The 58,209-nt window shown below is 34.6% G+C and overlaps 4 protein-coding genes across 4 annotated transcripts; all 4 read right to left on the bottom strand.

The window, feature by feature from the left end:
• Window positions 1-17,521: 17,521 nt before the first annotated feature.
• Window positions 17,522-23,537, bottom strand: LOC126698709 (two-component response regulator 24-like). The gene is made up of 6 exons (XM_050396102.1): window positions 23,470-23,537; window positions 23,256-23,383; window positions 22,941-23,006; window positions 21,142-21,290; window positions 18,368-18,681; window positions 17,522-18,044 (listed from the first exon to the last, which is right to left on the bottom strand). The coding sequence occupies exons 5-6, from the start codon at window positions 18,653-18,655 to the stop codon at window positions 17,874-17,876; spliced, it is 459 nt and encodes a 152-aa protein (XP_050252059.1). The 5' UTR covers window positions 18,656-18,681; window positions 21,142-21,290; window positions 22,941-23,006; window positions 23,256-23,383; window positions 23,470-23,537; the 3' UTR covers window positions 17,522-17,873.
• Window positions 23,538-34,259: 10,722 nt separating this feature from the next.
• On the bottom strand, window positions 34,260-35,006 carry LOC126701106 (two-component response regulator 24-like). Its single transcript, XM_050399242.1, has 2 exons — window positions 34,719-35,006; window positions 34,260-34,430 (listed from the first exon to the last, which is right to left on the bottom strand). Exons 1-2 carry the CDS (start codon window positions 35,004-35,006, stop codon window positions 34,260-34,262), a joined length of 459 nt encoding a protein of 152 aa, XP_050255199.1.
• A 7,026-nt stretch (window positions 35,007-42,032) lies between these two features.
• Window positions 42,033-42,995, bottom strand: LOC126700289 (two-component response regulator 24-like). Its single transcript, XM_050398370.1, has 2 exons — window positions 42,687-42,995; window positions 42,033-42,378 (listed from the first exon to the last, which is right to left on the bottom strand). Exons 1-2 carry the CDS (start codon window positions 42,972-42,974, stop codon window positions 42,208-42,210), a joined length of 459 nt encoding a protein of 152 aa, XP_050254327.1. The 5' UTR covers window positions 42,975-42,995; the 3' UTR covers window positions 42,033-42,207.
• A 12,525-nt stretch (window positions 42,996-55,520) lies between these two features.
• On the bottom strand, window positions 55,521-56,334 carry LOC126701105 (two-component response regulator 24-like). The gene is made up of 3 exons (XM_050399241.1): window positions 56,258-56,334; window positions 56,000-56,207; window positions 55,521-55,691 (listed from the first exon to the last, which is right to left on the bottom strand). Exons 1-3 carry the CDS (start codon window positions 56,332-56,334, stop codon window positions 55,521-55,523), a joined length of 456 nt encoding a protein of 151 aa, XP_050255198.1.
• Between the last annotated feature and the right edge of the window lie 1,875 nt (window positions 56,335-58,209).

Raw genomic sequence — 58,209 nt, 5'->3', positions numbered from 1 at the left:
AATTGTTTCAGGTTACAGGTATAAACTGCAAGTGCTTCACAGTTTCTAGATTAGGTGTGAGTGAGTTTTGCTATTGTTCCCAAACTCACGTTTAAGTCTAGAGTCTGTTGTTAGGAGTTTTGTCACGGAATAGCCAAAGGGGGAGATTGTAAAGTTGTGATTTACAAATTTGTATTGTGTTGGCTTTTATTCCGTGCCAAATCTGATTGTAATTTTGTTCAATCTTTTGTACCCTGTATTTGTTGTGGGAATTTATTGTAAGGGTTGTGTAATAGTAAGAGAGAGTGTGAAGACTCAAGCTATTGAAGAATGAAGTGTTTTCGCGGGTAGCTCGCGACTTAGCATCCCGCGAAGTAACTCATGTGCCCTGCACATGCTGGAATGCGAAAAGTCAAGCCAGATGGAGACAGTTGTGTCTCGCGAGTATCTCACGGGTAAGGGCTTCCCGTGAGACACCCACAAGACATTCTATTCTGCCAGCCTGTCCAGTCTGATACACATTTTCTGTGCCTACACTATTTATACCCACATTACCCACAAATGTAATGGAGAGCTTCAGAGAGAAAACCCTTGCTAAAACACTTGAGAGTTAGAAATTGTTCATCCAACAATTCTCTACACATTTTGTTTGTGGATTTTCCTCATCTCCTACCTCTCCATTTTCATACCATTGAGAGGTCAATAGCCCAAACACTTACCACACCTTTTGAGAGTGTCCACTGAGGTTTTGGTGCTGCTGGGAAACATTGGAAGAAGCCAAGGATGGCAAATGCAACATGGAGCTTGTTGCGGGATCCGAAGAGCTAGACAAGACACGGTTCCAAGAAGCCTTGTTGGAGGGCTTAGGTTCAGAGGGTAGATTAGGCTTGGAGGGTCTCTTGCTTACCCATGTATCCCAACTGATTGTCTAGTGGATCGATTACCGCTTGGAGAGCGGCGGAGAGGTTTTTCGCCAAGTTCTTCGGTTTCTTCTTGGATAACACATCTCGGTGTTATCTGTGTTTGCATCTCTCTTCCCTACTCTTGTTCATTTCATTTTACTGCTGTGTTGCTTTAAATATGGATTAGAGTAGCTTTCTTGCTTGTTTGCTTGCGTTTACACTATTCTGCACTTAGTATTAAGTTAGTGTAAAATCAATCAAGCCGTAATTTGAATTGGGAGTCTAAACAAGCTCTTGTGTTTTCACACATTTCGAGCTTTCAAATGTATTCTACACTTATATGATTTTGGAGATCATTCACCTAACAATATTCACCCAAGCATCCTCCTTCTAGAGTCCCATCTCTTTTCTCTAAACCTACATATGAAAAATTTTAAGTGAAATAGTTTCAGCCAATGATTTCGAGTAAATAAAGTCACTTTTGCCCAAATCTGATGCCCTTTTTTTCTCCTTTTGGAGTGTGGGTGGGTTTTGCCTTTTTCTAATTGCATGCTCTTACTATGCAAAACCAAAAACAAAAGATCCTAGAGTTTCTTATTTTTCAACATCTTATAGCCTTACACATCATCAAACACCATCAGCATGTGATGTTAATTTTGTGAAGCAATGTGAAAGAGAGTTGAAAGAAATTATCTGGCAAACTGACTGAAGCCATCCTATTCATATATTCATTGCATGCATGTGTGCAAAATAAAAAATAAGTTTTGTTTTCTTTGCTCACCATGACCAATATATATCAATCCTAATTGAGCACATATGAGTTCAAAATAAAGATAGCAATATCAATTTTTGTCTGCAGTGATTTTTCACTTTCATCAACCAAGACCATTTGTTATAATGAAGAGCTACATCATTGTAGAGTTTATATATGGAGAATACGAGTAATGGCAATTGACAACACAGCCACATGCATCTTATTTCATTCATATATACTTTAGTTCATCTTATTCGTTCAAGTCAAAATTTACTTCTCAAAGCAATGAAAGGGACACCACAATGATGCAATCATTTACAGTAAACTTAATCCAAAAGTTCAAACTCTGAATCTGAGTATCATGAATAACCTACACTTGAAACAATAGAATTTCCATGAAAACCAAACAAATTATAGATAGAATTTGAAGCATTCAAAAGCATCAATCATTGCTTGTTATAATAGATATATAGAATCAAAATGGGTAAAATACTATTTTGGTTCCTAAACTATATCAAAAGTTTGTTTTTCATCCCTAAAGTTTAAGGAGTTCATTTTTTTCCCTAGACTATTGAAAAGTTCGTTTTTCATCCCTAAACTATTGAAAATGTTTTATTTATGTCCTTAAACTTTACTTTTCATCCCTAAATTATTGAAATCAGTTCCTTTTACATCCCTATTTTTGTCTCTAAACCATTAAAAAAAACTATTTACAAAGTTTAGGGATGAAAAAAGAACTTTTTAACGTTTAGGGACAAAAAGCAAATTTTTGTCAAAGTTTAGGGACTAAAATAGTATTTTACCCAATCAAAATTCATGGCTATGTATAGTAGATTGCTTTATAATTCCTATGCTACAATAAATTCCATGATAATTGTTATGCCAATTCTTTGAAGATAAAAAATCTCACCAAAGTGTACTTACAGGAACTTGTTTGGACTCGTCAAACTTCATAAGGTCGGAGATGTGAAACACAATTTATACATTATAAATAAATTGAAACTAAATAAAACTCACCAACATTCTACCTTTTCATACTGGAAAACCTATCAACATCAGCCACTGCAGTTGGCTTTGATGCTCCAACAACCATTATATAGTCCTAGGACATCATTCCAAATTTAGAGGCTAGAGCAAATGGCTAATAATTTACAAAGGGGCACAACAATCTCAAAAAATCATAACAGTACATTTAAAAATATAAATAAAAAAATAAAAAGCCTACCTATAATGACCCACTGCCTTAATTCTCCCTTTCTCTTTTTTTTTTTTTTTTTTTTTTTTTTTTTTTTCTTTATTTTGTTGGTAATACTGCTCTTTGATGAAATCAACAATAAGCAAAATTAGTCAAAGCAAGCAAAGAAAAAAAAATTTAAACCATTCGTAGGAAGTGCAAATTAATCAGCAAGAAAGAAAATTAAACCTATAAACAATATGCACAAAATTTGTTGTATATCATAGTAAATGACATATTAGTCAATTCATGGAGTCATAAAAGTAGTTAAGTTGTCTACAATCAAATTAATTTTTTATTTAAATAAATATATTTGGGAAATTTATATTATAATCAAATTAATCATTTGCATAGAAAAATTAATTTTTTACAACCACAGTATAGCTACTTAGATTTATCACAACATGAGGATGGGAAAAAACTTTGAATGGAAAGATTTCACATCAAATTTAAAAGAGCTTTCATCGAGCATATGTTATGCAACACCAAAAGAACACCTATAGAATAGATTAATTCAAAGCAACCCAAAAAGGCGATTCAAGAGAAAACACTTACCATTTCATCTCATCAAGCAATTAAGTTCCCAACAGATAGGCCCATAAGTATAGGATATTGGCCAACAGCTTTGATGACCTTGAAATAAACTAAATTTCTGCATTTTGATTAAATAATGAGAAAAACAGTATAAGACCCAAGATAAATAAATAAATAAATAAAATACAAATTTCATCGAATAGTAGAGAGAGAAACCACCCCTTTAGAACCAAACATAATCCTAAACATCTACTAGATTAATGAATGACTTTAATTACCAACCTTAAAACTATTAAAGGTAGCTTTTGCTTGCTTGCCAATTCAAGATCTGTCAACCAAACCAAAACTCACAATTGGAGAATGTATATGTTTTCTAAGAGAATAGAATCAAAAGAAACCTAAAATCAAGTTCAAAGAATAGATGTCATCCTTAGAAGCCAATAATTCATTTTAAGTTGGAGAAACATAATCCAAATAAAATAAAAAATTTGTTGGCAACTTTTGTTATATTGTATGAAAAATGCCATTTTAAAAAAAGGCCAATGAAACATCACTTAAGAATTTTATCAAACTATTTGTGCACATGTAACACTATGAAATTTATCCAAGTTTAAAGTAGGGGTTTAAATAGTAGCACAAAAATTATGAATTGATGCATAATTCAAATGTAATAACAAAACTCTAAATAATCACTATCTAACACGGCCAATTTGCTTCAAAATAAAGGATACCATTTAACCACATATTAAAACAGCTTTAAATATAACAACTTGCTAAGCATGGCCTCCAAATTATTTGCAAATTAAAGATTTATCAACCAACTAATTATTGTCATAGTCTCCATATATATTCACACATCCATTTCTTGATCCCAAAAAAAACTACTTTCTATTCTTCCCATATGTTTCGATTTACATTTCCATGAATTGGGCTTTATGTAATACTACAAAATAAGTAAAAATTCTTCAAATCCCACGTTCAGAAATAAAACATTTCATTCATATAGTAAATTTCAACGAAACCCACCAAACAAAAAAGGAAAAAAAAAGTTTTGATCTTTGGAGAATTAAACCTGTTGGGAAACCTTTAAATCATTATGCAGGACAACTCATCTTCTGGGTTGGAGAAATGAACAGCCTAGGAGGCGATCATCAAGGCCACTCTAACCTTCAACAACAACGATGTCAATAGCTCCAATTTAAATAGTTCGGATTCAACCATCATGCTTCTTCATCGTTGTTAGATTCAAAGAAAGGCGAGAGGTAAGAAGAAGGATGGGTTGTAGAATGAGAGAATGTGCTTTGGCGTTTTAGATAGAGGGACAGAGAGAAGAACGTAGAGAGAGATAAAGAAAGAAGTTGAGGGAGAAGGAATATGAAAGGTACAAATTTGTAACTTCTTAAAGCCGGAACGTTGTGTTTGTTGGTTTTTTAGGGAAAATGTTAGTGAGAATTAGATTAAGAGTTTGAAACTGTAGGTCTTGGCAAAGATGAAGAGAGAAACTGATATAGATAAAGATATAGATATATAGATATAGTGGTGGGAATTATGGTGGAGATAGTGGTGGGAATTAATAAATGGGCTTTATGGTGGAGATTGTGGTGGGAATTAAATTAATAAGAAGTAGGCTTTATGGTGGAGATAGAGGTGAGGTTTGTAACTTCCTAAAGCTGGAACGTTGTGTTTGTTGGTTTTTAAGGGAAAATGCTTGTGAGAATTAGATTAAGAGTTTGAAACTGTAGGTTTTGGCAAAGATGAAGAGAGAAACTGATATAGATATAGATATATAGATATAGTGATGTGAATTATGGTGGAGATAGTGGTGGAAATTAATAAATGGGCTTTATGATGGAGATAGTGGTGGGAATTAATTTAATAAGAAGTGGCCTTTATGGTGAAGATAGAGGTGAGATTTATTCTTGTAAGGTTGAATTTAATCAACCATCTTATTGGCTTTATTCCGTGCCAAATTTGCTTGTATTTCAGCATTTAGTAACCCCGTATTTAGGTGGTTTTGTTGTAAGGGTAGTGGATGAAATAAAGTGTTGAATGCTCAAGAGTGTGCAAGAAAACAGAGACTAGCGGCTGGATCTCGCGGGTGACTTGCGACTGCAAGCCGCCAGATGCAGCACACGTGCCAAGCATGCCAGAAGGTGAACAGTCATGCTAGCTGGAGCACTACAGGACAAAACAGGACAACAGGCCATACGGTTATCTCGCGACTGGATCTCATGACTCAGTCAAGTCACGAGGCCAAGCCGCGAGCCAGCCCTGTTTTGAAAAACCTGACATTTCACATTCCTCTCTCACCCTAGTATATATACTCCTTATACCCACAAAAGAAAGAGAGCTTCCGGAGAGAATTTTGAGAGAGAAACCCTAGAGTAAAACAAGATTAATTCACCTACAATCTATACATTAGAGTCTCTTCAAATTCCTCAACTCTCTTCCTCTCCATTGTCAAACCCTTGAGAGGCATTTTACCAAAACCTTGTTCTCACCATATTCATTATTGTGAGAGGGCTGTTTGGTGTTCTGGGAAGTAGTTAGGAAGGAACCAATCTACATTGGTTGATACTATGGTCTAGTAGCAGAATCCGGGAAGCTAGAAAAGAAAAAGGTTCGGCGCAATCTCGTTGGAGCAAGAAGCTTGGAGGGCTTAGGTGCACTGGGTAGATTAGGCTTGGAGGGTCTATTGCTGTCCATGTATCCCAACTACATTTTCTAGTGGATTGTTTACCGCTTGGAGGGCGGCGGAGAGGTTTTACGCCGAGAGTTTCGGTTTCCTCTTCGATAACACATCGCGTGTTGTCTTTGTGTTTGCATCTTCCTTCCCTTTTTATCTTTGCCTTTTATTATCTGCTGTGGGTTGTGATTTTAATTTGGCTTAGATTGTTTTTCCAATTCTATATTATAGCTTTTGTTCATTTTCCGCACACTAGTTGTTTAACATAAAGTTTGAATTGGTTAATTTGTAAATTGGGGGTCTAAACGTTCAAAGGTGTTTTTACACTATTTGAACTTTCAATTAGTATCAAAGCGGGTACACTTCTAGTGGTTTCATTACCACTGTGTGATCTTTGACTCCCTATTGAGATGGATCGGTCTCAATCTCTAAATGCACATCCATATTTTGATGGTAGTAATTATGCTTTTTGGAAGGTTCACATGAGAGCTTTTCTGTGTTTCATTGATGAATCTGTTTGGGATGCTGTTGAGATAGGTTGGACCAAGCCTGAGGAAGCCAAATCCTCATGGGATAAGGCAGCACTCGCTGCATCTAATGCTAACAGTAAAGCACTCAATGCGATTTTCTGTGGTGTGCTGTTAAGATAGGTTGGACCAGGCCTGAGAAAGCCAAATCCTCATGGGATAAGGCAGCACTCGCTGCATCTAATGCTAACAGTAAAGCACTCAATGCGATTTTCTGTGGTGTGTCTCCAGATGAATTTCACAGGATCTCTCACATTATCGTTGCTAAAGAAACATAGGAGATATTGGAGACCACTTACGAAGGAACGAAGAAAGTAAAAGACACCAAGTTGCAGATGCTAACCACTCGGTTTGAGGAGTTAAAAATGAGTGAGGATGAGTCCTTTGACCCTTTCTATAGCAAGCTGAATGAGGTGATTGTAAGCAAGTTCAATTTGGGAGAGAAAACGGAGGATTCTAAAATTGTAAGGAAGATCCTTCAATCATTGCCGGAATGTTTTCGTGCTAAAGTGACAGCGATTGAAGAGAGCAAGGACCTTGATGACATCAAAGTCCAGGAGCTGGTTGGTTCTCTTCAGACTTATGAGATGTCGTTGCCCAATCAACGGAAGAGTAAATCTCTTGCTCTTAAGACAATTAATGAGAAGGTGGAAGACCATGACTCATCGGGAGAAGATGTGGTTGACAAAGATGTTACATACCTTGTAAAAAATTTCCGAAAATTCTTGAAATTCAAAAATAATTGCAAATTTGGTGATAAAGGAAAATTCCAAAGTTCAGGAAGGGAGAAAAGGGAATTCAAAAAGAAAGATGGAAAAGAATCTCAATTTACACAAAGTGTCACTTGTTTCGAATGTAACGGGCATGGACACTTTAAGAAAGAATGTCCGAATTATTTGAAATCGAAAGGCAAAGTGTATGCCACGACGTTGAGTGACTCGGATTCATCCGACTTAGATTCTGAAGAAAGCTGTGATGGAGAGGGGAACTATTCAGCTTTTATGACTATTACCCATGTTGAGTCTTCAGACGAGTTGAATCTGCTTGTACGAGACCTTGGAGAACATAGTGATGAAGAATCACTGGGAATTGTTGAAGAATCAGATGCTGAAGAAGATGAAAGCACAGCCAATCTTCAAGAGAATTATAACTCACTCCTGGAGAAGTTGGGTGAGTACACAAGGGTGGCCAAGGCAGCTGTGAGAAAAATGAAGAAGGCAGAGGAGGACTATAAAAGTCTCCTAATTCGATATAGGGAGGCCAAATGTGAGATAGAAACAATGAATGGTGAGCTGTCAGAAGCTTACACAAAAGTGAGATTTCTTGAGCAAGAGGTTGTGCAAGCGAATGCTAAAATAGAGAGGGTCACCACCAAGAAGCTAGATGATGTTATTTCATCTCAAAAGAGCTTTTCAGACAAATCCGGATTGGGATATACTAGAGGAAATAACTCATCTGGAAATGTCACTAAAGAAGTGAAGTTTATAAAGGCCAAATAATCAGCTGATGTTGGTCCTACTGCTGAGAAGCCCAAGATAGAGGAGAAGAGAAATGTGGGGAACGAACGATTGTTGAATTCACGTAATCAATCTGTGAGCAGGTCTGAATCTCGAGCCAAGTCTCATCCACAACCACAAAGAGAAGCTAGATGATGTTATTTCATCTCAAAAGAGCTTTTCAGACAAATCCGGATTGGGATATACTAGAGGAAATAACTCATCTGGAAATGTCACTAAAGAAGTGAAGTTTATAAAGGCCAAATAATTAGCTGATGTTGGTCCTACTGCTGAAAAGCCCAAGATAGAGGAGAAGAGAAATGTGGGGAACGAACGATTGTTGAATTCACGTAATCAATCTGTGGGCAGGTCTGAATCTCGAGCCAAGTCTCATCCACAACCACAAAGAGGTCCTAGATCAAATTATGTGTGTCATCATTGCGGACTTCAAGGGCATACTCGACCAAATTGTCTAAAGCTGAGAGCAATGAATAGTGCAACTCCTCAAAGGTCACGAGGACCTAGAAATGATAGAAGAAATTGGGCTGGTGAACCATCAAGAGATCAAAACGGTGATCCCGAAATGATGAACGTGATGAAGATGATTGGTGCATTCACCAATTGCTTGGAAAGTTTCACACGAAGGTTTGAAAGCCCTAACTCCCGTACCCAATCCTATAAGGAAATCACCCCAAATGCAAGTGATGTGTGGGTGAAAAAGGGTACTCATGCATAAGCATTACAACATGTCCATGCATTAATACTTCCTATGCTTTGTGACAGTGTTTGATTGTTTGCTTGGTGTTTATGTTGAAGGTTGTTTGTTTGTCTTTTTGTGCATAATTTTGGTTCTCTTTTTGTTCTTTGATCAATCTTTTTATTCTTGTGTCAAAAATCTAAAAATCACATAAAAATTAGAAAATCAAAAAGTTTGATTGACATAGTTGAGTTTTGTCTCTAAACTTGTTTTGCCTTGTACCTTTGTGCTAATGGCTTTGTGCATTTTCGAGTATAGCTTGTTTCTTTACACTCTTATCACTGTGGAAAAAATCTTGAAATCTATGTGATTGTTGTAAATAGATCTTCAAACTTGTCATGAATGATTAGTGAATGGTTTTGTTGATCTTGAGACATGCATAGACTTGTGTCTATATATCTTCCCACTCTTTATTTTTGTCTTTGCTAAAAAGAGCTCACCAAATGTAAATCTCCAAATGTAAAGAGATATTGAGCTGCAAAAGTCTGTCGCACATACTAGTATTCGACTAAGAAAAAGGGAAAGCGACCAAAAATTAAAGTGAAAGTTTATTCAAAAAGCCAAAGGCTATCTCATTAAGGTGTAATATCAAATATCACTCTCACAATGAGAGGGGATTGTCTCGAAAGGATTTAAAAAGATCAAATGCTATGATTGAAAGTGGAGTCAAATGTAAAGCTCCAAGATATGTTATCAAGTTTTGTGGGAGGTCATATATGCATATTTCTATAATTGAGATGGGTCACATGATCTAGTGCTAATTGTGTATGTCTTGGTTGAATTGATCATTGAAGTTTCACATTAGACTAAGGACTATCTCATTGTTGATATCCACACACAACACACAAATTTATGTTCAATAAATGCCATATTCATTTGTGTGATTGTACTTGATGAAATATGTTTTCACATGCTCAATCTTTGTTGATTCAAACATAAAAAGATTTTTTATTGTTTTAGGTGTTTTTGGAAAGTATTTTGTTCTTAAAATCTGAAATTTTCAAAAATCATTTTTGCCCTGTTTTGGCGACTCATTTGCGGGTAAGTCAAGTCGCAGGCCTCAGTCGCGAGTTCGCGAGTCAATTTTGGCGACTTGTTCGCGAGTGGAAGGTCCAGTCGCAAGGGTTACTCAGAGATTTCCACGGCTCAGCTCGCGACTCCCTCGCGGGTAGAACTTCCAGTCGCGAAAAATACTTAGAAAATTTTTCAAAATTTTGCCTTTGAGTGTTTTGGCGGCTTGACCTGGCGACTTGTTGGTGACTCACTTCAGTCGTGAAAAACGCGTGTTTGGCAAAAATAGGGGCAGTTTTTAAATCTTTTTCAGTTTTCCCTCGACCTTTTGTGACTATTCATCTTACTCTCTCAACTGTTCTTACCCAAACACTCCATGTCTCCATTCACAAACTCCATTGTTGTTCACCTTCAAATCTTCGAAAAACAAGATGGCTCCCTCAACTCTGAAGAAGAAAACTCCTGCAAAGAAGGCTGACAAACGATTGAAAATGGATAATAATCTGTTTAGGTCTGTTCAACACTTTGAGAGATACAAAGATTCTTTCATGAAGGAAACCATAATTCAAGAGAGATTTGTGGATCTAGTGGACTTAAAGGACACATTTATTCCCACCTGTTTTGAGGGCAGAGGTTGGGAAAAGTTGTTAAGTGGATTACCAGGTGTCTGTGAGCCTCTGATAAGGGAATTCTACTCTAATGTGAAGATTAGGGAAGATGAGTTAGATTGTTGGGTAAGAGGGCATGAATTCACTCTAGATGCCCATGCTATTGATGAGGTCCTTGGTCTTGAGGGTTTAGAGGAGCATGAGTTTACCAACTACAAAGACAGGATGTTGTCTTTAGAAATTGTCCAAAACCGCATTGGTGGTCAAAGAGAAGGGAAATGTCTCAATACTATAGCATTTCCAGTTGACATGAGGTGCCTCACCATCATCATGATGAACAACTTGTATCCTGTGAAGAAGCTCACTTCTATCAACAATGCTAGAGCCATTTTTCTTATGGAACTCAAGGAAAAAACATTCATTGATATCAGTTCCCATATATTTGATATAATAATGGATGAGACCAGAACAACTTCCCGAGCTAAGCTGATTTTTCCTAGCCTTCTCATGCGGATTTTCAGAGCAAAAGGTGTCCTGATACCTCAAGACCTCAGCCTAATGCCAACACCCTCAGCAATCAACAAGCAAACCATCATAAGAATACAAGTACGGCTTCCGGGTGATGTAGAAGAAGAAGGGGCTGAACAAGAAGAAGGTGATCCAATGGATACTGAAGCAGAGGCTGCAGGACAGCTATCCACACCCAGAAGCAGAGCAAAGAGGAACAGGGCCTCTACCTCAACAACTGCTCCTCAAGATGCATTTCAGGTCATCCTAGCAAGGCTTGATGGACTCAGAGATGTCCAGATAGTACAGTCTGAGAGGATGGCAGCCATGCAGGATCAGCTTGATATTCTCTCCGCAAAACTTGACAGCTTCACCACACATCATGGGCAGTGACCCTTTGGCCATTCCGGTCAAAAAGGGGGAGAAATTTTGAGAAATAGACCTTGAGAGGGAGCACTATGTTGAGGGGGAGCAGTCATAAAGCACTTGAAACTCGGTTTATGTTATGTTTTGATAATTTGTTGATATGGGTTTAATACATTGTGGTTTTGGTGTATTTTTGTTTCTAACTCATAACTTATAAACTTGGTTTACTCTTTTTATATATATTGTTGATGTTTTTCAGTATATATTGTGTTTTGTACCCATGTTGCTTAGCTTTTAGGGTTATGTTTTTATGCATTTTTGTAGGCTTTATGGTTTGTACCATGCTTTTTGCAGCCTTTTATACTTTGTTTAAATCAGTACTTATATCTAAATGTCTTGCATTTTCTTTTAAGTACTGTCACTCTTGTGCCTTTGTAGAATTGTTCCTAGATGCATATACTTAGTGTATTATGCATTGGTTGAGTGTTAGGCATACAAGTAACTTGTTTTGTTCTTGTTAACTTGTATGTTCAAGTGTTCATTCCAAGTGTGAATGAGCACTGTGATCACTACCTTGTGGTGATTACTTGGTTGATCAAGCCATAATTTGATACTTCACTTCATCTTTGCTTGATCACCTTAAGCCTGTTTCATATGCATTTCATACTTTTCTGCATACAATGATCATGGTGTATTGTTGTGTTTCAGGAGTTTCATGTTCTTATGATTCAAGTGCTTCACAGCTTCTAAAGTTAGATCTGAGTGAGTTTTGCTCAACTGTTCCCAACTCACATGTTAAGTCTAGAGTCTGTATTAGGGTTTTGTCACAGAATAGCCAAAGGGAGAGATTGTAAGGTTGAATTTAATCAACCATCTTATTGGCTTTATTCCATGCCAAATTTGCTTGTATTTCAGCATTTAGTAACCCTGTATTTAGGTGGGTTTTGTTGTAAGGGTAGTGGATGAGATAGAGTGTCGAATGCTCAAGAGTGTGTAAGAAAACAGAGACTCGCGGCCGGATCTCGTGGGTGACTCACGGCTGCAAGCTGCCAGATGCAGCACACGTGCCAAGCATGCCAGAAGGTGAACAGTCATGCTAGCTGGAGCACTACAGGACAAAACATGACAACTAGCCATACAGTTATCCCGCGACTGGATCTCGCAACTCAGTCAAGTAGCGAGGCCAAGCCGCGAGCCAGCCCTGTTTTGAAAAACCTGACGTTTCACATTCCTCTCTCATCCTAGTATATATACCCCTTATACCCACAAAAGAAAGAGAGCTTCCGGAGAGAATTTTAAGAGATAAACCCTAGAGTAAAACAAGATTGATTCACCTACAATCTATACATTAGAGTCTCTTCAAATTCCTCAATTCTCTTCCTCTCCATTGTCAAACCCTTGAGAGGCATTTTACCAAAACCTTGTTCTCACCATATTCATTACTGTGAGAAGGCTGTTTGGTGTTCTGGGAAGAAATTAGGAAGGAACCAATCTACATTGGTTGATGCTACGGTCTAGTAGCGGAATCCGAGAAGCTAGAAAAGAAAAAGGTTCAGCGCAACCTCGTTGGAGCAAGAAGATTGGAGGACTTAGGTGCACTGGGTAGATTAGGCTTGGAGGGTCTATTGCTGTCCATGTATCCCAACTACATTTTCTAGTGGATTGTTTACCGCTTGGAGGGCGGCGAAGAGGTTTTATGCCGAGAGCTTCGGTTTCCTCTTCGATAACACATCGCATGTTGTCTTTGTGTTTGCATCTTCCTTCCCTTTTTATCTTTGCCTTTTATTATCTGCTGTGGGTTGTGATTTTAATTTGGCTTAGATTGTTTTTCCAATTCTATATTATAGCTTTTGTTCATTTTCTACACACTAGTTGTTTGACATAAAGTTTGAATTGGTTAATTTGTAAATTGGGGGTCTAAACGTTCAAGGGTGTTTTTACACTATTTGAACTTTCAATTCTATTATTTTTAAATTGATAAAATCTATTTTTAAATTGTTGGGAAAATACAAAAAAATATTATGGAAATAACATGATTGCTGGCGTGACTCAACATGAGCGTAGCAACATTAAATGCTACGCTTCAGCTTTTAGTAATATATAGATAAGATCAAACTTATAATATTTAGTATTTTATGAACCTCCGTCCTTACCTCTATTTGAGGTTAGTTGCTTTAGCAAGGTCTTCCATGCTTTTTTTTTTTTTTTTCGAATACTAAGTATTTTTAACACACACACACACTGGGAGAGGGGAGAATGTCTTAAAGGAACTGACAGTGGTATATATGCAAAAATGCCTCAAATGTAAAAACTTTATAGTTGTATAGCCCTCGTTGTGTGCCTAGTTCATTTGTTGGGTTGGGAGTGTGATAGCTTGGTTTTGTATTTTCTCAAAAAAATTTCTTCTTTTATTGCCATACACATCAATTTATCATTTCTTTTTGGTTCTCAAAGCTCTTAAAAGAAATAAAAATAAAAATAAAAATAAAAACCAACAACAACAACAATTAAGTTGAATTACATCATGATAAATAATTAAGTTAACACTAATAAACATTAAGAAACTCCTATTGAATCTTTTATTTTATTTATATTTTGATAACACTAAATAATTACTAGTTTTATTTTTCATATACATAGAGAGAGAGAGAGAGAGAGAGAGAGAGAGAGAGAGAGAGATGGGTTCAAGTTACACCTTAGAGTTATACATTTTCTAAACTATTGGATTTAAGTAGATCTAACGGTCAAAAAAATACGCTTATTAATGCTGATATTCTGATAAAGATCATTTTTTTTATCCTTATTTATAACATTCCATACATATCTCTAATCTCAAAAATAGATATATCTTTCTCTCTGCTCTCTCTTTCTCATCCACTACACATTTCTCTCTCCTCCATTGCTCTTCCACCTCCATTTTTAAAAGGTTCCACCTCCACAGCCACACAGAATCTGATACAAAAAATCTATGTATCACTAAATAGATAAATTTCTTAATTAATCTCACCATTTCCACCTTTTCAAGAAACTCTGTCTCATCATCATCCAAAGCTTTGGGTGGTCCTGTTAAAAAAAAAAAAAAATTTGGTTAGTCTCATTATTTAAAGTGCTCATTGGGAGATAGCAAAAAATGCATAGATCATTTTTACCCTGATGTGATGTGGCCCCCTAGAGTTGCAGAAAAAGGAAAACAAACGCTTGGCTCTACAATTAGACCTGATCACTCACTGTGCTTGAAACGTTCATTAAACTCAGCACCTTTCTTGTCTTTGTTCTCCTTTAGAATCTACATTCAGAAAACATAGATTTCAAAATGCTTGAATAGCTGAAAGCTTATATGAATATAAACATATGGGGTACATATAAGTTACAACCAAAGGATTTATAACAGCCAGAAAATCCTGTTTCAATTTACTTACACACTAGACAAGGATCGAAAGGACAAAGGACCCATTTTTTTAGCAAATGGACCCCTATCAAAAACCCTAGGTAGTAACAAGAATTCCCAGTATCTAAAATGGGTTTTCAATAAACAGTTAGAGACGTGGGAAGCTATCACACTTTGCTTGTTATGGAGTATTTAGAGCGAGCATAACGCCGGGACATTTGAGTGAACTGAATCTACAACTGTTCAGCTGAAAAGTTTATTCCTAAGATCTTTTTGGAGTTGGCTAGAACTTTGGAATATTCAATTCTTCATCCTTTTTTTTTTCCGATTTTTTGAATCTAAGTAACTTTACATCTTATTTTCAGTTTTCAAGCACTTCTCTTGTATACTTCGCATGTGCTTGGCTTCACCCTTTGTTAATAAAATTCTTTGTTATTCATGGAAAAGTAAAAACCCGAATAGCCCATTTACTCAATTTTTGTGCCATCTCTTTTGACTTAGTTTTCCTTCTAATTAATAGTATGTATCACATATGATTAGAAATATATATATATATATATATATATGATTCACCAAAAGCTTTGTTAAGTACCAAAAGTTTAGTCTTTCATTTATAAAATAAATAAATAAATAAATAAAAATAAAATAAAATAAATAAAATAAAATAAAAATTAGATTCTATGTGACTGTGGAGGTGGAACCATATGAAAATGGTGGTGGAAGAGCAATGGAGGAGAGAGAAACATGTAGTGGATGAGAAAGAGAGAGCAAAGAGAAAAATATACCTATATTTGGGATTAGAGATAGGTATGGAATGTTATAAATAAGGATAATAAATAAAATCCTTATCAGAATATCAATATTAATGAGTGCATTTTTTTAACTGTTAGATCTACTTAAATCCAATGGTTTAGAAAATGTATAACTCTTTAGAGCTACACCAGGTGTAACTTGAACCCATCTCATATATATATATATATATATAATATAAATTTCCCAGTCTTAAGTGGTGAAACTTCACCCTCAAAAAAAAAAAAAAAGTGGTGAAACTTTTATGTTCATACTTTGGTCTCCTAACCATGGTTTTGAAATCCGGACCGGACCATATGGTCCGACCCAGTTAACCGTGAACCGTTCTCTAAAGCGATTCTTTTACCTCCCAAAATAGGCATAAGTAAATAAGTCAACCAACCTTGTGAACCGCGGTTGAACCGTTCAATTTTAAAAACCATAGACGATTCTCACAGTTCAGATTAGAGCTTAAAAAAGCAACAAAAAAAAAAAAAAAATTACAACACCTTCCCATTGTTAAGAAAATCCGAGAAGGCAAAAGAAGAATCAATTGATACACAGAACCAAAAAGAAATAGCCGTATAAGAATTATGTAATCTTCAATGAATCAATAATCTTTCTTAAAAAATAAAAAAAAATAAAAAAAATTCTCAGTGTCCACACTATAATAACTCAAATGTTTGCCTCCACAAGTCGTCCGAAGCCAGTCACAGCTTCAATCCTTGTCTTCTGCAGCCTCCAGTCGACGACCAGTGAGCAATGTCTCTCACCGTTCTTGTTTCTTTGCTGAGAACTCTCATCTCATTCTGTCATTTGCTTGTTGAAGACTTGAAGTCTATCTATCTATTTGGTAAAAGTAGTTTCCACTTTCTAGCTTAGGAAATGAGGCCTGCCACTTTGGGTCCGTTTGGATACAACTTATTTTACTGAAAACTAAAAACACTGTAGCAAAATAATTTTTAAATGTGTGAATAATGCCGTGGGACCCATGAACAGTGCTTGAACAGTGCACTTTGTCTACTACACAGTGAATCCATGTGATGTTACTGTTCATACGTGCTAGAAAAAAAAATAGAAAACGCAAACATGAACCCAAAAGATCCAAACAGATACTTTGTGTACCACACTCTATCAAGACCACATAAATTCAAATTTTCACCGATATTTGTTATATTTAATTATTAGTTTTGTTGATATTTGTGTACCACGACAGCTTTTGACTTCATCAACTCACTTTTTTAATATTTTAGTAATATTTTATGTTAGATTTAAATTTGATACTAGTGGTTTATTATTTGTCTAGTTTTGATAAATCAACCAAGTTTCTTTTGATACATAATTATTGGTTGATATTGTAATTAATTGATTGCACATTTATATAAAGTGTACAATATTGAATATATTTACATAAAAAAATATAATATTATACACATTTATTTAGTTTATAATGTAAATGTTATATAAATATTACAATTTAAATTAATAATTTTCTTTTTGATAATTAGTAGATCAACTATGATATTGTTATATGTTTTTTTTATTATATTTGCTTCGGATTTCTTATTTTTTATTTATCTTATGAAAGTTATGATATAAAAAAATACATTTGAAAGATAGAACTCTATATTTACTTGGACAATTTTAGTCTTTTTCTTTTTCCATTTTTTACTAATTTAATATATTTATTTATATTTTAAATAATTATAAAATTAATTATAACGTCATCACGGTTCAACCTCGGTCCGACCTTAAAAACCTTAAACCTCTCTATTTTACGGTTCATTGAACGGTCTGGGTTTCAAAACCATGCTCCTAATGATGAAATCATGGTTTCATCTCTCAAATGATCAATTAATAGTGATTGCATATAGGCAATCTAAAGTCCAATGCAATAGAGAATTGGCATTTTTGTATGTAGTAACAAAAAGTGTGGCGTTTGTTTTACATAGTGTGTTCACTGTGTTTTTATAACTTGAAAATGTGACTTTAAATCAAGCTTTACACAGTATAAAACAAGTTTTTTCCTTCCAATAATAATGAGCAGGAAAAGAGCATAAAACAAAAGAGAATCAAATGATACAAGAATTTGCAAGAAGCTTAGAGGACACGGTTTTATTTAAATTTTAAAGGACAAGGATACGGACATATGTCTCCAATTGCCACAAATACTAAAGATGTACTTCAAGTACCTATGACAAATGACTATATCAGTCCACACAAAAGAACATAGAAAAAGATAACGGTACGATATGATATGATATGATATGATATGATATGATAGGGATTAGCATTGAAATAAGTCCTCTAGCTATTTTGATGTGCGCTTTCACATCTAGTTGTCGAGCTCCCTTATGATTGGGATCACAATTTCTGGTGACAATGGCTTTTCAATGAAATCGTCTGCACCAGCAGCAAGAAATTCTTGTTGGTCCCTTTCATCAAAAAATGCAGTGATCCCCAAAATCTTGCTTTCGGCACCCATGGCACGAATCTGCTTAGCAGTCTAACATAAAAGATGGAACAGGATATTATTATCTTTTGGCTAAAGTACAATAAATCGAAAGTTAAATTGTACATGAAGACTGAAGTAGCATAAGTGTGTGAGTATGTGTGTGTATATATATATATTGTTTTTTAGAATAACATGGGATGGAGCATTTGAACTTGGACTCCGCAATTGGAAATACCAGAGGTACTAATTGAGTTAAAAAAACTTTTGACGTATCAGATGATATTTATTATAACAAGTTGGTAATGAATAACAAGATAATTAACTGAGCTTGGTCCTTTAGCTAATAAGATGAAATAGAAGGATGTAATATATACCTCAGGGCCATTCATGAAAGGCAGAAGCATCTCAATGATAATGAGATTGAAAGTTGCTCCAGAGGCAATGAGCTCCACTGCAGCCTCCCCAGTCTCTACAGCTTCTGTGTCCACACCATAGGAACGTAGGAGCGCAGTCTGTATGGCACGGCATACTCCTCCATTATCCGCCACAAGCGCTGTCAGCTTGCTTTTGCAGGAAAAGCGCTGCCCTTCGCTCTTGTCATTCCCTTCAGCTGAGCCTCCACTCATGCCCATGGGGGTAACATGATCAACTGCTGCTCCCATTCCTTCTTAAATCCAAGTAGTAACTTCTGCACAATAAGATGGGAATGAAAATGAACTAATTTAGACACAATTACATCAAGCAATAGCTCATATAATTAAGTGAAATTAAACTGATATTATCCAAAAACAAAATAAAACATACATCTCTGTTCCTACACATTTGTTTCTTCTGCAACAAACTCAAGCTTCATTTTTTTTTTTATAGGAACTCTAGTTTCATTTTATAGATAAATACTTTCAAAGGCTTCATAGGTAAACACAATTATAATTCATAGCTATAAAACTAATAAGAATTCAATTGTAGCTACTCCATTTAGTAACGTAGGGCCAAAGCGCTTTTTGGCCCAACTGCAAACAGCAATATCTTCTGTCTAGAAATACAAGAACTTCAAGAAATTAAGGAACTCAGGAACAACTATGTAACTGCACTAATATTGTGAGGATACAATGATAAGAATTCAAATTAGAAAGGGGAAAATTATATTTTTAAAAAGAATCCAACTGCACTATTTTAGGACAACTCTAGGTAATATTGTGACTTACCACTAGACTCTTCAAAGCTCAATGCTGATGATAATGCAAGTACCTCTAAATCAGCTTATATAGATGAAGCAGCTAACATTTTTCTGTGTACTACCATATCCAGTGGGCATAAATGTGCAGAAGGTGACAAAAAGAGAGTGCAAAAACCCGAGATTCGCGGTAACGTAGCTGTTGTAAAAGATGCTTTGCAATCTGATTGCCAGATTTTTTCTTTATGATGTTGATATCCAAGATTTTAATACATCTGGGCATTTTTATGACACAAGAACAAAATACTAATGATCGACACGTGCCAAACATGCTAAATTTTTTTTTTTTTCTATTTTTATAAATGTACATACATAAATTAAAAACTTCACCCCATTCAAAATTTCACATTTTTCAAAATTAACAATGAAATTTCTCATTTTCTAGGAACTCATTTTACATGTTTTTAAGGACCAACCGAAAGTTAAGTTTTCCTGTAGATAATAGCCAATTTATTTATACAATGGCATCCATATAAATCAATTTCTATGGAAAATGAACTTAAACATTTCGCAAACTACCTTACATTTAATGGTGATATAAAGCATGAGCTTTTTGCTTGAGGTCAAAATAAATTTCAGAAAAAGATTTCTTCTCACTAACTTAGCTTTGAACTATCATTATGTTGAGTAACATAAATTTAACCACTTTTAGTTCATTTTCAGAAACAAATTTAATAACTTCACACGGGAACATAACTTTGATAATTGACTACAAGGGTTCAGACTGCTTTCATATATAGTAAAGCTTAATATTTCATTTGCAGAAACTAATGTGAAAAATTAGATAATTGCACACTTTTTTTGACAACTTTAATTTTTCGAACTAATTTATTATAGCATCAAAATAACATTTCTAATTAGAATGTTTCTAAATGAGTTTATATCTATCATTAATAGTAATAAGAGTGTCTTCTCCAGCTTGAACTAAATACACAGACAATACTCAGCAAAAATGGAATACGCATACATTAATTTTTTATTTTACTCTTCTATTAATATATTAAAGGATTATGTTCATATCCCAAAGTGATAAAAATATTATCAAAGTGAAAAACTTGTTACACACTCGTGTGGATGCACATAAGTGTGTGATAGACACTACCCATTATCAAAAGAGAGAAAATTCTTCTACACGCTATAAATTTCTGGTGATATAAAAGCCCATCAGGCCATCACCATACATATTTCATACAGGAATATTTTTAAAAGTGAGGCAGTGAAAATGTGAGTAATAGGTGTCATGGAAAAGTCGTATCTCACCAAATCACAAAGAAAAGAACAAATAAATGAGTATCTTTTATATAATTTTATGATAGAAGGAAGAGCACAGAAGCAATGAAGGCTGTTGTGCAAGTAGTGGAAAGGGTATTCTAAAACTTAAAACTTGTTTTCCCTCATCTTTAAGAATGTGATTAAAGGGCTTCTTCCTGTAAGATTGCTTTCATAATGAGCTTACCACACTAAAAAGTTCAGTGAAATAACAGAGAAGGTCTAGCGACTCAAAGTTTGCCAAAACTTTACTAAGAATAATGAGTGGTAAAAAAAAAAGTGACAGGTCCATGTAAAAATGATTGTATACTACTCATAAGCAACCACATCAGAGTTGTTACACAAAAGTGTGGTCCTAGAAGAATTGGAAATAATCATATCGTCACTGATTGAAATGAAGCTTCTGTTATCCTTCAGAAAAAGCAAAAAATCAAATAAAGAACAGATAAGACTAAGGCCAGTGAAGTGTTCTAAAGAAGTATAAAACTCTTTGCTTACAACTTTCCCCTTAAAGAAATCAACGTGGTAAAGGGTTGGAAATATCTGTTCAAGATAGATTATGCAACTCTCTCATGTGATTTAATAATTAGCATGCATATAACAGCTAACAGAAGAAAAATACGACCTACATCACAGTACATATACCTTGGTCCATTCCAACAGACTGAAGTATACTTGTTAAACAATAGGGATAGAAGTTCATAAATCAATGACAAAGCTTTCTTTGCATCCATTCAATCCAATGACAGTCCTTGCAGGTTACACCAATAGCTGCTGCATCTTCAGTCCTCCCTCTTAGAAAAACAGCAAAAAGAAATAGCAGAAGTTTGTAGACAAGAGTGGGTCTAAAAATGGACTTACATCTAATTACCAACATCATTTTTAGATTGATTTAAACTCAAATGCATATTGACTAAGCCAGAACCACTACTTCTTGTTAAAGAAAATGAGATATATATATATATATATATAAAATCAAACAATGCAAGCAAGGTCTAAGATGCAAGAATTGTCCTGGTGAACTAAGAAACTGTCCTTTTCTGGGAGGCTGCAATTGCTATCCTTAGTGCTTTATAGCCTATAGTTATACTATTCTAACATCTTCATACCACCTAAGATAGCCATTAAGTTGATTGATCAGAAATTTAGCAGATTCCTACAGCAGTGGAAGTGATTACTCATGTACTAAGTAGCTTTCAATTCAATGTGTGACATAGAGTGGGGAGGTTTGGGGCTAAAGAGAGTAGAGGATTTGAAAAGGAAACAATCCTTCTCATATACAGAAACGTTTTGCACAAGTTGGTTAGATTTGAGTGTGTCATCTCAAAGTGAACCATTTTGATGAAAATCATCTTAAAGTAAACTAATCGAGAGCAGATCATCTCAAAGTAAACTAAATCCAGAGCAGATCATCTCAAAGTAAGGTAAATTGCGGCAATTGTAACATATTCAAGCCTAAGTCATTATTCTAACATCAAATTAATTCTAAACAAACAAGAAATCAGATTAAACATAGATCAACAATTAAATATTGCATCAAACTTCGCTAATACTTGAATGAATAAGATCACAAATACAAAGGAAGCAAATTACAAGCATAAAGCCTTCTATAATGCCTAAAAGTACCTTTATCTTGCCTAAGAACTACTAGATCTCCTAAGAAACTAAATACATATGATCTCAATATTGCTCTGGTATGTTCTCAGTTATGTGTGGCATCCCCTTCTTGTAGAATGAGCCTCTATTTATACTTGAGGCCTTGACGGTTATGCCCAATTAAACTTTTCATCTGTTTCTTCCTAATGATTTTCCAATGCCAACTGTCTCGATGTTAAGATAAGAGGGTTGCCCACTATCTTATAGAATTGCTTTGTAAAAAAAAAAAAAAAAAGGATAAGAGGGTTTGGTAACCTCTCATAACCACTTCATTCATGTTAGTCTTCTATAAGACTATAACTGCACGAGGTAACTGCCCATAACTTTCTCGAGGTAATTGCCCACTATCTTATAGAATTGCTTTGTAATCCGATCTAACACCACTTGTCATTCTCCCAGGCCTTAATCTTTATCTAAATTAAATCATACATGGGCATCCACATAATCTTCACTTTTTACATGGCTTCTCCCTATTTTGCCATGTAAGCCATTAATAAAATAATTATTTGGCCCAACAAGGCTTGTGCTTCCGTGACCGAGCACATTAATTCAATGCATTCTTTTTCTTTCATTCTGTCTCCTTTATTTTCTTCTTCTTCTAATATTTTATATACTTGAGCTAGCTTGAGCATTGTATTAAAATTATATCTCACATTTTTAAACATAATAAATCTATGTCTTGAATTTAAAAGCATAATATCTTCATATGAATGCTAGGTATCGTATTGATGAGCTCTGATTTTTTTTTTTTTTGGGGTGATTGTGGACTTATTTTAAGATAATAGTACCTGAACAGCATTCTCCTGACGTGCTCTGATTAAACAAATTTCAAGATACTTCACTCTGTCATTGCTCTACAAACCAAGGAGGAAAACAATATATGAATAAAGGGATAAATCAACAAGAAATCAAATATGATTTGCTATTTTTTCAAATTAAAAGTTGAGATTGTGTTATTAGTGTACCAAGATATACCCTTTTAAGCCCTGTAACTATGTGAAAACTTAGCTGGTATTGCTCCCAAATGTCCTATACATCATAGTACAACTAGATTTTTTCCGACATGCGACAAAATATAGATTTCGATAAAAACACATGCTTACTTCAATGTTTGGTAGTAGAGCCAAAAGTATCTGATCCACTCCAAGCAAATCCAGCAGTTGAACATTCGTAGTCGACGTCGTTACGATGATTTTATTTCCGAATAGAGCATACAATTGGTCCAAATCATCTACATCGTAGAGAACAATTAAAACCCGTTTAAAGTAAAGTTTAACAGAATATCAGAAAGAAGCTTTGGTTGTAGGTAGACTAGACCATTGGGCTGCGTTGAAATTTGTGTAACATTTGTGAGGAAGCTGCTACCTTCGAAAGTTTTTTTTTTTTTTTTTTTTTAATTGGTTATAGATGGCTTTTGTAAATTTGTAATTGCTGTCTTTCCCATTTTGCTTGGCCCAACTTATGCCTAGAATGACGACATCTTTTGACCCAACTTTCAAGAAGAGATTTATGTACTCATGGGCCTTTCTGAACCAACGTAGTGTGTAAAGTTTCTGCGGTTGTCAAATCCTCTGAAACTGATAAACACCTCGTGTTTCATTCTAGGCATCGTAGTAGAAGAAGAATTTTACACATGGTAGAAAAGGGAATTCAGAGATTTAGGACAAGGAATTTGCAGCGGTAACTTTAAATCCGTTCAAATAGAGCTGTAAACTAGCCGGGCCTTAAAATGATGAAACCTATGGTCTCAATCAATGTATGCCAATTCCCACTTGCACCCTAGTGACTTCAACTTTTCAAATCCCCTTCCGCACATGTTTATGAGCACATTGCTCCCTCAAGAACTTAGGTCATGTTTGGTTTGGAGGATACTCAATTTTCATATCTCAACACTCAAAGTCATTACCCAATTCTCATATTTCTAACTCAAAATTTTCCTATAACTCTACTTGCAGTGTGTGTTTGAATGGAAATTCTCAATAGATATTTCAATTCAAAAACTCAACTTTAAGCAAAGTTGTGAGACCCATGAAAATTATTACTCTGCAAAATGCACAGGACAGCTACATTGAGTACCTACATAGACCCTCTCTCTCCACTTCAAACCCTATTCACACATCTTCATCTGTTTAAACAAAACCTAATAAAATTTCTCATTCTCCACCTCTCTTTCTCTGCACCTCTTTCTCCGCCCCTCTTTCTTCGCCCCTCTCTCTCTCTCACTGTAGATCTATCCCCCTCTCTCTGTTTTCTTAAATCTGTTGTCTAGCTAATAAGGACCCATGGCTTCATAACAGAAACAGAAATCCAAGAGCAAAGACCAAAGAAAATAAGTTGCAAGACTAAGATTTGTAAAAGAAGAAGAAGGAGATCTTCTTCACTACTCCGGATGCAAGATTTTTCAGAGAACTTTAACTCACTTTTCGGAGACACAATAAAATGGAAACCAAAAGAAATGTTAAGGGATAGTGGAAGTTCAGGAAAAGTAAGGGAAAAAACAAAAGGTTGGCTCTTGCATAGTGAAAGAGTCGTTTGTGTGCATTAGTGTTTTGCAATTGATAGTGACAATACATATGGGTGGGACCCATTTAGTTTAGCAAAATTACAAGATTACCATAGTAAATCTGTTTTCAAAATCTGAAAAAAAAAAAAAAAAATTCATTTTCCGTCACTCTAAGGCTGCATTTGGTTCTATGTAAATCGAATTCCGAGTGTAAAATGAATGCAGGGAAAACTGAATTCCCACAAGGAAAATGAAATCCGGGTGTTTGGTTCTGCAATGGAAAATAGTCCGAAAAACAATTTCCAGTGTTTGGTAACATTCTGAAAATGCTATTTTCCTACAAATTTTTCACATTCTTTTAGCCATTTTCTCAGCTTCCAAACACATTTTATAACAGAAAAATCTCCTAATATACACTTAACACAACCAAAAATCAAAATAAAAACATTTATTCATAACATATACATGATATACTCGGTGAGAGGAGGAAGAAAGAGTGAGAGATTGAGCGAAAGAGAGAGATCGGGGTGGATGGAGGACAGCGGCGGCCAGATCGGGTGGGTTTAGGGGTGGAGTGGAGATCAGAACAAAAAAAAATTGGCCCCCTTCCTTAGACAAAACACCAATTGTGAGAGAGGTGGAGAGAGATGGCTTGAGAGAAAGAGATGGGTAACGGCGGTTCAAGCTTGGGGCTTTGGGTGACGAGATTGGTGGTTTGATCTAAAGGCAGTAACGACAACGGGGGTGGGTGGTGGGTTGTAGATCGGTGACATGCTGTTGAAGATTCGGCCTTGGTTGGTTAGAGGGAAAGAGAGAACGAGGGAGGAAGGGACAATGGATGCAACTTGCACGGCAAACGGCAGATGATGAACGGAGCTTGCACGGCGACCAAAGCTTGCACGGCGGTCTAATTCCTCTAGTGCTCTCTCTCTCTCTCTCTCTCTCTCTCTCTCTCTCTCTCTCTCTCTTCGAGTTGTTGAGTTTTGACTGAGGCTGGAAATTCATTAAAGGTAAAATAAGTATGTAATTGGTTTTACAGAGTGAGGGTCTCTATTTTACAGTCAAATGAAATTTATTTTCAGTTTGACCGAATTTTCATGCATACCCAAACATCCTCAAGGGTGTAAAATATTTTCCTGATTACCTTTACCACCAAAACAAACGCAGCCTAATTCATTTTTTTGAGTTATGAGTGATGGAAACTGAGAAAGAAAATCATGTCCACAAAAAATGAGTTATGGGTGATGGAAATCACTATAAAAAAACATGTCCTGAAACCTGAATCCCTTGTACATCCTTAGCTCTCAAAATTTTCTTTCTATAGGCATGTTTTCATTGTCTAAAAATTTGTTTGAGAATGAATTTATTTATTATTTAATTAATATTGTAAGTTGTAACACTCCTCATATTATGTGGACCTAGAATTGAGGGCCCTACTTTTCTAATCTTTCCATTTTTGAAAATTTTTTGAAAATTTTAAGATTTAAAAAAAAATCACCGCTTTCAATTTTTAGGATTCTTCCTTAATTTCATTCTTCCACAATTAAAATTCTTCTTTAATTAATCGAGATAATTATATTATAATACAACAAGATACAAAATTTTACAAATTTTGACAATACCCACTTGTAATTATCTAGTATTTAAATGTCTAACATAACTAAAAATTCAAACCAATAATTGTCGATACCGTATTTTGTCCAGCCCCAATTAACACATCGAAATAATGCTTAAAATTCAAAAAATTGTGAAAATCATGATTTTTAAGGCCAAAAGAAGGGAATAAATAAATGCAACATGATCGGACAATGAAGCAAAAAGTTGCAACCAATTTAGTCACTTCTAACAAGAATTAAGACCAAAAACCCTAACTGTTGACAATCAAAAAATTGACTTTTTCATCCAGCCATTCGATCAAGCTAAATTTTGGACCATCTTGTAAGTCATATTTTTCCCTTTGAAATGACAGTTGACATGCCAAAATCAGAGTTAAAACAGATGAGATATCAATAAAATTCAAAAACCCTTATTATATGTTTCACTATTTTCAAATCAAAAAGAGCTGTTTTTGGGCTGTTTTCACACAAAAAACTGTACCAACTGAGCAACAATTGGGGTGATCCGTCTACATAAGATTGAAGTATAACGTCTTGACTACCTCCCACAAAAAGAGCTTGACGATATCTGCTACGGATTTAGATAAATGAATTTTTCAAGAAAAGTGTTGCAGAATTTTTTGAACTACATTACCTCTCTTCCAAATGCGATATCTTGACGACCATAACTCCAAATAGAACAAGGCCAGAGCCAATGGAACTAGACATCCAGAGCTTTCTAGGGATATCGATTTTGAAGAAATTGGAGCTCAGAAAGGCCTCCAAACAACAGCATGAAAATTGGATCAGAACAAGGAAAAAAGACGAAATAGGAAAACTTAAGGACCAAGTAGGGAACAATATGGTGTTGCCAGAACCCCACATAGCCGCATGGTTCCATGTGGCCAATAGTGTATTTCATCCTAAATGAAATCTTTTTTTGAGCTTTGACAAATGCGATATTGACTATGAATTGAATGATATTAAATAAACAATCTAAATATGCTTAGAATCCTTCCAATGGGGTAAATCAAAATGTGGCTCAAGCACTTGTTGCTTTTGGAACATTTTTTTACCCAATTTGTGATTCTAAACCTAGTCATAGGCAAAGATTGTGTCCATAGTCACGTAGATTATTAGTGTATGATCTTAGCATATGCATGACTTTTGAATCCAAATAAATGTGCTATTTTTTACTTCATTGAATTCCTTTGGTTTTATTGATATGATGCAAAGCCTATAAACTTTATAATGTATAGGAAAATTGTTTGCAATTTCTATCATGCTTGATTCGGCTAGTTCGGAAATGGCTTACTAATAAAATGTTTCAATATTTATTGAGTGGACAAGCTCACCTCATTTATTCTCTTTTCTGTTTCAAATTGAGAGGAATATTAAGTTTTGGGGCTTTCACTAAAGTAGGCGCATGAGATGAGTTTAAGATTAATTTCACAATAAGATCAGACTTATAGTATTTAGTATTTATGTAATTTAGTGTTTTATGCAACTCCATTCTTCCCTTTTATTTGAGGTCGCATTTTAGCAAGGTCTTGCACACTTATAAGGTGAAACCTTTATAATTGTGAGGAAGTTATGGCCCTTGTCATAAGCCCAGTTCATTTGTTGGGTTGGGGTGTGATAGTTTCATTTTTTTCATTTTCTCAAAGTTTTTTTTTCTTTTTTTCTTTCATTGAACTCATCAATTCATCATTTACTTTTTGTTCTCAAAGCTCTTTAAATAAATAAATGGGGCTAGAAATTAAGTTTCAAATTGAAAATGACAAAATAATTTTGTTTATGTAAAATAATTCGGTATAGCCATTATTTTAGAGTAAAGGGAATTATTGCAAAATTTAGTACAAAATCCATCATAGATGATTTTTGGGAGTTTAAAAAAAAAAAAATTACATCTTGATAAATAATTAATTTGAAATGTATAAAGAAACCCATATGGGATCTTATCTTTTATTCATAACTAGTCGTGGACCCATGCGTTGCGCATGATAAATTTTTTTTTATGATAGTGATATTATTATTAACATTTTTCTATGTATTACTACTAAAGCTGCATTATATATATGTGACCAATATATTGCAAGATTCATGTTGATTGGAGGTTTTGGTCATGGAATTGATTTTGTATTATTAGAGATTAGTATTTGGAATAGAATGAGGAAATTTTATTGTAGATTTTTTTTTTTTTTGAAACATAATTTCTACCATATTCGGTTGGCTAATTTGTACATTCCCATGTCAACTGAGCACATTTTGATTGTTACATGTAATTCTTCATTTCCATAAGGGTAAGGGCATTCATGATCCCAATGACTCACTCCATTTTTCTTGCATGCTTGGTTATTTGGGATGTGAAATGTGTTTGTTCCAAAATTTGTATGTCAAAGGATTTGTCAATAGTTTAGCAGCAATAGTTTTTCATCTGGTTGGTTTAGAATTGATAACAATAGTTATATTCCCTCATCTTTTGATTCGCATAATTGCCAGTCCATATTTGCATTTTTGTCTCCTTCTATGTTGGCTTGAAGAAGGATTTCTTTACCCGCTTTCGTTTGATCTTGTATAAAATATTTGTGAACTCTAACCCAAAATAGTGCTTGTTTGTTTCCAGCCCTAAAGCATTGATGAATGAGTTTTTCTTCTTCCTTTCAAAGGAATAAAAGATTTTGGAGCAGTCCAGTCAAATTGATGTGGTGAATAACTTTTTTTTTTATTAGCCAATTGAATCGTTTGCAGCTGTTTTTTAAAAACATAAACAATCATATAATAAGGATGGCACATAAACATTGTTATCATCACAATTGCAATATTGGATCCATGAAGTCAATTTTTTTTTTTCAAAAATATAATAATGACTCTAGAATTGTGCATGACATCATTGTATAAAGTTAATCAAAAAAGAAAATATAGGACTACAATATTTTGTGCCACAATTTGGACGTGGTAAATTGTGATTAGTAGAGAAAAAGTGGAGAGTTCATATGAAAGTAACAAACATTAGTTGTGAATTTAAATATGTGTACCTCATTTTGATGTTGCCTAAAAATTTTGGCGATCGTCTTCCAAAATTGGAAAATATTTTGAGCAATAATTCTATAGGTAATTCATGTTGTATGCTCATTTTTTTGATTGTGTAAAGAGTATTTTTGAGATATTTTTGGTTTGTATTTTTGATGTTGTTTAGGATTGTAATTTATAGTATTTTGCTTGCTTTATGGATGAGTGAACCGTTTCAATTATTTTATTCGTAATTTTCATTGTTTAGTTATAAATATCTAAATTAAAGCATAAGAATACATAAATGCAAAGTTAAATCTAAATTTAAAATGATCCATGATGAATATGTATAGACAATTTTTGCATTTCTGGATTTTGCATGAATTATTATTTAATTGTCTAGTTATAAATATCTAAATTAAATAGATGAACTTTTTCCAAAAAAAAAAAAAATCAAATAGATGAATATGTAAAATCCTCTCACACGTTATTCTTACAACCAAAGAAGGTGCCATTTCACTCATTGGTTTACTACATAATTGATGGTCTTGGTATGTGGCATAAGAGATCCTTCCTTCCCCTTCTAATTTATTTTAGAGACCGTAGCAATATTTTTTTTTATATAAGTGCCTAATGTTTTGTCTAATAATAAAGAGTCCTCTTAGGAACACAAAAATTCTCAATAATTTCACAACATTGCTCTTTATCATCAGACCAAGACACCAATCAGTTTTTGGTGTAGGCGGGGATTGAACCCCAGATCTCTTATACAACCACCAGAGACTTTACCAGTTGAGCTAACTGGAACCCACATTTCACAACATTATTAAATTACTTTTTTACCTCACTTACACATGGGTCATTAAACAAAATTAAAGTCATATTTGTTATGAGTCCATGTAATAGCAAAGCAAAATAAATTTATGATCAGCAAATGATGAGGGTAGCAAAAAAATTAACATGTGTCTGTTACTTGCATTAATGGTAAAATAACAGTTGTGGAGCAATTAACCGAATAGCAAGTTGATTCATTTTCTTGATTGTAGTTTCATTTCTCAATCTATCGGCAAAATATATAACTTTTAAAATAGTTAAGGGATGCTCTTATCAAGACATTTCAACAGCTTCCAAATCCACGCCTCTGAAAGATCATCCAAGTTTTCTCTATTCAAGAAGCACAGCATTAAAACACGCAAAAAGTATTTGTGTTCCAGCAAAGGAAAATGTGCAAATTTTATTTATTGATTTTTTTATGTTTCAGCATTTGAAAAATATTAATGTTGGAACCAAAAGGGAAAATCCAAAGTACATTAGAATCAACAAAACAACGAACTGGTAGAACTGTTACAATCTTTATCCCATTAGTTTCACTTCTCAATCTATTAGAAAAATATCTCTCTTCAAAAAAGTAATGCATGCATTTATCAAGACATTTCTACAGCTTCCAAATCTGCACCTCTGAAAGCTCTGTTAAGTTTTTCTCTGTCAAAATCTGGTTACTCATTTCCTCTACTGTCTTGACCCAAAAGAATGAAAGCGTCAAAGAGATAAGTGTAGAGAGAATGTGTAAGCATATCAAACTCATCCTCTTACTCCATCTTGGTCTTCCAAATTAATTGTAAGTTAACAACTGCCAAAAATAAGACATTATAATCTGTAACTTTTCAAAGTTAACATTAATGACCAAAATATTGCTAAATATTAGGAGAGGTGGGTACAAACCTGCAGAAGGAATTCTTCCAAATCTGCGCCTCTAAAAGCTCCGTCAAGTTTGCTAAGTTTCACATATATGGAAAATGATGCAAAAGATTTGACTCCAGATATTTATGGCCGTTTAAACGAACTATATTCGTGAATACATATCTGAAGTGGACTCAGTTAAAGTCAAGTTTAAGTAAGTACTCGATTTCCTTCAAAGACAACATACTGATATAGGGAAAGTAACCTATCATAGAAACCACAATCACACAATTCCCCAAAATGCAAATATGATAAAAAATTTGATGTATTAAACTTTGCTTTGTAACAAAACCTGTATTTAGCAAGCTGTTCAATGCAGACAATAAAAAAAATATCCAATAGGAAAAAAAGAAACCCGAACATTTCAAGCAAAAAGTAATTTGGCAATCTGTACATTTTTCATCAACATACATGCTCAAATATTAACAATCTCTATTTAATACATAAAATATGACAGATTTAATATATAGATTCAATATAGCTACATGATTGTCACAATGTCATATGAATCTATTGATTTACATGACATTGTAATTTTCTTTAGTTTTTGTCAGTATTGAACCAAAAGATAGCAATTCATTAAAAACCCCAGCAATCAAAACAATCATCCATACCACAGCAAGGCAATTCATTTTTATTTTCTAGCAAAGCAAATCATTGAACAATGTTGTATTTCTTTTGTTTAATTCTTTTGGTTACATAAACTAAAGAAACAATCCAACTTGTGGGTTACTATGGAAGGTGACGATGTGCCTCTTGCATCACAGCTTGTGGCATGAAAGTTGACCCACAATGTTTTGGATGAAAGTTGACAAGTATAAACGCTTTGTTGGGAATTTTTCTTCAGGTTTTGTCAGTATTGAATCTATTAAAAGTAAGACAATGTCTCTTACATTATATTTTGGTAGTAAAATCGAACAGCTTACACAATTCATATAATTCAAAACTGAGTAGCAATTCATTACAAATAATCTATTGGCAGTTTTACATCACAGCTTATGGCAAGATACAATGTTTTGGATGAAAGTTGACCCAAGCTTGGTATTAAGTTATTAACATGTCGGTCATGGTTGCAAATTTAGAATTCAAGTTGGGTCATGATATGTTTTTGTGATAATAGGTGCTAATGATCTTTACATGGTATATATGGAGTCTTTTTAATATTTTAGTTTTCACTTTAACAATGTAGAAATTGAGTCATCAATGATTGAGTGTTTATATGTTACACATTTCTGCAAATCTATTCAACACATTGCATATATTAGCGATTACTACAAATAATAATTGTTCAATCACTTTCATTTTAAATTTGGGTTTGGATAAGATTAAAATCCAACTTATAAATGAATACTTCTCAAATTATTTCTTTATGGGATGTACAACTTTACACTTATATAGCTTTTTTAAATAAATAAACAAATAAAAGCAATCTCAAACGAATGCAAAGTCATTGAAAATTAATATTTCATCACTGAATCAGGGAAAAAATATAATATAGGGAAACATGGTATACAAACAAAATTAGGCAAGAACTTATTTAAATTACACAGTTATTTTAATCTGCAGAAAACAGTCATTATTTTGCTCAAACAAATAACAACTAAAGCTACATAGGAATTCATTCAAATTACAAAAGAGCCATAATAGAAAGAAACTAATGGTTACATTCTTTGAAAGATGACAGGTATAAACGCTGTGTTGGGAAATTTTAGTGTTGAATCTATTAGAAATAAGACAATCCGAATAGCCTACACAATTCATATAAATCAAAAGATAATCTATTGGACATGCATTACTACCAATTCATATAAATCAAAAGATAATCTATTGGCAATATTTCTGCAGCGAAGGTGGGGAGATTTTCACTGTTTCAAATGGTATCAGATTCCTTCCCTTCATGGTTTTAGACTTTCTAGGTATTGCAGAAGTGAAACGATGTGAAACCGTATAGCAGAAGTTCAAACCGTATGGTTGTCTTTCAAACTGTCAAAACAAAGCTCCAATTAAGAACCACAGCAATCAAAACAATCATCCACACCACAGCATGAAAGAGGCAATAACAAAATGTACAACTTAGAGCTCCAATTAAAAGCCCCAACAATCAAAATTTCAGCATAACAATCATCTACACCACAACATGAAAGAGGCAGTAACAAAATGAAAAAAAGGAAACAAAAAACATCTAGCAAAAGAATGGAGCACAAAAAGAACTGGGATTTAGAGATACCTCAACCGAATCATCCAAGTTCTGTTAGTATTTATATACAATGAGGAGAGGAAAACAGAAAGGAAGGAAGACAGATAGGCGGCCGTTACTGTGAAACCATAGAGCAAGAAGGTGGGGAGATTTTCACAGTTTCAAATGGTATCAGATTCTTTCCCTTCACGGTTTCAGACTTTCTGGTTTTCCTTAGGTTGAAACGGTGTGAAACCGTATAGCAAAAGTTCAAACCGTTCCCTACACTACGTACCCTATTTCACGATTTCAATTTTCCTGTTTTTCTTTTAAGTTGAAAAGGCTTTGGGTTTGGGTTTTATGATGGAATTAAATAGATAAAAAGTGGGCTTTATGGTGGAGATAGGGCTGGGATTTATTATACAGATTTATTATTATTTTTAATTTTATAGATTTATTATGATTCTGAAATTTTTAAAAAACTATTTTAAAATTGTAGGAAAAAAAAACGGTGGAAATGAGATGGGCATTGACGTGGCACAACCTGAGTACAGCAACATTTAACACTGCGCTTCAGCTTTTAGTAATATATAGATATAGATTTGATAACACTAAATAAATGCTAGTATTATTTTTCTTGTATTTATTTACAACTGAAGGTATATATTCCCCATTCAAAAGTGGTTAAAGCTTTTTTATTAACATTGGTCCCCGAAAGATGAAATCATGGTTCCTTCCCTCAATTGATCAACTAACAGCGATTGCATAGGTAGTTTGACGTCGAATGCAATAGAGAATTGGCATGTTTGTATGTAGTAACAATAATAATGACAAGGAAAATAACACAAAACAGAGCATAAACATATGATACAAGAATTTGCAAGAAACTTAGAGGACGCAGTTTTATTTAAATTTTAAAGGATAAGGATGCGGACAAATGTCTACTTAAAGTGCCTATGACAAATGAGTACATCAGTCCCAATGAAGAACATAACATAGAAAAAGATAATGGTACGATATGATATGATAGGTATTAGCATTGCAATAAGTCCTCTAGCTATTTTGATGTGCGCTTTCACATTTAGTTGTCGAGCTCCCATATGATTGGGATCACAATTTCTGGTGACAATGGCTTTTCAATGAACCTATCCGCTCCAGCAGCAAGAAATTCTTGTTGGTGCCTTTCATCAAAAAATGCAGAGATCCCCAAAATTTTGCTTTGGGCACCCATGGCACGAATCTGCCTAGCAGTCTAACATATAAGATGGAACAGGATATTATTATCTTTGGTTAAAGTACAATAAATGGAAAGTTAAATTGTTCATGAAGACTGAAGTAGCATAAGTATCACACTGTATTTTATTTTTTAGAATAACAAGGGAGGGAGCATTTGAACCAGGACTCCTCCATTGGAAATACTAGAGGTACCAATTGAGTTACAAAACTTTTGATGTATCAAACAATACAATCATGAATACTAGATAATTAATTGAGCTTGGCCATTAGCTAATAAGATGAAATAGAAGCATGTAATATATACCTCAGGGCCATTCAGGACAGGCAGAAGCATCTCAATGATAATGAGATTGAAAGTTGCTCCAGAGGCAATGAACTGCAGTGCAGCCTCCCCAGTCTCTACGGCTTCTGTTTCCACGCCATAGGAACATAGGAGTGCTGTCTGTATTGCTCGGCATACAGCTCCATTATCCACCACAAGAGCTGTCAACTTGTTTTTGCAGGAAAAGCGCTGCCCTTCACTCTTGTCATTCCCTTCAGCTGAGCCTCCACTCATGCCCATGGGGGAAACATGATCAACTGCTGCTCCCATTTCTTCTTAAATCAACTAATTACTTCTGCACAATAAGATGGGAATGAAAATGAACTAATTTAGACACAATTACATCAAGCAATAGCTCATATAATTAAGTGAAATCAAATTGATATTACACAAGAAATGAAACATACATCTCTGTTCCTACAAATTTTTTTCTTCCTCAACAAACTCAATCTTCAATTTTTTTTTTTTTTTTTTTATAGGAACTCAAGCTTCAATTTAGAGATAAATACTAGCAAAGGCTTCATGGGCCAGCACAATTATAATATAGAGCTATAAAACTAGTAAGAATTCAATTGTCTCTACTCTGTTTAGTAAAGTAGGGCCAAAGCTCTTTTCATTCCAATTCTGAATAACAGCATCATCTGTCTAGAAATGCAAGAACTTTATGAAATTAAGGAATTCAGGAAAAACTATGTACGTGCACTTATATTGCGAGGATACAACTATAATAATTCAAATTAGAAAGGGGAAAATTATATTTTTTAAAAGAAACCAACAGCACTGTTTTAGTACAACTCTAGGTAATATTGTGACTTACCACTAGACTCTTCAAAGCTCAATGCTGATGATAATGCAGGTACCTCTAAATCAGCTTATATAGATGAAGCAGCTAACATTTTTCTGTGTACTATCTTATCCAGTGGGCATAAAATGTGCAGAAGGTGACAAAATGAGAGTGCAGAAACCCGAGATTCGTGGTAACGTAGCTGTAGTAAAAGATGCTTTGTAATCTGATAGCCAGATTTTTTCTTTATGAAGTTAATATCCAAGATTTTCATACATCTGGGCATTTTTATGACACAAGAACAAAATACTAATGATCGACACGTGCCAAACATGCTAATTTTTTTTTTTTTTTTCTATTTTTATAAATGCGCAAACATAAATTAAAAACTTCATCCCATTCAAAATTTAGCATTTTTCAAAATCATCAATGAAATTTCTCATTTACTAGGATCTCATTTTATATATTTTAAGGACCAACCGAAAATTAAGTTTTCCTGTAGATATAAGCCAATTTATTTATACAATGGCATACATATAATTCAATGTTGATGGAGAAATGAACTTAAAACTTTGCAAGCTACCTTACATTTAATGGTGACATAAAGCATGAGACTGGCTTTTTGCTTGAGGTCAAAATAAATTTCCGTGAAAAATTTCTTCTCACCAACTTAGCTTTGAACTATCCATATGTTGAGTGACATAATATTAACCAGTTTTAGTTTATTTTTAGAAACAAGTTGCATAACTTCACACTTTAGTGTTTCCTATATTGCATATAGTCTTTTAGTAGTAATTTTGTTGTCTTGTTGAACAATGCTCACAACACAGGAACATAACTATGGTAATTGACTAAAAGGTCCAGACTGCTTTCATATATGGTAAAGCTTATAAGACAACTGATTTTGGCACCATTAATATTTCATTTGCAGAAACTTTTGTAAAATATAAGATAATTGCACGCTTGCTTTGACTGCTTTAATTCTTCAAACTAATTTGTTATAGTATTAAAATAACCTTCTAAATAAAATGCTTCTAAATGAGTTCAAATATATTATTAATTGTAATAAGAGTGTTTTCTCCACCTTGATTTGAATACGCATACAGTACTTAGCAAAAAAAAAACAAAAAAGGAATACGCATACAGTAAATTTATATATGATTCTCCAAGTAATAAATTAAGGGATCATGGAAACAAGACAAAGTGATGGTTCTATAATCAAGAGAGGAAAACATTTCTTCTTTTGATAATGGTGATGAGCTTTTAAAGTTTATTTCACGAAAAAGTAAAAACCCTTCATCCACCATGCAACAACAGTCTCACAAAAGAGAAAAAAGAAGGTTCAATCATTAGGCTAATACGAAATTTTCCAACAACCTCCTAGAAGTGAATAGTGAATGGGAATATTCAAGAATAATGGCTATATATTTCTCCTTCAAGAGAAACCTGTCGAGACAGTCTTTCAAACTAGGTGAAGTCATTTTTCAATTGGAATGACGACAATGAAGGATTTCCGTAAATTCCTGGCACTCATTCAAGCTAGCTAGGTGCAAAATTCTCCCTAACAATCCAAACAACGATGCATAGGCTGCATCAATGCAGTACCTCGTGTTGCATTCCTACAAATGGGATTAGGATCATCTTAAAAACGTTCTATCATGTTCTCAGTTCTTTTGTTAAGTACCTTTATTTTATTACTTCAAAATTGTATTCTTATAGTGTGTTTGGGATTTGCTTATTTGAGTTTTTAGCTTCTTTTTTATACTATTCATGGATCCTATTGTACTATTCAACTAACTTTTAATTTTATTTTTTTACACTTTCAATAAAAAGTTTTCAGTTTCAGCTAAATAAGATATTTCCAAACAGACCCTAGTATCAAGATTCTCTAGATTTCCTATGTACTTGACCATGTAGAGTTCTTTAAATTCTCACATTCTTTTTCTAATTGGGTAATTATAGGTTTACATTGTACTGACAATGTAAATCTTATAGCCTAGTACAATGTAAACTATGAATTTTCTATTAGGTTCTAAATATTTAGGATTAAATATTTAGATTTCAAATTTATGTTGGCAAATTGAGAATAAAACTTGTCTAGATTAGGTGTTAGACATTGATCATGATGGTTCAAGTCAAATTTCAAGAATAGTCAAGCTACAGAATGAAGAGTTCAGACTCTGTCAAGCTCGATCAATTGAAAGACAGGCTCGACCGATCGAAAGTCGTGGTCTGGAAATTTGAATTTAAGCCCAAAGCTTGCGAAAACGTTTAGGGTTTGAGTTAAACAATACTTGGCATAAGAGGGAAACCCTAATTACATTTTAGAAGTTCTTGGAAGTCTTGTGCGTTACTCTTGTGAAATCTGAGAGATTTTTGTAACCTTCTAACTCAACAAGCATCTACCGGAACGAGATCTACAATCAAGAACTGGCGAAAACAAGTTGTTGCATAAAGATCAACTACTGACAGTGATCTAAAACCTTTGAGGGGGATCTCAAAGTCACAAACGGGGAGTTTATGTGCTATAGATTCAAGATAGAAGAATCCATGGATTCAAAGTTGTACATAGTCGTGTGAGTAAGTTCTACAAGAGGTAGTTTTAGATTTTAGGGAGAAAACCTATTGTAAACTTCCATATTATCTTAGTGGATTTGTTTACCTTAAGGATAACTCGGTTAAATTCTCCCCAGTTTTTTACCATGAAACTGAACAATTTTATTGGTTTTCCTGAGTCATCATATCGCTTGTCTTCTTTATTTTTCTTCACTTAGTGATATGATTGTATGTGTTTAACTTATATTTGAATAATCAACCTAAGTAACTACTTGATTAATTAATTAGGTTAAACAATCTGATTTTAAGGGTCTAAACAAAAAAACATTTTCCTTTATAATAAAAGGAAAATATATTAGGCCACATCATCAATCCACTGCCGTAGCCATAAAATAAAGCTTTTCAAAGAAAAAATTTTAGTTTACAGGAAACTCTTAATCCCAGTAAAAGAATCAAAAAGGCTGCTCCCCTAGCTCTCATATCATGGCTAATTTCCTGCATTTTTCAGTTTCTAAGAGCAATTTCCACCGAAAATAAATAAATAAATCTAACAGCCAATACTGAAAACCCAGCTCTCAATATTCCTTTTCTTATCAATCTGTCACTTTCTTTCTTTCTTTCTTTTTTCTTTTTTTTTTTTTTTTTTTTTTAGAAAAAGGTAAGCTCTTAATTATCAGTTTGGAATACACTCTCCAACTCAATGGGTACTTCTTCTACCCAAACATCTAAACCCACAGATGAACTGCTCTTCTAGCGAGGGCGTGGCCTAACTTATTTCCACCCCGATGCACATGAGAAAAACTACAAAAATGAAACTTGCAAGCTTAACGACGAGTTTCCTCTACCACATTCCCATACAATTTTCACTTTCTTATTTTTATTTCTCTGTTTGTCCAACTTTGCCATTGATTCAGTCCTCTCCTCCCTTAATCTCAACCCTTGCCTTTTCCTCTAAAGAGTGCCAAACATGAGACAGTGGTTTGGATTATTGTGGGTTTTGGTTGGACTAAATGTCTTGGGTTAATGGAAGTGTGAGTGTGTGTGGAGGGTGTATAACACCAGAGGTTGGCTGTCCGAGGGGTGAGATGACCTGTCTTTTGAATGTAGAACTGCAAATTTTAGTACATTGAGTTTACAAACTCATGTGTTATCAATTATATAAATTCAATTCAAATATTCAATTATGAAGTAATTGAATCGCACCAATTATATTAATTCATTAATGCTACATTAGTTTGTAAACTTCATATGATAAAACTTGTAGTACCTTTATCTTCTTTTCTTTTTTTAATAGAGTTTGAGTTTGTTTTTGCCTCTATTTATAGAGATTAAAGTGAATGAGTTTTTTTTTTTTTTTAATCGGAGATAGAATTCTACACTACCCCTAATCTATGAGTATATGCGTGAAGCTCTCTTTTAGAAACTTAAACCCAACCCTTACCACCTACATCCTACAAACATTTATACTTCTGGAGTGGTCATCACATGCCAAGGGTGCAAGGTAGTAATAAACATGAATGAGTCTAATAAGATTGATTTGGAAAACCTTATTCTAAGGTTAGGTAAGTGGATTGACTTTTGAATCCAAACAAATGCGTTCTTTATTACTTCATTGAAATCCAGTGATTTTATTGATATGATGCAAAGCCTATAAATTTACAGAGTGGACACCACCGCACACTATTGGTGCGATGGTTACTCCACAAGTATAAATGTTTGTGGGGTATGGGGGGCAAGGGTTGGGGTTCAACTCTCCAAGAGGGAGTTTCACAGACATATACACTTAGATTAAGTTAGAGTAGAAATTGTATCTTGTATCCAAAATAAAAAATAAAAAAAAGATTAGGCTAAAATAGAAATTCTATCTTGTATAAAAAAAAAAAAAAAAAAAAAAATTACTGAGTGGAAAATTTCACCTCATTTATTCTCTTTTCTATTTCAAATTGAGAGGAATATGACATTTTGGGGATTTTAGTAAAGTGGGGGCATGAGATGAGTTTAAGATTAATTTCACAATAAGATCAGACTTATAGTATTTAGTATTTTAAGCAACTCCATTATTCCTTTTTATTTGAGGTCGCACTTTAGCAAGGTCTTGCATACTTATAAGGTGAAATAATTGTCTATGGCCCTTGTCATAAGCCTAGTTCATTTGTTGGGTTGGGGGTGTGATAGTTTGGTTTTTTTTTTTTTTTTTTCTCTCAAATTTTTTTTTCTTTCATTGAAGTCATCAATTCATCATTTCTTTTTGTTTTCAAAACTCTTTAAATAAAAAAAATAAAAATAAAAATTACAGCTACAAATTATGTTTCAAATTGAAGACGACAAAATAATTTTTTTATGTAAAACCATTCAGTATAGCCATTATCTTAGAGTAAAGGGAATTATTGCTAAAAGCTTAGATTTGTGCTAAAACACAAGAGATTTTTTAGACCCCAAAATAAAAATTACGACTAGATTGCTTTTACTCTAACTTATCTAAGTGTGGAACAAGAATAAATGAAGCGCAATCATCGAAACTACTCTAGTGCACAAACATGAACAATAAGCAATAAATGTAGAGCACAAGGGTAAGGGAAGAGAGATGCAAACTCAAGTTAACACCAAGACGTATTATTGAAGAGAAAACCAAAGAACTCAGCAAAAAACCTCTCCGCAACCCTCCAAGTCAAAATCGATCCACTAGAAAATAAAGTTGGAGTACACGAATAACAAAAGACCCTCTAAGTCTAGTTTACCCAATGTACTTGAGCCCTCCAAACTCCTACTACCAACTAACTTCTCAGAGTCATGTCTTCTCTAACTTTAACTTTCCGGATCCCGCAATACGCCCTATTGCATCCGCCAAGCCTCACCGGCTTCTTTTGGCAAATCTCCAAAGCTTCCCAAGCTCCAAAACACTCTCTACACTCTGAATAGGTGTGGGTTGTGTTTGGGTACAAATCTCCTCTCAAAGTATGAAAATGGGAGAGGGAAGGAGAAGAGGCTACAATGATTTCTCACTAAAGATGAGTAGCTCTCTCTCTCTCTAAAAGATGGGTGTGTTGTGTTGTAGAAAACCTATCTAGGGTTTTTCTCTCTGAATAGCCTCTCTTACTTTTATGGGTAATGAGGGTATATATAGTATGGGTGAAGGATAAGAAAGTCACACTTAAAATCCTTCGGGCAGGACGTTTCGAGGGTACCTCGCAAGATGGCCTATCTCACGAAGCACTCACGAAATGCAGCTGGCACTTGACTCTTCAGCTTCCAGCATGTGCTTCTCACGTGCCCTTTTTCGCAGGTTACTCTTCTCGAGAACTTCTCTTGAGCTAGTCGCGAAACTGCACTAATCTTCATTTCATGCTCGATTCTTCACCAACTTAATACTAAACCCAATACAATAAAATCCTACAAAATACAATGAACAAAATTAAAGCAATTACAACACTTTTTGTCATGGAAAAAAGCCAACATAAAACATAGTTGTAAATCACAACTTTACAATTGCAAAATTTAGTATAAAATCCATCATAGAAGATTTTTGTTTTTATTTTTAAATTCGAATTACATCTTGATAAATATTTAAGTTGAATTGTATAAAGAAACCCTTGTTGAATCTTATCTTAGATTTATATTTGGATAATACTAAATAATTGCTAGTTTTATTTTTCTTGTATTTATTTGCAACTGAATATATATATATATATATATATATATATATATATATATATTCCCCATTCTTAAGTGGTTAAAGCCTTTTTGTTCACACTTTGGTCCCCTAAAGATGAAATCATGGTTTTGTCCCTCGATTGATCAACTAACAACGATGGCATATAGGTAGTCTGACATCGAATGCAATAGAGAATTGGCATTTTTGTATGTAGTAACGATAATAATGAGAAGGAAAAGATCATAAAATAGAGGATAAACATGTGATACAAGAAATCGCAAGAAACTTAGAGGACGCAGTTTTATTTAAATTTTAAAGGATAAGGACGCAGACAAATGTCAACTTCAAATGCCTAGGACAAATGAGTACATCAGTCCAAATGAAGAACATAACATAGAAAAAGATAACAGTACGATATGATATGATAGGGATTAGTACTGCAATAAGTCCTCTAACTATTTTGATGTGTGCTTTCACATCTAGTTGTCGAGCTCCCTTACGATTGGGATCACAATTTCTGGTGACAATGGCTTTTCAATGAACTCGCCCGCTCCAGCAGCAAGAAATTCTTGTTGGTCCCTTTCATCAAAAAATGCAGTGATCCCCAAAATCTTGCTTTGGGCACCCATGGCACGAATCTGCCTAACAGTCTAACATATGAGATAGCACAGGAGATTATTATCTTTTGGCTTAAGTACAATAAATCGAAAGTTAAATTGTTCATGAAGACTGAAGTAGCATGAGTATCACACTATATTATTTTTTTTTTAGAATAACATGGGTGGGAGCATTTGAACCTAGACTCCTCCATTGAAAATACCAGGGGAACCAATTGAGTTGCAAAACTCTTGACATATCAGAAGATACTTATTATAGCAAGTTGATAATGAATAACTAGATAATTAACTGAGCTTGGCCTTTGCGCTGGTAGGATAAAATAGAAAGTTGCAATATATACCTCAGGGCCATTCAGGACAGGCAGAAGCATCTCAATGATAATGAGATTGAAAGTTGCTCCAGAGGCAATGAGCTCCACTGCAGCCTCCCCAGCCTCTACAGCTTCTGTTTCCACACCATAGGAACGTAGGAGTGCCGTCTGTATGGCTCGGCATACTCCTCCATTATCCACCACAAGCGCTGTCAGCTTGTTTTTGCAGGAAAAGCGCAGCCCTTCACTCTTGTCATTCCCTTCAGCTGAGCCCCCACTCATTCCCATGGGGGAAACATGATCAACTTCTGCTCCCATTCCTTCTTAAATCCAACTAATAACTTCTGCACATAAGATGGGAATGAAAATGAACTAATTTAGACACAATTACATCAAACAATAGGTCATATAATTAAGTGAAATCAAAACTGAAATTATCCAAAAAATGAAAAATACATCTTTGTTCCTACACATTTTTTTCTTCCTCAATAAACTCGTGCTTCATTTTTTTTTTATAGCAACTTGAGCTTCATTTTTGAGATAAATACTTGCAAAGACTTCATCGGCCAACACGATTATAATTTAGAGCTATAAAACTAATAAGAATTCAATTGTCGCCACTACGTTTGGTAAAGTAGGGCCAAAGCTCTTTTCGTTCCAACTGCGAATAGCAACATCATCTGTCTAGAAATGCAAGAACTTTATGAAATTAAGGAATTCAGGAACAACTACGTACGTGCACTTATATTGTGAGGACACAACTATAATAATTTAAATTAGAAGGGGGAAATTTATATTTTTAAAAAGAAACCATCAGCACTGTTTTAGGACAACTCTAGGTAATATTGTGACTTACCACTAGACTCTTGAAAGCTCAATGCTGATGATAATGCAAGTACCTCTAAATTAGCTTATATAGATGAAGCAGCTAACATTTTCTGTGTACTATCATCTCCAGTGGGCATAAAATGTACAGAAGGTGACAAAAAGAGAGTGCAGAAACCTGAGATTCGCGGTAACATAGCTGTAGTAAAAGATGTTTTGTAATCTGATAGCCAGATTTTTTTTTTATGAAGTTGATGTTCAAGATTTTCATACATCTGGGCATTTTTATGACACAAGAACAAAATACTAATGATCGACACCTGCCAAACATGCTAATTTTTTTTTTTTTCTATTTTTATAAATGTGCATACATAAATTAAAAACTTCACCCCATTCAAAATTTCGCATTTTTCAAAATTAACAATGAAATTTCTCGTTTACTAGGATCTCATTTTATATTTTAAGGACCAACCGAAAATTAAGTTTTCCAGTAGATATAAGTCAATTTATTTATACAATGGCATACATATAATTCGTTGCCGTTGGACAAATGAACTTAAAACTTTGCAAGCTACCTTACATTTAATGGTGACATAAAGCATGAGACTGTTTTTTGCTTGTGGTCAAAATAAATTTCAGTGAAAAATTTCTTCTCACCAACTTAGCTTTGAACTATCCATATGTTGAGTGACATAATATTAACCAGTTTTAGTTCATTTTTAAATACAAGTTGCATAACTTCACGCTTTAGTGTTTTCTATATTGCATATAGTCTTTAGTAGTATTTTTGTTATCTTGTTGAACAATACTCACAACACAGGAACATAACTATGATAATTGACTAAAAGGATCCAGGCTGCTTTCATTTATGGTAAAGCTTAAGACAACTGATTTTAAGACCATTAATATTTCATTTTCAGAAACTTTTGTAGAATATAAGATAATTGCACGCTTGCTTTGACTACTTTAATTTTTTGAACTAATTTGTTGTAGTATTTAAATAACCTTCTAAATAAAATGCTTCTAAATGAGTTCAAATATATTATTAGTTGTAATAACATTGTTTTCTCCACCTTGATTTGTATACGCATACAGTACTTAGCAAAAAAAAGAGGGGAATACGCATACAGTAAATTTATATATGATTCTCAAGTAATAAATTAAAAGTTTTTTTTTTCTTTTTTTTTTTTTTTTATACAAGATAGAATTTCTACTCTAGTCTAATATAAGTGTATGTGTATGAAGTTCCCTCCAAGAGACTTGAACCCCCGCCCTTGCCCCTAACATCTCACAAGCATTTATACTTGTAGAGTGGCTACCGTACCAAGGGTGCGCGATCGTAATAAATTAAAAGATCTTGGAAACAAGACAAAGTGATGGTTCTATTATCGAGAGAGGAAAACATTTCTTCTTTTGATAATGGTGATGAGCTTTAAATGTTTATTTCACGAAAAAGTAAAAACCCTTCATCCACCATGCAACAACAGTCTCATAAAAGAGAAAAAATTAAGAAGGTTCAATCATTAGGCTAATACGAAATTTTCCTACAACCTCCTAGAAGTGAATAGTCAATGGGAATATTTCAATAATAATGGCTATATATTTCTCCTTCAAGAGAAACATGTCGAGATAGTCTTTCAAACTAGGTGAAGTCATTTTTCCATTCCAATGACGACAATGAAGCATTTCCGTAAATTCCTGGCACTCATGCAAGCTAGCTGAGTGCAGAATTCTCTCTGACAATCGAAACAACGATGCATAGGCTGCATCAATGCAGTACGTCGTGTTGCATTCCTACAAATGGGATTAGGATCATCTTAAAAACGTTCTATCATGTTCTCAGTTCTTTTGATATGTACCTTTATTTTATTATTTCATAATTGTATTCTTATAATATGTTTGGAATTTGCTTATTTGCTTCAGCTTATTTGAATTTTTAGCTTCTTTTTAGTACTATTCATGAGTCCTATTGCACTTTTTAATACTATTTATGGTCTCATTGTACTATTCAACTAACTTTTAATTTTTATTCTACACTTTTTCAGTTTTAGCTAAATAAGTTGTTCCCAAATGAACCTTAATTTCAAAATTCTCTAGATTTCCTATGTACTTAACCATGTAAAGTTCTTTAAATTCTCACATTCTTTTTGTAATTGGGTAATTATAGGTTTATATTATACTGGGAATGAAAATCTTGTAGCCTAGTAAAATGTAAATTATGAATTTTCCTTTATAATAGAAGGAAAATATATTAAGCCACATCATCAATCCACTATCTTTTTTTTTGGGTGACCATCAATCCACTATCGTAACTATAAAATAAAGCTTTTCAAAGAAAAAATTTTAGTTTACAGGAAACTCTTAATTAATCCCGGTAAAAGTGTCCAAAAGGCTGCTCTCCTATCTCTCATATCGTGGCCAATTTCCTGCGTTTTTCAGTTTCTAACAGTAATTTCCACCGAAAATAAATCTAACAGCCAATACTGAAAACCCAGCTCTCAATATTCGTTTTCTTATCAATCTGTCACTTTGTTATTTTTATTTCTCTGTTTGTCCAAATTTGCCATTGATTCAGTCCTCCCTCCCTTGATCTCGACCCTTGCCTTTTCCTCCAAAGAGTGCCAAACATGAGACAGTGGTTTGGATTATTGTGGGTTTTGGTTGGATTGAATGTCTTGGGTCAATGGAAGTGTGAGTGTGTGAAAGTGGTGTATAACGCCAAAGGTTGGCCGTCTGCAAATTTTAGTACTTTGAGTTTACAAACTCATATGTTATCAATTATAAAGAGTCAATTCAAATATTCAGTTACGATTTGATTGAATTGCACCTATTACATTCATTACTATATTAGTTTGTAAACTTCATGTGATAAAACTTGTAGTATTTTTATTTTAATAGAGTTAGAGTTTGTTTTCGCCTCTATTTATTGAGATTAACGTGAATGAGTTTTTTTTTTTAAATCTGAGATAGACTTCTACATTACCATAATCTATGTGTATGTGCATAAATCTCCTTCTTAGAGGCTTAAACCCAGTCCTTACCCGCCACACCCCACATACACATACTTACAGAATGATCATCACACGCCAAGGGTGCGAGGTAATAATTAACGTGAATGAGTCTAATAAGATGATTTGGAAAACCTTATTCTAAGGTTAGGTAAGTGATTTGATGATGTGGAAATATCTCGCATGCATGACTTTTGAATCCAAAGAAATGTGTTATTTATTACTTCATTGAAATCCATTGTTTTTATTGATATGATGCAAAGCCTATAAATTTTATTGAGTGGACAATTTCACCTCATTTATTCTCTTTTCTGTTTCAAATTGCGAGGAATATGAAGTTTTGGGCTTTTCACTAAAGTAGGGGCATATGAGAGAGTTTAAGAATAATTTCACAATAAGATCAGACCTATGGTATTTAGTATTTTATGCAACTCCATTCTTTCTTAATTTTTATTTGAGGTCACACTTTAGCAAGGTCTTGCATACTCACAAGGTGAAACCTTTATAATTGCGCAGCAGCCATGGCCCTTGTCATAAGCCTAGTTTATTTGTTGGGTTGAGGCTATGATAGTTTGGTTTTTTCATTTTCTCGAATTTATTTTTTTTTTTCTTTCATTGAACTCAACAATTTATCATTTCTTTTTTGTTTTCAAAATTGTTTAAATAAATAAATAAAATTGGGGGCTAAAATCAGGTTTCAAATTGAAGATGACAAAATAATTTTTTTATGTAAAATAATTCAGTATAGCCATTATTTTAGAGTAAAGGGAATTATTGCAAAATTTAGTACAAAATTCATCATAGATGATTTTTGGTTTTTTTTTTTTTTTTTTATAAAAAAATTTGAATTACATCTTGATAAATATTAAGTTGAAATGTATATAGAAACTCTTATTGAATCTTATCTTTTATTTATATTTGGACAACACTAAATAACTGCTAGTTTTATTTTTCTTGTATTTAGTTACAATTGAATATATATTGTTAGAAATACTGAATAAGTGTATTGTATTTCTCGAATTATAGAATATACATGAGTGCCTTTTATATAGAAGGCAAAGTGTGTAGTACAAGTAAGTGTGCTATACAAGTAAACAAGGTGGGCCTAAAGCCCACATACCCTAATACACATTAACAGCCCCCCTCAAATTCAAGATGGATGTGAGACCAATTTGAGGTTGTCAACCAAAGTACGAAAACGTCCCTTAGGATGTGACTTGGTGAAAATATCTGCAAGTTGATCTTTAGAGGAGATTGAGATCAGCTTGAGAGCACCATGGACAAGATGATAACGGATAAAATGACAATCGATCTCAATGTGTTTAGTCCGTTCATGGAAGACATCATTATGAGCAATATGAATGGCACTCTGGTTGTCACAATAAAGAGGAATAGCAGAAGATGTGGACACACCTAAGTCTTTGAAAAGCCATCGTAGCCAAAGGAGCTCAGATGTGGTATCAACAAGGGCACGATATTCTGCTTCAGTACTGGAACGGGCCACATGAGCTTGTTTCTTGCTTCACCAAGAAATCAAGGAAGAACCAAGAAGAAAGCAATAACCAGTGGTGGACCTGCGATTAGTGGGATCTCCTGCCCAATCAGCATCAGAAAATGTACGGAGAACAAGAGGAGATTGAGCAGAGTAGAAAAGGTCATGGAAGAGAGTGCCCTTTAGGTACCGAAGAATGCGCAGAACAGCAGCATAGTGAGTCGATTGTGGAGCAGACAAATACTGGCTCACCTGGTGAACAGCATTGGAAATGTCTGGACGAGTGACAGTGAGATAAACTAGACTGCCAACCAAGCGTCTGTAAAGAGAGGGATTAGACAATGGTTTCCCTTTTGTGAGAGTTAGATGTGCATTAAGCTCAACTGGAGTGTCAACAGTCTTGCTATCAGTGAGTCCAACTCGAGACAATAGTTAAGAAGCATACTTGGCTTGAGTAATATAAAGTCCATCTGTAGAATGAGTGATTTCAAGACCCAAGAAGTAGCTGAGATGTCCAAGATCTTTCATCTCAAACTGCTAACTGAGAAAATCCTTAAGTTCTTGAATGCCACTGAGGTCATCACCAGTTATGATCATATCATCCACATACAAGAGAAGTAAAATAGTGCCTTTGTCAGTGCGACGAAGAAATAAGGCAGAATCATAATGATTGGCCATATAACCCAAGCGAGAGATGGTAGAGCTGAATTTTGCAAACCAAGCTCGTGGAGCTTGTTTAAGGCCATAAAGTGCACGTCGAAGGTGACACACCTTGTTTGAATCAACAAAGAGACCAGGAGGAGGTTGCATATAAACTTCTTCACTTAAATCCCCATTAAGGAATGCATTTTTGACATCCATCTGAAAAATGTCCCATTTATTGGCAGCAGCAACAGCTAAGAGGGCACGAACAGATGAGATACAAGCAACCGGAGCAAATGTCTCTTCATAATCAAACCCATACTCCTGTGTAAACCCTTTTACAACAAGACGAGCTTTGCAACGCTCAATGTACCCATCAGAGCGAGTCTTAATCTTGTAGATCCACTTACAACCAACCACAGATTTCCCAGGGGGGAGTGTCACCAAATCCCAAGTATGGTTTTTAGATAATGCATCAAGTTCCTCTTTCATTGCAATCTGCCATAAAGGGTCAGTGGAAGCCTCACGATAGGTGTGAGGCTCGTGTAGTGTAGCAAGGGTAGTGTAACAATGATAATCAAGTAAATGTGCAGGAGTAGATCTTACCCGAGTTGAGTGACGAGGTGGAATGTCTTGTGCAAGATCTTCAGGCGGAGCAGGAGCAGGGGACCCAAGCTCAGGGTTGGGGTTGGGTAGCTCGTCTTCAACCTGTTCATCTTCCACCTGTTCATTAAAGGGTGAACTAGGAAAGGGATCAGTGATATCTGGTGGTTGGACAGAGAAGTCTACAGGAGAATCAGGAGCAACTATAGGAGGATCAGAAGCAGCTATAGAAGGAATATGTGCCTCATCTGGAAAGAGATTTAAGACAGAGGAGGAAGATAGGGAGGCACGGAAGTGAGAGAGCTCAACAAAGAGGCGATGTTCCCAAAAGACAACATTGCAAGAGATACGAAGACAATAAGAGACAGGATCATAACACCAATACCCCTTTTGAGTTTCGCCATAGCCAAGAAAACAACAAAGCCTTGACCGAGGCTCAAGTTTGTTATGCTCATGTGGCTGAAAAAGAACGAAAGTAGCAGAACCGAAGAAGCGAAGGTGGTGATAGTCTGGAAGTGACCCAAAAAGGCGTTCATATGGAGTTTGATTTTGGATGACAGGGCTAGGAATGCAATTAATAGTATGAACAGCATGAAGAGCAGCTTCGCCCCAAAAAGGAGCAGGAACTTTGGCAGAGAGAAGGAGAGCACGAACAGTGTCAAGAATATGACGAAGTTTTCGTTCGGCTCTACCGTTTTGTTGAGAGGTACCTGGACAAGTTAGTTGATGAACAAGCCATAGGAATACAAAACAGCTTGGAAAGCATATTAAGTGTACTCAAGAGCATTATCAAATCGAAAATTTTGATACGTTTGGAAAATTGAGTTTCAACCATTTTTGCAAAATTAGAATATACTTGCAACAATTTAGAATGATATTTCATATTAAAAATCCAGCTATAGCGAGAGTAATCATCAACAAAGACAACAAAATATCGAGATCCACCAATACTAGAGACAGAGGAAGGCCCCCAAACATCAGAATGAATAAGGTCAAAGATATCAGTGGATATTGATTCACTAGTATTGAAAGGAAAAACTGGTTGTTTTCCTAACTGACATGAAACACAATCAAAATTTTCTGTAGACACTGAACCTAACAAACCTCTAAAAGCCAATTGTTGTACCCGAGAAGAAGATGCATGACCAAGTCGAGCATGCCAAAGTGCAAGGGAAGGAATAGAAGGAACAGCAGCAACTACAGCAACAGAAACAGGAGTAACAAGTGGAAGACGAAGGTTGTCCACGGGAAACATGCGCCCAACTCTGGGACTGGTCCCAAGCTCCCGTCCCGTCCTCGGATCCTACACAATACACCTAGAATAATCAAAGATAATGTGATAACCCAACTCAGCTAATTGTCCAACAGAAAATAAATTATAAGAAAGGTCAGGAACATTAAAGACTCCAGGAGCCGAGAGATTGGAGGTCGCAACGGAACCTATATTATGACCAGACATTGTGGAACCATTTGCTGTGCGAATATTAAGAAGGTGCGGTGCAGGTTTAAGGTCAAAAAATAAGGACCAGTGAGGTGTCATGTGATTGCAACAAGCAGAATCCATAAGCCAAGAGGTAGGAGACATACCAGATAAAGCTGAGAGACAAGAGGAATAAGATGCATTACCAACCATACAAATGACATTGGCGATGATATTTATAAGGTCATCTCTAGAAATGGTGAAAGTGGATCCAGAAGACTCAGACTTTGCAGAGACGGGAGCCATAGGTTGGACACTCTCAGTGTTAGCAACTGTAGCAGCAGAAATGGAAACAGCTAATTTGTTGCGTTGATAGCAAGTCTCAATATTATGGCCAAAACGTTTGCAAAAATTGCAAAAACGTTTGTTGGATTGTCGGCGACGATTGTTGCAAAAGGAAGAAGACTTGTCCTTATTCTTCATTTAGAAGCAAAATATGCAAAAATGGACTACAAAAATGAAATCTACGCAAAAAACTGGGTAAGGAGCACCTGGACGGCAAAAAATCAACACTGAAAAAAAAAGTCAACGGTCAACTCCCAATGATGACGTCAGCAAGATGACGTAAGCTGATGACGTCAGCAAGGGCTTACATGGATGCTGACATGGCAGTGATGACGTCAACAAGTGACCCAGCGGCGCGTGTGGCGCGTAGCTTACGTTGCAGTGAAATTTAAGCGGCGCGTGAGGGCGCGTGAAATGTCCTATGAGGCCGGTTCTTCGCCGACTATGTAGATCGAAGAAAGAAGATTCCGATAGAGGCAACGGCGACAGGATCGAAGCAATGTTGATGGCGCGTGAGGCGCGTGGATGATTTTGTAGAAACTTTGACCGGCACGTGGTGGCGCATGGATGATCAGATGAGGAAGTTTCCGACGGCATTGTGTAGAGGGATTGAAATAATACACAGTGATATTTCTTATGTCCTAATCGGAGCTCAGAGGTGATAGATCCGATGATGGCAGTGGTTTTGGCGGTGGAGGAGGAGCTTCTGGCGGCGGAGATTCAACCCAAGGGCACTGAAAGGGTTTACTGACCACAGAAGTTGAGGCAGCGGAAAATACCGACAAAACAAGACTGCAAGACACAATAAAATTAGAGCAATGGCTCTGATACCATGTTAGAAATACTGAATAAGTGTATTGCATTTCTCGAATTATAGAATATACATGAGTGTCTTTTATATAAAAGGCAAAATGTGTAGTACAAGTAAGTGTGCTATACAAGTAAACAAGGTGGGCCTAAAGCCCACATACCCTTATACACATTAACATATATATTCTCCATTCTTTAGCTATTAAAGCCTTTTTGTTCACACTTTGATCCCCTAAAGATGAAATCATGGTTCCGTCCCTCAGTTGATCAACTAACAGCGATCGCATATAGGTAGTCTGACATCAAATACAATAGAGAATTGTCAACTTTGTATGTAGTAACAATAATAATGAGAAGGAAAAGAGCATAAAATAGAGGATAAAAATGTGATACAAAAATTTGCAAGAAACCTAGAGGACAGCTTTATTTAAATTAGTCGCATATCCACGTGTTGCGCAAGATAAATTTTTTAGAATGAACTCATTAAATATTTTAATACTATAATTTTAGTTATTAACCATTGGTTTTTCATTAGTTTTTAAGTTAATAAAAACCTTAAATATACCTTTTTTTTTTAAACCTTTACATATATATATATATATATATATGGTTAGATGAATTGTCAAAAAAGGGATTTAAAAATTTTCTAACTTTATTTCTTATGTAATTTCTACTATTACCAGAGAACATCTCTTTTTTTGTTATGATTAGAAATATGGTTTCCATAGTTAGAGTTAGATTAGTTTTAAGTTTAAATTTAGTACTATGATTGTATTTAATTGTTGATTATTGATTTAATTTTTTAAGTGGATTTAACGGTTTATTTTATTACAATATAAAGTTTTTAATGTTCTCCGTATGGTCATTTCTATTTTATTTTATACTTTTCCTTACAACCTCTTTGTTTTCCAATTAGTGGTTACTAATTGACATTTGATTTTTTTTTTTTTTTTGTTTATCTACTTTTTATTACTTTGTAATGTTTTCTTTCTTTTCCATCTCTCTCTCTACCCCATTGGCAACCTATCGTTTTCCAAAATTTGATGATGATTCTATGACATTAAATTTGCATTATTAGTTTTTTATTTTAATTTAGTGTTTCTAAATTGACATTTGTTTTGTATTCCATTTTTCCTTTGATGCATTGGGTGTGAGAATGAGTGTTTCCCTAGCATTACTCCACTTTATGAGAACAATTTTATTTATTGAATTTAAGAAAAATATTATATGTTTAATATAAAAAAGTAGAGGAAATGTAAATAATTTAATGATATATATGGGGGATGTGGCTGAATTCAAATGTTGAAAAAAAATTAAAAATAAAATATATAACAATAAACACTAACTTATCCAAATCATTATAATGCAATAGGATAACATTTAACAATCAAAGTTAACAACAACAACAAAAAACTTAAAACACAAAACTAAATCACATCAATCCAAAATAGAGTTCTAAAGAACACAAAACTTGATCAAGCTAAAGTAGAGATGCAAGAAAAATAAAAAAGATCCACCAAAAAACTGAGGGAGAAAGAGAGGGAAATAACCCTTTTTTGTGAGGGTAAATTATGCAAAGAATGGAAGAGTGAATGGCAAATTTATACTAAGAGGAAGATAATAAAAAGAAACAAAATAAAGGAAGATAAAAGGAAAGAGAAAGAATGATATTAAGGTAGAAGGTTTGGGGAGATGAAAAGGTAAAGGGAATGAGAAAGATTAGAGAAAGTGTAAATGTTAAAAAAAATGAGTACAATTTTATGAGGACAATTTTTTTTTTTTAATTTAAGTAAAATATTACATTTTTTTATTTTTTAAAACAAAAAGGGAGAGAATATAAATAATTTAATGATAAGGAGGATTTGGTTGAATTTCAATATTGAATAAAATAAGATGAGAAGAAAAAATTAATTAATTAAAAGATATAACAATAAACACTAAATTATTCAAATCATGCTATGTAATAGAATAATATTATATTCTTATCTACTATCTTTAATTCTTTATAATGTAATCGGATAATATTTAACAATCAAAGAGAACAAAAAATAATAATAACTTAAAACACAAAACTAAATCGTATTAACCTAAATTAGAGTTCCAAAAAACACAAAAAATATAAACCTAAAGTAGAGACGCAAGAAAAATAAAAATCCACCAAAAAATTGAAAGAGAGAGAGAGAGAGAGAAATAACTTTTTTGTGAGGAAAAACTATGCAAATAATGAAAGAGAGTGACAGGCCAAGAATGTATTGACCCCTTGTGATGAATTAATCAATTAATTAGCCAAGTTAATTAATTAATTCAATTAGTATGCAATAGGCTTGGTAGCACAAACAAATCACCAATTAAGTTAAAATGCAGCGGAAAATAAATTGGCACGGTGATTTGTTTACGAATGGGGAAAACTTACACAACAAAAACTCCACCGGGTGATTTTAAAGTCACCACTCCCGAGAATTCCCTATTATCACAACGACAAGTAAAGGAATCGTAGTATCTTATACCAACCTACAGTTGAATCCTTACCCCAATACCCAATTGGACTTATTCTGTAGTGACAATCTCTCCTTTCAATGCATGGCTCCCAGTACGTGACTAACAATTCGATGAACGGATCCCGGTACGCAGCTTACTCACCAACTTAAGAAGGATGTTAGCTGCAAAGTTTTTCAGTTCATCTACACGATGAAGATCACGAAGTTCCTTGGTTACAAAACCCTAGGTGTACAAACACAGCAGCTTCTTGAAGAAAAAGATGAACTAGGGCATATGTCTCTGGTTCACAATATGCTTGTGAAAAACTTTTGCATTGAGGTGCATCAGCTGTGACGACCCCTAAAACAATCCTTATATATGTTTACGGTTGTGAGAAAAGAAAGCTCAAACATCTATTCATGAATTGGAGTGAAATCAGATCTGAAAAACTGATTTTCATAAATCTCGATAGATACCCTATCTATCGAGCAGCTGTCGAGCATCGGGCTTAAACAGCCTTTTAAACCTCAATAGATACTAGCTGTCGAGTTAGCTGTCAAGCTTTAAAATCCAACACTTCTTCACTTGATTCTTGGACAAACTTGCATAGTTTTAACACTTGAACTTGAAACCTTTTTCCTTGAAGCATTAAACACATCTTAAATCTACACAATTACAAGTAAAGTGTGTTTTGTGAAAGGATTAGTCAATTCTATATTCACATATGTTCCCAACATAATTCACATATGTTTTAACAAAGAGTGACAAATTTATAGTAAGAAAAAATGAATAAGAAGAGACAAATAAAGAAAGATGAAGGGAAAGATGAATAATGATATTAAAGTAGAGGGTAGTGGGGCGATGAAAAGGTAAAAGAAGAAGAAAGGTTGGAGAAAGTGTAAATATTTAAAAATTAAGTGAATGTTAAAAAAAATTATAGTAAAATTGGAAAGAAAAAAGATAATGACGTGGATGCTGATATGGCTTAATTAGAGCGTAGCAACAATAAATGCTACGCTTCAGCTTTTAGATATATATATATATATATATATTTTTTTTTTTTTTTTTAAAGATAAGGACACAGACGAATGTCTACTTCAAGTGCCTATGACATATGAGTACATCAGTCCAAAAGAAGAACATAACATAGAATATAATAACGGTACGATATGATATGATAGGAATTAGCATTGGCTGCATTGCAATAAGTTCTCTAGCTATTTTGATGTGCATTTTCACATCTAGTTGTCGAGCCCCCTTATGATTGGGATCACAATTTCTGGTGACAATGGCTTTTCAATGAACTCGTCTGCTCCAGCAGCAAGAAATTCTTGTTGGTCCCTTTCATCAAAAAATGTAGTGATCCCCAAAATCTTGCCTTGAGCACCCATAGCACGAATCTGCCTAACAGTCTAACATATAAGATGGAACAAGATATTATTATCTTTTGGCTAAAGTACAATAAATCGAAAGTTAAATTGTACATGAAGAATGAAGTAGCATGAGTATCACACTATATTATTATTTTTTTAGAATAACATGGGAGGGAACATTTGAACCTGGACTACTGCATTAAAAATATCAGGGGAACTAATTGAGTTACAAAACTCTTGACATATCAGAAGATACTTATTATAACAAGTTGATTGTGAATAACTAGATATTTAATTAAGCTTGGCCCTTTAGCTAAAAAGATAAAATAGAAAGATGTAATATATACCTCAGGGCCATTCAGGATAGGTAGAAGCATCTCAATGATAATGAGATTGAAAGTTGCTCCAGAGGCAATGAGCTCCACAACAGCCTCCCCAGTCTCTACAACTTCTGTTTCCACACCATAGGAACGTAGGAGTCCCGTCTGTATGATTTGGCATACTCCTCCATTATGATAAGGCCGGCCTAAGCATTTTGGAGGCCTAAGGCGAAATCTTCAAATGGGAAAAGCGCTGTCAGCTTGTTTTTGCAGGAAAAGCGCTGCCCCTCGCTCTTGTCATTCCCTTCAGCTGAGCCTCCACTCATTCCAGTGGGGCAAATATGATCAACTTCTGCTCCCATTCCTTCTTAAATCCAACTAATAACTTCTACACAATAAGATGGGAATGAAAATGAACTAATTTAGACATAATTACATCAAACAATAGGTCATATAATTAAGTGATATCAAAACTGAAATTATCCAAAAAATGAAAAATACATCTCTGAAAGTTCAAAAACGTGTACAAAACACCTATGAACGTTTAGACTCCCAAATTACAACTTAACCAATACAAGCAATATGTCAAACAACTAGTGTGCGGAAACTTAACACATGCTATAATACGAAATTGGTTAAAGACTATCTAAGCCATAACAAAATAAAACCACAGCAGATAATAAAAAGGCAAAGATAGAGAGGAAGGAAGATGCAAACACAAAGACAACACGCGATGTGTTATCGAAGAGGAAACCGAAGTCCTCGGCGAAAAACCTCTCCGCCGCCCTCCAAGCGGTAAACAATCCACTAGAAAATACAGTTGGGATACAAGGACAGCAATAGACCCTCCAAGCCTAATCTACCCAGTGCACCTAAGCCCTCCAAGCTTCTTGCTCCAACGAGGTTGCGCCGAACCTTTTTCTTTTCTAGCTTCCCGGATTCCGCTACTAGACCGTAGCATCAACCAATGAAGATTGGTTCCTTCCTAACTGCTTCCCAGAAATCCAAACAACTGTCTCACAGTGATGATGATGGTGAGAACCAGGTTTGGTATAATGCCTCTCAAGGATTTGACAATGGAGAGGAAGAGAGTAGAGGAATTTGAAGAGACTCTAAGGTATAGATTATGGGTGAAACAATCTTGTTTTTCTTTAGGGTTTCTCTCTCAAAATTCTCTCTGGAAGCTCTCTTTCAATCGTGGGTAAAAGGGGTATTTATACTGGAGTGGGAGAGGAATGTGAAACGTCAGGTTTTACAAAACAGGGGTGGCTCGCGGCTTGACCTCGCGGCTTGACTAAGTCGCGAGATCCAGTCGCGAGTTAACCGTATGGCCAGTTGTCCTGTTTTGTCCTGTAGTGCTCCAGCTAGCATGACTGTTCATCTTCCAGCATGCTTGGCACGTGTGCTGCTTCTGGCGGCTTGCAGCCGCGAGTCACCCGCGAGTCTCAGCCGCGAGTCTCTGTTTTCTTGCACACTCTTGAGCAATCTTCACTCTATCTCACTCACTACCCTTACAACAAACCCACCTAAATACAGGGTTACTAAATGCTGAATTACAAGCAAATTTGGCACGGAATAAAGCCAATTAGATGGTTGAATAAATTCAACCTTACAATCTCTGTTCCTAAACATTTTTTTCTTCCTCAACAAACTCGAGCTACATTTTTTTTTAATACGAACTCGAGCTTCATTTTTGAGATAAATACTTGCAAAGGCTTCATAGGTAAACACAATTATAGTTTATAGCTATGAAACTAATAAGAATTCAGTTGTAGCTACTCTATTTAGTCAAGTAGGGCCAAATCTCTTTTTGGCCCAACTGCAAATAGCAACATCTTCTGTCTAGAAAGGGGAAAATTATATTTTTAAAAAGAAACCAACAGCACTGTTTTAGAACAACTCTAGGTAATATTGTGACTTACCACTATACTCTTCAAAGCTCAGTGCTGATGATAATGCAAGTACCTCTAAATCAGCTTATATAGATGAAGCAGCTAACATTTTTATGTGTACTACCATATCCAGTGGGCATAAAATGTACAGAATTTGACAAAAAGAGAGTGAAGAAACCCGAGATTCGCGGTAACGTAGCTGTAGTAAAAGATGCATTGTAATCTGACAGCCAGACTTTTTCTTTATGAAGTTAATATCCATGATTTTCATACATCTGGGCATTTTTATGACACAAGAACAAAATACTAATGATCGACACATGCTAAACATGCTAATTTTTTTTT

Source organism: Quercus robur, chromosome 9 (assembly GCF_932294415.1).
Source record: "Quercus robur chromosome 9, dhQueRobu3.1, whole genome shotgun sequence".
Classification (NCBI taxonomy): Eukaryota; Viridiplantae; Streptophyta; class Magnoliopsida; order Fagales; family Fagaceae; genus Quercus; species Quercus robur.
Note: the sequence above shows the minus strand (reverse complement) of the source record. Positions and strands in the feature narration are given on the sequence as shown.

Coding starts and splice junctions, on each gene's coding strand:
- LOC126698709 (XM_050396102.1), bottom strand. CDS start 18,655: ATGGGAGCAGCAGTTGATCATGTTACCCCCATGGGCATGAGTGGAGGC. Junction 18,045..18,367: donor CTTTCATGAATGGCCCTGAG/GTATATATTACA, acceptor CTTTTATGTTAG/ACTGCTAAGCAGATTCGTGC.
- LOC126701106 (XM_050399242.1), bottom strand. CDS start 35,006: ATGGGAGCAGCAGTTGATCATGTTTCCCCCATGGGCATGAGTGGAGGC. Junction 34,431..34,718: donor CTGTCCTGAATGGCCCTGAG/GTATATATTACA, acceptor CTTATATGTTAG/ACTGCTAGGCAGATTCGTGC.
- LOC126700289 (XM_050398370.1), bottom strand. CDS start 42,974: ATGGGAGCAGAAGTTGATCATGTTTCCCCCATGGGAATGAGTGGGGGC. Junction 42,379..42,686: donor CTGTCCTGAATGGCCCTGAG/GTATATATTGCA, acceptor CTCATATGTTAG/ACTGTTAGGCAGATTCGTGC.
- LOC126701105 (XM_050399241.1), bottom strand. CDS start 56,334: ATGGGAGCAGAAGTTGATCATATTTGCCCCACTGGAATGAGTGGAGGC. Junction 56,208..56,257: donor GGGAATGACAAGAGCGAGGG/GCAGCGCTTTTC, acceptor TCCCATTTGAAG/ATTTCGCCTTAGGCCTCCAA. Junction 55,692..55,999: donor CTATCCTGAATGGCCCTGAG/GTATATATTACA, acceptor CTTATATGTTAG/ACTGTTAGGCAGATTCGTGC.